Source organism: Trachemys scripta, chromosome 3 (genome assembly GCF_013100865.1).
Source record: "Trachemys scripta elegans isolate TJP31775 chromosome 3, CAS_Tse_1.0, whole genome shotgun sequence".
Taxonomy (NCBI): Eukaryota; Metazoa; Chordata; order Testudines; family Emydidae; genus Trachemys; species Trachemys scripta.
Window position 1 is genome coordinate 78,274,122 of NC_048300.1, and position 72,089 is coordinate 78,346,210.

A 72,089-nucleotide genomic window follows, 5' to 3' on the forward strand; every position below is an offset into this window, starting at 1 on the left:
AGAGTACGTCTGGACATGTAGCTCCTATTAAGATATTTACACCCCACAGAAATGAATTACAAAATCAAAGGCTTTTCAGTGGCCTGCAGGAAGTGAGTTTATCTCAATCAGTGTCCACATCACAGCTGGCAGCACCTTAGGGCCTTTCCTGCCAGGCTTAGCGGAGACCAAGGACTGAATTGTCTTCTCACTCCTGGAGTAGTCAGTTCTGATCTTGAGGTTTTAAGTGGGACACTGTGGAGGAGTGTGCACTGCTGCTACCCATGTTGTACCTGTTCTGTGGACGTTGGTATTCCCGGCTATCCCAAGCACTACCTTTACTTCCCTTTAAATGTCACCATCTGTCCATTCACATGGTCACATTTAGCTATGAACAGACTGACATCACTCTGCCTCTCGCAGCATGTCTTCGCTCTGAGAGTTCGAAGGAAGGCCACAATGCTAAAAACCAGTGCTCTCTTGCTCAAGAGAGGAATAAGAAGACGAAAGGCCTTTTGCTTCTAACTCACCAGTTTAAATCCAGCCCAGCAGTGTGCAAAAGCTGTTAGCAAGTTACATGAAATGGGTTGTTACTCTCAGTCCAGATGTGAGTATCACAATAATCATCACTGTAATCCGCATCCTTGTTGTTAGTTTCACCAGCCTGCCTGGAAGTGATTGGATTTAATTGCCCACTTAGCCATACAGGCGATGGTTCCTTCAGATCAGGAATCTTCAGCATTGTCAATCTGGCACCCATCATGAGCATGAAGTTCACAAAATCATTTCATAGTTTTCTTGCACTCCACTAGCCTGATGTGCAAGCTTGGGCAATTCATTTCCCCTCTCTGTGCCTCTGTTCCTCTCACCTCCTGTGTCTGTCCTGTTTGGTTAGACTGTAAGCTCTTTAGAACAAGGGTTATCTCTTACAATGTGTTTCTGCAGAGCTGAGCACAGAGGGGCCCTGAGCTCAGTTGGGGTATCTAGGCAGTCATAGCAATAATACAATTCTGGGAGGTAAATAAGGAAATGCGCACTCTGAAAGTGAAGGGTTTGCTTCCCACATTGTTATGGAAAAGAACAGAACAGAAAGGAATTTATTCTGATTCACCTAATTTATTTCCATAAATCGTATCTTAGCAGGAAGATTGACTGAGCTGGCAGAGCACCAGTTAAAACGGAAGAAAAGCTAGCAGTGTTTGTATGTCAAGGCAGTGTTTTGTAATACATTAACTATATTTTTGGTCAAGTAGTCTGCATCTTCAACCTTTGCAGGCATGGAAGAACGTCCATTCCAACTTTGGCTTTGAAATAATATTTTTTATTTTTATTTCTTCACAGCACTCAGTGTGCTAGGCACTTTGCAGATCAGATAGACAGACAAACTCTCCAGCGTGAAGATTCTACAATCTAATGGACATGCTGTGATAGGTGAAAGCTACAAACAAAAGTTCATGAAATAGAAGGATGGGTAGACATGGGTCACAAAAATAGGTTTGCATAGTTAGGTAGCTGTTATATACACATCTTGCTCCAAAACATGGTCTACAATGTATACAAATCTTCCTCCCCACAACCCACTAAAATTTCCTTTCAGTGCAAAGTGCCCCCTTCCCTACCTCACATTTGCCCCCTCTGTCCAGTGCCCATCTTCCCTCACATTCAAACCCCACACACATACCTTCCCACACCACCCAGCCATGCTGCATCCGCACTCCACACGGAACCTTGGGCAATTCATCCTGTGAGTATTCCACACACACCCCTCATCATCCCTCCCTCATTTTTATGTCACGCTCAGTGCTGAAGGTTCCTGGGCCTATGGGCAGTTCCCATCCTTGTCCTGTCCCATGGAGTACATAGCAGGAAGGAGACCCCCTTGTTCCACTTAGTCTGTGAGGAAGCTCTGGAGTTCCTTCTGGTTCTGCCGTTATATGAAGGAGGATTGGGGCTTTGGGGGCCTCCTTGCGGAGGTTATCTCAGGTGACCTTTGGTCAGGGATAGGGAGTGGCAAAAGGAACCTAACTGGTGAGAGCCCATAATTAGGTAACTCTCTATCAGGAGCTGTGAGAGATTTTCATGCACAGTGGCATTTCTCAAAGTTATTCAGCCAGCAAAGAAAATAGTTCCACACCCTGGCCATATCATTTAGAGCATAAAAGAGTTGGTTCGAGGTGTTCACATGCTTGCTGTCTCTTCCTGGGTGCAGCAGGTTTACATCACATGAACAAAATAGAGTTATCTCTTAACTCTTGTTTGTGGTTCCTGAGGTAGTATACCAGAAGGTGCACGCCAAGCAGCTGGAACTCCTAAAAAGGGCAAATAGTGCTTTTCTGTTTGCTCTCAGGGCGTTCCTTTCTATTGTTGTTTCAGGTGGCCAGGGAGGTCTCCCTGTCATTCAAACAGGTGCAAAAGAGGAGGTGCTTGGGCACATTTTTCACTTCCCTGCAGCTCACAGGCTCCTTTCATTCTTTCTTGTAGAAGGCATCTTGTTCCTTTTCTCTTCTGCTTGTTTGGTGGGTGCTAGAGTTTTTCTCTCCTCCCTTCCCTTGACCCTCACCTCCCATTTATCTCTGTGATCACTGGAGCTTTTGATACTGCACGTGGGGCAGAACAATGCCTTACACATACCGGGACTCGAGACCGCGGTCTCCCCCTCTACCTCAGAGTGCTCGTGCCACACACTCCTCTGGCCAGACATATGAGGAGCTGAAGCGCCAGTGCCAGCAGAAGGGGATGCTATTTGAGGACTGTGACTTCCCAGCCAATATCTCCTCTCTCTTCTACAGTGAGAAGCCACCCATCCCCTTTGTATGGAAAAGGCCTGGGGTGAGTATGACACTGCTTAGAGATTGTTCCCACTTTTGCTATGTGTCATGTATATATTTCCATCTCTCCTGCCAAGAGTCAGATGACACTGGACTTCTTAATGAACAATCAACCAAAACAAAAAGGAACATAATAGGGGCAGAGCCCCATACGTATGGAGCTTTATAGACAAATAAGAGACATGGCCCTGTCCAAGTCAATGGGAGTCTGCCTTTGCCCTCAGTGGGGCTAGGATTTCACCCATAGTCTCTGTATGAATCAGGATCTGCTCATGTGGAATAAGAGAGAGAATCTTGACATGGTCTGTGTGTGGAGAGAGATAGAGGTACACGTATAGATGGATAGATAAATACAGGTGTAAATTAGATCTCTTGTAGCTTTACATATATGCAATATACATGTGCATGCTGTATATCTGTCTTATTTTTGGTCTGATCCTCTGGTGATTTTTACAGCAGTGTAACTCCATTGTATTCAATAGAATTATTCCTGGTTTGTGCCTGTGTAAGTCAGAGTGAACTGAGTCTATGATTTTTAGTAAATTTGTAAGGGCCATATTGTCCATCCCAAGTAAGGGCAGTGGTAGGTCATATCCACAGCAGATTGAATGTTGTTGAGTTCAGTGGGACTACTCCCATGTTTAAAGTTAAGCACCTGCCTTAATCTTTGCAGAATTGGGCTTAATGTAAGACAAGCTGCATAAGTGTGTAGCAAATGATTGGAGGGGCATGAGAAAAATGATGGTAACAGTAATCAGATAATACCATTCACAAACAATGTGGTGGTTCTGAACCATTTTTTTTAAATGACATTTAAAAATTCCATATCAAACCATAACTCCTGTAACCCCTTCCCACCACCTTTACCCTGTTTGAAAACTGGATTTAATCACTTTAGAATTTTGCATTTAGTTAATTTGTTCTTTGGTGCCCCCTTCTGTAGTCTATATAGTAGCCTGCTGCACAGTAGTCCATATAGACTACCTCCAACAAGCCCGCTGCCTAGCATTATTCCCAGACAAATGCTATGTTAAGATAGAGCTAAGGTTGAGAGTACATATGAGTCATTTAAAGTAAAATACATTCTAGGTACGTTATAAGGATCCAAAAACCTACTGTTATAAACCAGGAAATCCACAGTTAAGGTTACATTTAAAAGAAATTCAAACATGTTAAGGTCTGGAAATGCAGTTGGGCCACTCAAGCAACCTTAGCTCTGCCCTGTCTGTCGCACACTCTTCAGTCACTTAAAACTGGCTGAAATCTGGTGCATGGGTTACATTTGAAATATTTGTTAAGGATTAATGCTCATCTTTTCCTGCCATTCTTCACAACTGAAAGTTTCTCCTTCAACAGGAACTTTAACTCAACCAGGTAAGGACACCGTGAAGGGGGGAAAGAATGGAAAAATAAAAAGAAGTTTGTCTTTAAAAAATGATTTAATCCAAGCTGCAGCCACAAGCACTAAAATGCCTTGATCCTAATCCTACAGGTGTGGCATGGTGTCACGACAGTGCAGAGTTAAGACTTCTGTCTTTCAGCTAGGAAGAAAAATGAAGGGGAATGCCCATTGATCGTAAAAAATATTCAAGTGAAGCCTATGCACAAGATTTCAGTGAGTTTTAATTATATGGGACATTTGAAGAGCCTGTGTTACTTTGTTACTGAGATTTTAAGAGCAAAACAAAGGTCTGCCAGCAGGTGCTATATTTCTCAAAAGACCCATTCTTAGTTAATTATAGTTCCTAAACTAATAAACAGATTTACTGGTAAATTCTCAGACAATTCATTTTGTATCCAAAGTGTATGTGCTGTAATTATGGGAAGGATGCTCTCTAGTTTTCATACATAACAAAGAGGCTGAATCCCTGCTTTAAGTGGAAAAATTCAACCTTATCTATGGAATTGCTACAGACACTTCTCACATCAGGTCCTACCCCCCAGGCTGCCTAACCTGCATGGGACTGAGGTCACCTGGGTGCTGTCTCTACTGCTGTCCCAGGGACGGGGTGGCTCCCTGCAGGTGTTCGGTGTGAGAGGGCATGAAGTCCATTGACTCCATCCAGTTGTGGAACATATACTCTGAAGATAAGCTATAAATTTGAATATGTGGCCATAGTAAGATGATATGGCTATGTGATGTTTACATACTGTATCTGGTACCAAATGCAAATATTTGTGAATCTAGATCAGCAAAAGCCCTGTTTACCTTTCCGGCTGAATCACACAGTGACTATCAAGTAGTCAATAATGTTTTTATTCTACCAGAGGTCTATTAATATCATAATTGTTCCAAGTCATTATTTGTAGCAATGGACAGTGGTCTGTCTTCAGCCTCTCTTCCAGATCCAGCCATCACTAGTTTTTGCAAGCTAAATTTGGAAGAATTTCAAGCCAAATAAGTGACTTGATAGGATGTGCCTTTAGGCTGTGATTTCTGCCATGTGAAAGTGTGTGTGTGTGTGTGTGTGTGTGTCTGAGCAGTGTAGCAAGAAAAGCAGCTAACAGGAGGGGGTAAGAAAGTTGAAGTTACAGCAGCCCACGCACTACTTTAAGTTTCACCTTCTTCTGGGTCCTCAGCATGTAAATCAAGCCATTTTAGTCTCCCTTTCATATCAGTAAGTGGGAGTAATGGAGGCTAAGTGTCAGGGAGTTTGTGTATGCAGTGTAGTTGTAGCCGTGTTGATCCCAGGATATTAGAGAGAAAAGGCGTGAGTGGTAATAATATCTTTTATTGGACCCAACGTAGAAGTTGGTCCAATAAAAGATATTACCACACCCATCTTGTCTCTCTCTGTTTGCATAAGGGAGACTGACTAATGCTGCCTCTCACCTCATCTGCCAAATTAACCTGGCATTTTTAAAACTTGAAGAAATAATCATCTGTGGAATTTAAATAAAACTTAAATATCATTATTATAAGTCAGATAATAAAGCCTCTGTATAGTAGTTTGTGTAAAGAATATTAAAATAAATGAGATAACTGATTGCCAGCTCTCAGATTTGCACCCCAAAATAGCTTTATCTCCTTTATTCAGTATAAGGAAGACTTTCTAATTTGTCAAAGGTGTGTGTGTGTGTGTATACACAGTATAGGCCGGCTGGTGTACATTCGCATAACCTCACTGAAGTCAATGGAGCACTGTTGATTTACAAAAGCTGAGGATCTGGCCCTGTATGCCAAATGCTATAAGATAATAAAAGCTATTTAGCAATACTATCCTGATTTCTCTTTCTTATTTGAAAAGAAAACCTTTAAAACTATATCTTCCAACAGATACTTTTTTATTAATGTTGGAGAACATGTAACCCCTTCCTCATTTTTTTCCTCTTGGCATGATCCACCTCTCTTTTCTCTATACCCTCGTGTATGATTTAGATTGTTAGTGGCTAGCCCAGTATAAATATCACATATTCTGTAATAATTACACTGCCTGGGAATGTTTTTTCCCCATCGCTTGCCAATGCAAATGCATTTGTGGTGTAGAAATGGACTTGAACCAAATCTGAACAATCTGAACAACCCCCACCAACCTCCAGATCTGGAGCTGAATGTTGCAGTCAGTTTGGGGCAGAGGTGAAATTGCTTTACACCAGTTCAGACTCCCTCAGTCCGGCAGACACACACACACTCTCAATATGGAAGGGAGACCAAATTAATGTAATTTACCCTTTCTTGAGCCAGAAGAAATTGTAAATTAAAGTAGTGTTTGGACTACGGTAAGTATCACCTTCTTTCATCTCTTTGGTATGTAAGTTACATCTACTTAGGGAATGTCGACATGGGGAAAATTGACCTGAATAGCTACTACAGAACAAGCCATTCCACAATAGCTATTCCAGTCAGATTCCCATGTATGTAGCATACTCTGTAGTGTTATATAATGTCAATTCCCAGATTTTGGCTTGGTGTTGGACTGCAATCATATCACATAGTAACAGGTTTCAGAGTAGCAGCCATGTTAGTCTGTCAGTATGCATCCGAAGAAGTGGGCTGTAGTCCACGAAAGCTTATGCTCTAATAAATTTGTTAGTCTCTAAGGTGCCACAAGTACTCCTGTTCTTATCACATAGTAAGGCATTGCCATGTACCTGTATCTGCATTCCATTAGTAAGAAAAATGAAGGTGTGTCTCGAAACTGCATGAAAAAACAGGTTCAGTAAAAGTTCAGTACCTCAAGTACCTCAGTGGCAAACCTGAAGCCTCAGTTGATAGTAATGTGCTCTAGATTTCTAGTTGCCTTTAATTAATGCACTAAATATTAGCAGCTTTATTGAATGGATCTAGCTTGGCTAGAGGTCTACGGGGAATTTATAGGACCTGATTCTCCTGTCAATTACTTCAACGTGAATCAATAGTGGTTCCAGTCAAGTCAATCAAGATACACAAGAGTTAAACTTGCCCATACTGTCCCATCATGTCCTGTCCCAGCAGGTACTTGGTATTCTGTATTCTTCAGGGGGTGGTCTCTGCTTTCTTGGTTCCAAAAAAAAGCAGAATACAGAGTGGAGGTTGGGATCTCTCCAGGGCAGTATAGACTACAAGACACTATGCGGATTTTAAAGAGGCAAATCTGATGTACATTATGGAGGGCAGGGACCAATGAAGGCAGACTCCCAGCCATGTACTAATTTGACGCAAACAAAGCTCGAATACTGGGTATTTTAAATTATCCACAGCCAAGCTTTATGGACCTGATCAACAGCCCACTGCAGTCAATGAAAGATCCCTGTTGACTTCAGAGGACTATGGATCAGGTTCATGAAGACCAGGAGTCCCGCACAAGATTCTAACCCCACAACCACAGGCTCTGCGCTGAGAGTTTAAATGTTCCCTTAGGTCCAAGCCCAGTCAGCACAAGAAGCTGAGTCAATGCCTCATCTACTGGAATCTCCTCCATCTCCCAGCCACCACTGGTTTCAGAGAAGAACAACCACACACCAGTGAATTTAAACTCTGGCTTTCCCACTCAGGAATTTAATTTAACTTTTGCTCCCAGGATAAACAGGATACAACAGACTCTATATGTGTTTTATGGGGAAAACTCTTTGTCTCTCCTTTTATGGTCCATGTGCATTCCATGTATGGTTTGTAAATAGACTTTTGTTCCATAATTATTGAATATGCAGTCAGGTTTATAGCCAAATCAGAAAATTTGCCATGGACCGCTGTGATATTCTCCTTCCTGCATCATAGAATACTATTGCACCCAACAGTGGAACTCCCCTCTGTGGAGGACAGGGGGCTTTGTGCGAACTCTGCTGATGGGAGTCTCTGGGAGTCATTACATCAGTGGATTGCCTGCTTGCCCTGGTCATTGTCCCTTTTTCAGCCAATACCTCCCACTTCGGGGGCTGAGTTGGGCTCCTTATGACCTTCCATCTCCCCTTTGTAAAGAAGCTGCCGCTACTTTGAACCATTGCAACTTGCCTCTGACCTAGCCCTTGCACCACCATTCATGCTGGATTAAACTGACGGATCAGGGCCTTCTTTCAAGGTGACACCAGGATACTGTGTAGTACAATACTCTCACAATTATAACAATATAATATGGTAGGGCTGTATATAAGCAGAACAAGAGCACCTGCAAAGTCACACTCCCAAAGTTTGGAGAGTGCTATGCAAAAATCACAAGGAGACGTGCTTTTAAAATGTAGTGCTCCTGAAAGGTGTAGGCTTGGTAGCCCTGGAAACTGAAATCTGTTAAAGCAGACAAGGGCCGCCCATGGTTCCGCATGAATATTCCTTGGGACCTGATTCTCCTCTGGGTTACACTGACATAAATGACAGTCAGGGACATTACCCCCGATTTACACTGTGGTAAGCAAAAGAGAATCAAGGTCTACGTCTCTCACGAGAATGGCCACAAGGGTGCTAATTATGATGCAGAGACAGTTCTCTAGGAGCTGCCCTGTGACCACCAACTCATTTTACAGTGGCTACCAAACAATCATCAGACAGTGATACAGTTTGGTTACTATTAATCTAAGACAGATTCCCATTAGTGGCCTGGATTTGAAAGGCTCCTTATCTCATTACTACCACAAGCCATTTAGTCTGGTGGGAACGGTATTTTATATAAGTAGGGTATGAAATATCATTTGTAAAAATGAGCTGTGATACCTCAATACCATGCAATCATTCAGAGCTAGCTGGTGTTGGTTACCAATGTCCTGGCCTTGGGAAGTTGGCAACAGAAAGAGCACGATGGGAGCTCTGTGCACCTGATACGTAGGGAGTAAAGGTTATTGAGGGGGGTACACAAAGTTTTAGGGCGTTTGGGGACAGATTAAGTTAAACAGCTCTCTTAAAATGTGAGTTTCTTAATCGCTACATACTTATGTTCCCTTTAAGCAGCAATTCTAAAATAATGCATATTATTAAAATCAAAATCCTCTCACTTTTTCCTCCATTGTAATGTTGTAAGGACTATGAATGTTTTTTTTTTTTTTATCATTTAGTTACAGGTCACACATGCCAGGGGGTATTTAACAAGCAGGTGGGTCAGGTAATGACAAGTTCTGGTTTGACTTGCCTTTGTTTTCTGTAACTGTGACACATCAAACTCACTAATGCTTCTTGCTGGAAGGCATTTGGCTTGAAGGAATGTGGGCAGGTCACTTGCCCTCTGCCACTTCCTTTGAAGCCAGGAAACACTCTAAAGGTGCCATCTGCATCCCTATATGAGCATAAATTACATTAACTTAATGTGTGACTCAGGGTAATGACTTTAATCACCCATGGACATTTCTCATTTTCATCTGCTGTGCAGATGTTAATGTCTTTCTTCTCCTCCTCTGTAAGGCTGTGCTCTTTTGGCATGCTTGTATTTACTTCAATAGGAGCTCAATTGAGTCTTTTTGTTACAAAGATGCAGTATTATGCTCTCTAAGGGCTGAAAGGTGTTGAATGTTTTCCAAGTGAGGCTAAGCTCCCTCCGTTTTCAATGATATCTGAAGAACCAGATCGCCGCTCTGCTCAGTGCAGAAACAGGGGCTGGGGGGAAGGTGGCTTTAAACCACCTTTGTGCCTCACTGTATTCTTAGCCGGGCACCCTGTGTAAATTAGAGCAGTCTCATGGTTGCTCTAGCTTGTACTCAGCCAGTATCAAGTCTCCCGGGGCTATTCCTCAGATAAAAATAGCTTCAGAACAGGGATAATCTGAACTCTTACCCCAGTGCACACTATCACAGTGCTGCCAGAGGTGTGTGGCATAGAGCCATTTCTCTGTCTTTTATGCCACTCAGCAAAACCCTTATTCTTGAGGCCAATTCTACCCTCCCTTTGCCACTAGACTAGCATAAATAGGCAGGATGGAACGGAGAATTGGCTCCACTATGCTCAGCGCATTGCAAGTGGGGCACCCAATGTCTTATTGGGTTGAGACATGCAGTTTGATCGTTGAGAGGGTGGGACGCTTTTTTGATCACTTGGTTGCTGCCTCCTGAATTGGGAACTTTGGTCAAAATGCACCTCCAGGGCTACTTTGTTTGCCAGGTCCACTACTAGGTCTTTAACAAGTCAGCATTCAAATGGAATTTTGGTGATTCAAAGGGATGCTGCTGTATGCAGCGGGGATTATCAGCAAAGGGGTTAACTCCAAACTTGGCAGTATTTCATAGCAACAGGACTGGGTGTAGCAAACTGGCTCATGTAGATGGGGAAGCGAAGGGCTTGCCACGTTATAGGGTTTTATGTGATGTTGGCTACCCACTTTGACAAATACCCACTTTTTAAAAACATGAGTTGTTATAAAGCTTGTTCAACAGACATGAGGAAAACCAAACGGTGCTGCTGACCTTTATTTTCCTGTGGAGATTGTGTGTTTTATCCTGTGTGGAGTCAGGTACACTACATAGGATCTTTACATATAGCTGCTGCTATAAATTGCTCTGAAAAAGCACCCCTATGTGTCAGTGTATTTTTAAACTTATTTAGATGTATAAATATTTTTTAAAGCACCTCTCCCACTTCCTAGGTGCCTAGCACCAAAAATGTACACAATGTAATACATATACAGCTTCAGCAACTTATCCCCATTCCCCCCCCAGCATAACACAATAATCACACTCTGTAAATAATATAAAAATACCCCACCCTCACTGAATGTATTAATCACCAGCCATCTGCCCAATATACAAAAGCCTGTCAAATCAGATTCACTTTATAGTGTGCCCTGACAGTCTAAACCTGCAGGCTGTTTAACTTACTCATTTTGGGATATTGCCAGATTTCATTGCCCGGACCTGGACCTAGGCCTGGGTTAGCTATGAAGGAATCAGAATCTCGGACGCTACAGAATTATGACTGTTAAATAAACTAAAATAAATACAAACCAACTCCTTTTCCTTCTAGGGAAATGCCATGTTTGAAGGATTGCATCTGATCCCCTATTATTGTTTTGCTATTGAACTTCCTCCTTTTGCAAAGGCATCAATGAAGGGGCTTCTTGCTTGTCTGCTTAACTGAAATAGTGTGGCCGCACTTGTGACAGATATTGCAATTGCATGCAATATCTTTGGGGACCATACTGTATTCAATTTATGGATCACTATTGGCCAGGGATGCTATGCAACTCCAGGGGGCAGGGTTATCACAGCTCCTCCAAGAACCACAAACAGTTGAGGGGCGATTACGGAACCACGTAGGGCAGTGTTTCTCAAACTGGGGTCGCCGCTTGTGTAGGGAAAGCCCCTGGTGGGCCGGGCCGGTTTGTTTACCTGCCCCGTCCGCAGGTCCGGCCGATCGCGGCTCCCATTTGCCACAGTTCACTGCTCCAAGCCAATGGGAGCTGCTGAAAGCGGCGCGGGCCGAAGGACTTACTGGCCAGTGGGAGCCGCGATCGGCCGGACCTGTGGACAGGGCAGGTAAACAAACCGGCCAGGGGCTTTCCCTACACAAGCGGTGACCCCAGTTTGAGAAACACTGACGTAGGTTGTAAACATCTCCAGAGATACACCACTCCCGAGGGGGGGGGGGGATGTTGCATATACTGGTTCAAACTGGGTTTTCCAGAGACCAACAAATAAAAAAAGGGCTTTTGCTATAATGAGGCTGGGTTTAAACTGACTGAGGGCCTGCTTTCTGATCCAGCAAATGAACAGGACCTTCTGTTCAAGGGGGCCACTGGGTTGGAAGGACTTTGGCCTACCAGGGCCCCTCAGACTGATGGGTGATCTCCGGTAAACTTTTAGCATGTGTCTAGGACCTTTTGTTGTTTATTATGTTTTCTTCGGAATCCTTTCAATAACTGTGCTTGCTTAGAAAGGGCGGTGCGGTAACTTGTTACTGCTGGCAATACACTGTTCATAGCCTTTGGAGAGAAAGCAAAGCACAGGCACTGGCCATTAGGTAGGCAGACTGGCTGGCTGGGAATGTCACACGGCAAGGCAAGAGGTTGTGCAGTCTTAAAACCTCCAGTCAAAAGGGCATGGAACAAGGGTCCCTGCCCTGAAACAGGTGACAGCTAAAGACTTGAGACCTAACTGGGCACTCCTAGTATGTACCACAGAGGAGGGTGCAGGTACCTTGAAACTGTGCTATCACCTATACAACCAGTTCTGCAACAGGATTTCAGGACAGATTGACTGACTGGATGCACAGGACTTAACCATTTTGTTCAGATGAATTCAGTGAGACTTTATTGGCATGACAAGCTATACAAATGTTGCCAGAGCGTAAGATAAAACTGACAACTTAGGTATGTGTCAGAGGCATGTACAACACCCCCAGGGTAGGGTCACGTATAGTACTTAGGATCTGATCCCCTGTGTCCATTTGTTTCAGGAAAGGTTTCATCAGGCAATGAACAACAGGTACTTCAAGGACAAAGATCAATAGGTGCCCATCATTAGGGCCGGTGCTACCATTAAGGCAAACTAGGCGGTTGCTAAGGGTGCCAAGATTTGGGGGTGCCAAAAAGTGGTGCCCCCAATTTTTTTTTACAGCGTTCCTGGGCTGGGCTGCCAGCGGCGCGCTGACATGTGTGGCTCAGACTCCCTCTCCCAGCGCAGCGGCTGTTCCACTTCTCCTGCCTCCCAGGCTTGCGGCGCCAATCAGCTGTTTGGCACTGCAAGCCTGGGAGGGGAGGAGAATTAGAGTGGGGGCAGCGTGCTCGGAGAGGAGGCGGAGCAGAGGTGAACTGGGGTGGGGAGCTGCCACACGGCTCCCCGGGGGGGGGGGGGCCCCGGGGGGGGGGGGGGGGGGGGGGGGGGCGGGGCGGGGGGGGGGGGGGGCGCAAGGTGGAAGTTTCGCCTAGGGCGCGAAACTTCCTTGCACCAGCCCTGCCCATCATTAAGGCTAAGGTTTTGTCCTGGATATTTTTAGTAAAAGTCAGGGACAGGTCATGGACAATAATGAAAAATTCACCTGTCCCCGACTTTCACTAAAAATACCCATGACAAAATGGGTAGCCTAGGCAGCTGCGAGGGGTGGGGGTGGGAGCTCCAAGGTCCCCCTCTGCTGGTGGCTCCAAGCAGCGGCGGTCGCCCCTGCCTCTGCGGTGGCTGGGAGCTCTGGGGATCCTCCCTGCCACTCACTGCAGCTGGGAGCTCCGGGGGTCCCTCTTGCCCCCCTGCTGCCGGATCCTCCCTGCCACCTGCTGTGGCCGGGAGCAGCGGGGGTCCCTCTTGCCACCTGTGGCAGGGGGGAGTGACGGATCTCCCCTGCCACCCATGGTGGCCAGGAGCGGTGGCAACAGGGAGCTGCGGGGTTAACCCCCACCTGCAGTGGCTGGGAGCTACGGGGGTACCCTGCAGCTCCCTGCCTCCACAGGCAGCAGGGGACCTTGCAGCTCCCAGCCTACACTGGCTGAAGTCACAGAGATCTTTGGAAGTCACGGATTTCATGACCTCTGTGACTAAACTGTAGCCTTACCCATCATACCCCAACATTCCGTTCAATGAGCTGCAAGTGCAACAGAGAACCAGCGGGAAAGCAGTGAATGCTTTTTTTCTTTTTTCTTTTTTTTTTAAGTGACAAGTTACATTTCAAGGGGGGGAAATCCCTGACAGATTAATTGTTTTACAGACATATTTTTCTATCCAATGCAGAACATCTGCGATATTTTTAATTGAACTTAAAATAATCAAAGAAATACCAGTCAACATTGCTTTCCTTTCTATGAGTGTCTTATTGGCTCCGCTCCTCTCAACCTTTGGACACTCAAGGGTGTGGAGTGTCATATTTGATCCAGTCCCACTTAAAACTAACATTACTTGGTAAAGCAAACAAAGGTTGGGATCAGCCTCTTCTTTTTCTTTTCTTTTTTTTTTTTTTAAGGGACGATGTTATGGTTGCTCACCACTGCCAATGCTAGAAATGCTCTACAAGTAAACACAGGCCTTTGCTCTCGCAGGGTTGCCAATCCAGTACCTTTCATCAGCCCTACGTTAATTAGAAAAAATTAGATCAAATGATTGTTTCATTGTGACACACCATAATTAGCAACAAAGGCTCAACACAGTGTCAGTACTATTGTGTGGTAGCCAGTTTCTCAAGGCTTGTAATAATGCATGTAGCATATTGGTGACAGGTTCATCCCTTGAATGTTGCTATATTTTTCCAGGCATATTTTAAATGATTTTTTCTCTCTTACTCTCTCAGGAAATCGTTAAAGACCCACAATTTATAGTTGGAGGAGCCACAAGAACTGACATTTGTCAAGGGGATCTTGGTGAGTGTTTTCCCTTTACAGAATTATTCCACACCTATCCAAGTGCTGTGGTGCAGGAGATTCTAGAAGGGGCCGGGGGTTGTTATTATCGAATAGTAATTCCTCGCTCTTATGTAGCACTTCTCATCAGTGGATCTCAAAGTCCTTTACAAAGGAGTTCAGTATCAATACCCCCATTCTACAGGTGGGGAAACTGAGGCCCAGAGTAGGGAAGTGATTTGCCCAAGGTCACCTAGCAGCAGAGCTGTGTCTAGAGCCCAGTCTAGTGCTTTATCCAGTAGGCAAAACTGCCTCTCCAGTCTCTTGTTCCCTAAATTGATGGAAGAAGTGAAACTCAGAAGTAACGTGTTCTCATTCTGTGTCCTGTAAGCACATAATAGCATCTACAGCAATGCAGAGTCTCAAATACATTTTGGGCAGTCTTAAAGTCATGATGCAGCTATCCTCATGGCAGGGCACTGCACAGACACAACTGATGTTGTGTCCCACCATGTCAATGCAACACCATAGGTTGATGCCAGTGTTGTATTTGACATGATGCTGCAATATTATGCACTGATGCAATATGGCTGGGTAGTAATGCCATGACATATCTACTTGGTCCTGCAAGATAAAGTCTGGAAAATGGTTACCCTTGGAGAAAGAGCAAACAAGAAGATAAAAATTCATTTTAAAACAATGAAGGTATTTAGTACAGGCACATGGTGTTATGTGACTAACTTCTAAATTGGTTTTAGCTTCTCACTCATCCCACTCTAAACAATGGGTGCTTTGGATTGAATTGCACTACACTCAAAAAGTACCACAGCTATAGAATCATATAGAATTTCAGAGAATTATATTCTTGCTATACAACACTATAGCATCATCCAAAAAACACAAAGAAAGTTTGCAGTGGGGTTGTAGCTGTGTTGGTCCCAGGATATTAGAGAGACAAGGTAGGTGAATAAATCAAAGATATTACTTCACCCACCTTGTCTCTCAGAAGAAGGTTTATAATTTTCTATTGAATTCTATAGGTTTTAGAGAAATTTCTATTCAATCCTATTACATTTCCATAGAAACCTATTCATTTCATCCCAGCTGAATTCCATAGGACATTTCCATAAGGTGTACATTGCAAGTTGAATGGTTTCCTAATACTGTTCCAAAATGGTTTATAGGGATTTTTCAGATCTTTGTGCAGTTGCTGCCTCCTGTGAGATATTCACTACTCCCTTCACTCCGTGCAAACAACTCAGGGCTTGCAGCAGGCCTGCTGGTTTGGAAAAAGTGCACATGACTCATTTTTGTTCTGTTTCATTCTTGAGCAGTTTCCCTTCCTGTGAGTCACTAACACAAAGCCAAGGTCTTGCCTTTATCTTGAGGAAGAAAAACACACAGAAAAAGTCAAAGCCTGGCCCGGTTGAGGCCAATGGAAACTTTGTCCTTTATTTCAGTGAGATCAGGTCTTGGCTCAGATGCTATACGACTTCCAAGGAAGCTGAGACTTGGGTGGTTCCATATGGCATCTTGCCTGATTGGTGCCAGCTAGCCAGCAAGTCTTCTCCTGAAGTTTTAAGTTAAACAGGATATTGATGTGTCCTTGGGTGGCGGGCAACCAGCCATCATACTGCTTGTTTATAATAGGAAGTCATGTGAAATGTCACATGTAGCGTCAATAAATTAAGCCCCTTCATACTTTTTCCCCCCAGTGGCAAAAAGTACTTTCCAGACTTTGTGAACTTTCACTATAATGAGCTGAAGTCTACTTTACAGTAATATCAGCGTAAACCCAGATAACAACGGACTTCAGTGGAATTCATCTGGATTTACAATGAAATAGTAAATAAGAGCAAAATTAGCCCACTGCATGGAGGAAAACAGCTGACAGTAGTTGTGTTCATAGTCAGTTATGGCTGGTTTGTGTAGCATCTCACATTGCACAGGAGATAAAATGCAAATAAATGAAACCGATGTGAGTTTACTCCACCCAATGAGAACTCTTAATACACAATTAAATGCAGAACCTGTAATACAGGTAGGGCAGGATTGTGATCTTTGTTACAGTGGCATAAATCCAGAATAATTCTACTGACTTCAGTTACACTAGCATAACTGAAGTCAGAATCTTACCCATACAGTTTGAGACAAGGCTGCTACAGTATCTTTTTCCTGTAGATTGTGTATATTTTCATGATATATTATTGGTGATCTGTGTATTGGTGTTTCCAATTTGCAGGTGACTGCTGGCTATTAGCAGCTATAGCTTCTCTTACACTGAATGAAAAAACATTAGCCAGAGTTGTACCTCAAGATCAAAATTTTGGACCGGGTTATGCTGGAATATTTCACTTTCAGGTAAAACAGCATAAAATGCAAACACTTCTAGGGGCTGGGTAGCTAAATGCACTGGTCCATTTAGTGGCAGGGTTGTCCGTTTGCTATAGAAGTGGATTTCATAGAGTTTAAGGCCAAAAGAGACCTTTAAATAATCCAGTCCAGAGGTTCTCAACCTCTTTCTTTTTAAGCCACCCCCCCCCTCCCAACATGCTATAAAAACTCCACAGCTCACCTGTGTCGCAACAATTGTTTTTCTGCATATAAAAGCCAGGGCCGGCATTAGCAGGTAGCAAGCAGGGCAATTGCCCGAGGCTCCACACCATAGCGGGCCCCGCAAAACTACATTTCTTAGGCTTCGGCTTCAGTCCCAAGTGGTGGGGCTCAGAGCCCCTGGGCTTCAGGCCCTTGCAATGGAGCTTTGGCTTTCTGCCCTGGGCCCCAACGAGTCTGATGCTGGCCCTGCTTGGCAGACCCCCTGAAACCTGCTCGCAGCCCTCTAGGGGGCCCCAGATCCCTAGTTGAGAACCACTGATCTAGTCTGACCTCCGAATGATGACTGAGGCATTCAAAGCAGTACTTGCTAAACTCACCTTAAGTGAGAGTCTTGAGAAGAAACGCAGAAAAATTTTAACTTTCCACAAGTCACACACTATTTTTCTATTATAAAGGGAAGTACAGTGTTAGAAATCATGGCATCATCTCAGAAAGGTTTAAATACCCAGGGCCAAATTCTACGCTCAATTACATGTGTCAAATCCCACTGCCAGGAAGTCAAAGGGGTTACATAGTTGTAATCAAGAGGAAGACTTGGCCCTACCGTATATGTGGGTTTTTAAGATGGCTTAAGTCACATGATATTTTATATCTAGTTCAGATCAAGAAATATAGTACAATTCCTAACCACTTTTAATATCCGTGTATCTGACTTAGTTCAGATTCCCGCTCCATCTAAATTGTTCAATATAATGTAATAGAGAGTGATAAATTTATACATTTTTAAAATAAACTTCTAGAATGTAATATATAACTATAGGTGCTCAGATGCCATGGTGGTGGGCATAATATAAGAACATGGATCAAATAGAATAGATCTCTGCTATAGAATCCTCTAGGTTGATTTAAAAATTCTATATAAATGGTATATTCTGTTAAATGTTATAGATTTTTAGAATAATTTATATAGAACCTTACTTAATATCTGTAAAACTCTATTGGATTCTATTGGAGTTTATCATAAGGACTGAGAGAAATTGGGGGGGATATACAAAATTCCTGTCTGCTATGAATTCAGTCTGTTACTTACTATTTTGTCCCATAGCACTCAGTGTCCTTCAGTTTGTAATGTATATGTTAACTGAAAGTCTTTGCCAACACACAGGTCTTATATGAATTCAGTATAGTTTAAATAATTTACTACAGTTTGACACTACAGCATGTATGAAGTGGCTAAGGATCAGGAAATTGATGCAGTTCCAGGTATGGCAGTTTGTGTCTATGGAGTTTCACAACAGTTATGTCTTTGTGTCATGTTTAGAAAATAGAAGCCCACCAGTTTCTGTATTGACTTGATTGAGAAGAGGCTTAATGGGGGAAATAAGGTGCTTACTTTGGGCCAGATTTCACCTGGCTCACAAGAACAGCGTGTTTTTAGTCTTATAACAGCCCCCGGATGTTACTGAGATAGTTTAGGAGCATGGGAATATGGTAGTTAGAGAGGCGTGCTAGCCTTATGAAATATTACAAGTTATCAAACAATTCTCTCGCCCTCCATTCAACACAGTTTTGGCAGCACAATGAGTGGCTGGATATTGTTATTGATGATCGATTACCCACCTTTAAAGACCGCTTGGTTTTTCTACACTCGGCTGAACACAATGAATTCTGGAGTGCCTTACTGGAAAAAGCCTATGCCAAGTAAGTACTGTCTGGCTTTGGTGCAGGCATTGCTCAGTTTGTCACACAGTGAAAATGGTCAGCTTTTCTTTGTTCAATGCATTTTCCTCAGCCTTGACCTGGAGATACTATGTCCTAATTAATCCCCGATGGATTGATCCAACTTCCAGAAATGTCAATGAAGAGACTCCAGTTGGCTTCAGTGAGAATTGGATCAAGTCCTAAAACCTGCTCTTTGTTTTTCTGCTGAGAGTGCTAATAATGATGCCAACTCTTATGGCTAAAAACTGGAATAAGACTATCTACTGGTTTTGCATCCAGCAGGCCACTGAACAACTTACAGTATTGTCACTGCCAGCCTGGGCTGGATTTGAACCAATAATGGATTAGAAATTAGGATGAGGAGGGGGTGAGGGGCTACAATGTAATTAACAAACTGGGACTGAGATTCTGCTCTCACTGAACCCAGTTTTTACTCCATTGACTTCAATGGAGTTACTGCTGGTTTACACCAGTGTAAATAAGAGAGAATCAGGCTCAGTGTAACCTAAAAAAGTGTTTAAAAACATGTCTAACTACTGATGTGCATTTTTCAGACTGAATGGGAGTTATGAAGCCCTAAAAGGAGGCAGTACACTAGAAGCCATGGAAGATTTCACTGGAGGAGTTGGAGAAATGTATGAAGTCAAAAAGGCTCCAGAAAATTTCTATGAAATCTTGAGAAAAGCTCTTGAAAGAGGTTCAATGGTGGGCTGTTCTATTGATGTAAGTAAAAGACTAGAGAGGGTGTAGTTTTGTGGGGGGTATTTTTTAAGTAAAAAATCCAGCTGAAATTAATAGCAAATAATTTGCAATAGTAGCAAATAAGCATTGCAATCATTTATAACCAATAACTGTAATCTAATGTACATGCAATACCAATTTAGTCCTTATGGCAGCTGTTCAGAAGAAGAGAGTCATTGGATTTCAGCTTCGTATGTGCCATTAATTTATGTATAGGTAATAACAGTGAATTTTATTTCCTGGCCCCGTTCACCTGACCTGGGTCAGAGTTAAAGCTGTTCACGGCCCTGTCACAGAGCAGGAGTCAGTGTCGACTGGCTTCAATGATTGCTGTTACCATTTTTGTGCTATTGTTATTTTTGTCTCCAAGCCTGAAGTAAGCTCTGTGTGGGCACAGAGGGCTTTGCAGAGTCAGTGCCTGAGTTTGTAAATTAATGTTGTTGTTCATGAAAGATACCAGATTTAGGACAATCCTGGAGGGTTGGCAACCCTATTTACAACACTGAAGACTGGATTTATCCATAGAAGAGGTACCACATGGGCAGCAGCTGTAAGCTTCCTTACACTACTCTGCCAGTGTGTCTTATACCTGAGCTAGAGGAACCTACCATAGGGGTAAGAGAAGATAATTGACTCACCATTCCCACTAGATGCTTGGTCTTTTCCCCTGGAGCATTCCTATTGATGACAATCTTAGTAGAAAGTCCCATATTGTTCCAATACGTGAAAAAATAGAATGATTTTTTGTGTGTGGAAAAAGTGTCTTCCCTAAAAGGCTGTGCCAGTGTGCAGGAACAGGAAAAGCTATAGACAGTATTTGGTCCTGCCATGAGGGCAGGGGACTGGACTTAATGATCTCTCGAGGTCCCTTCCAGTCCTAGAATCTATGAACCTGTACTGTCATTCACAGTACCTTTTAGTACTGCCACTGACTTCTCAGTGTATCTAGCTGTGACGGGCCCAGATACTGACAGAGTGTCACCACGTACAATGTCCTCTCAAGGAAGGGTACGTCAAAGTGTATTTTCATATTTCAGACCAGCAGCGCAGCTGAGTCAGAAGCTCGAACCCCTTTCGGCCTCATAAAGGGTCATGCTTATTCAGTAACTGGTATTGACGAGGTACGTCCCAATTGTTGCTATGTTGACAGTATGTGGTGGAGCGTGGGCTGGCAAGGGGTGCAAACTCAAGTGGTGGAAACCTAGAGCTGGAGAGTGAAAGGTCACAAATCCTGTTCTCCACACCTCCTGGATGCAGTTTGTCTGGAGAATTGGGGTGGCAGCATTGTAGGAGGTGGGGACAGGATTTTGGCAGGCCACACAGGGCATGTCCCTTCTCCCCCATCTAAGGTGTTGTGCCCAGCTTCTTGTGCCTAAAGGAACTTATGGCGTGAGGCCTGGGAGCTGAGTGAAAGTTTTCAACTAAAACTTTTTTTTGGCAAAAAAATGTCGATTCTGTGATACTAAAAAATCTTACAAATTTGCACTGATTTCACCAAACTGATTTGTATGGGGGAAAAAATTCTGTAAAAACCAACATGTTTAGTGTTGACATTTTTGAAACAAAGTGGGTAGATTTTTTTATTCAAAACCACTTTTTATTTTGAAATGTTCTTTCCTTTCATTTTTTAGAAATTAAAAATATTTTCAAATGCACGAAATTGAAACGGCATGGTCCATTTTGGGTCAAAGTGGTTTGTTCAACCCAAAATTATTTTTTTTTCAACTTTTTGGGGTTTGCCAGAAATATTAGACAATTTAATTTTCAGTTCAGCCTGAAGCTTTTTTTTTTAATTTACAGCAAACCAAAAACTCCATTTTTCACCCAGCACTGCTCTTCTCCCCTGTGAAGTGAAACTATAATCCAACCCCGGTGGGAGGTTTCTCCTTTCTCTCCACCATCTCTTCTACCCCCTGCACATTTGCTCCTGCCTAGTTCCCCAGTGCCCAGAAGAGTTACCCAGCCTATTCACTCTGGAGGAGAATGGTCTCTTAGTTAATGACAGCAGCCAGCCAGGGATTATTTATTACAGTAGCAATAGTCTCATTATATTTTAAGGCCACTCAGGAATTTCTCTGTTTTTGTCTTCCTATTTCTAGGTGAGTGTCCGAGGCCGAAAGGTGCAACTCATACGGCCAAGAAATCCATGGGGTCAAGTGGAGTGGAATGGCCGTTGGAGTGACAAGTTAGTTTTATGTATAATAACTATTTGTATTGCATAGAGGTCAGACTTACGAGGGAAGTCAAGTCAGTGTTCTGTAGTTTTCTGCAGTTATTTGCAGCTTAAGCTGTTTTTCAGCCTTTTCTAATTAACAGTCTACACATGCAGAACAGTGCTGTCATCGTCATAACATCCTGACTTCAGTAGTGTCAAGACTGCTCAGTTACCATTTAAAGAGGCACTGTCAAGATTGTTTAGTCCCAAAATGTAGGTACTGCTAAAAATAGAAACATAATCCACTATTAATATAAATGTCTTTACACTTCTACCCCGATATACCGTGACCCGATATAACACGGATTCGGATATAACGTGGTAAAGCAGCGCTCCGTGGGGGGGGGGGGGGGCGGCACACTCCGGCGGATCAAAGCAAGTTCGATATAACGCGGTTTCACCTATAACGCGGTAAGATTTTTTGGCTCCAGAGGACAGCATTATATCGGGGTAGAGGTGTATTTTTAAGACAATTCCAATGGAAAATGTATAATTTGTATTATTTAAACATTCCCCTGCAGTATTTGCAACACAAATATCCAAACACTGTGCTATTGCATGAGAACTGGAAAGTGCTGAGGTAGTGTATAGGAATTGGACAGTATCTCTTTAAATATTTTGTGAGCCCTCTAATGGCACTCACTGTGTTCTATGTTTCTGAAGCCAGAGCTCCAAGGTATATATGTAGGTTGGCCTTGCAAGTTTTGTGTAGCTATTAAAGATCATTATTTGGACCACACTTGCCTGTGTGGTTCCTTCATATTACATTTGCTGTGTAAAGAGCAAAAGACCCAATAAATGCCAGCTGGGAAAAAAGTGAAACTCCCTAGTCTCTTTCACTATCCAAGCTGGATGAAATTAAAATAATAGTCATTTTAAAAGCAAACAGCATAAATGGTAAACAGTAGATTCTATTTTGGAAATTCCTACTAGCTGTACTTTTCATGTTTGATTACATTTATACATGGCCTGTTTCTGAGATCACTTGCATTGCTTTACCTCCATTGTCTTCAACTGAGTTTTTCCCGATTTACACTAGTATAAATGAGAGGAGACTCAGTTCCATAATATATCCTGATGCCGCTTTAAAAATGGTGAAATAATTAGCAGACTTGATAAATTTCTAGCATTGATTCAGATGTCCCTTCTCTTAAAACTATCAACAAATAAATCCCAGATATTTACATTTCCAAGTGTAGTTACGATCCTTTGTAAATTCCAAAAATGGGAGAATAGTTGATCAGTATAATTAGAGATGATTAAACCTCAAAAGATTTAGCAGTTAAGCTTGGAATAGGTATCAGGCCATTTGAGATTTTTATCCTGGGCTACACTAGCGGGGGGGTTTCGAACTAAGATACGCAACTTCAGCTACGCTATTCGCGTAGCTGAAGTCGAAGTATCTTAGTTGGACTTACCTGGCCATCCTCACGGCAGCAAGTCGACTGCCGCGGTTCCCCCATCGACTCCGCTTACTCCTCCTGCCGAGGTGGAGTACGGGTGTCGATTCGCGGATCGATTTATCGCGTCCAGACGAGACGCGATATATCGATCCCCAATATATCAAACGCTACCCGCCGATCCGGTGCTGTATCTGCCAAAAAGGGCTCTGATCCTGCATGTGGAACTGCTAATGCAGATCACAGTGTCCACACAGAGTCCTATTGAAGCCAATGGGACTCCATGTGGGCATGGGAGTCTACGCTAACACGTTGACTTGCAGGACCAGGGCTTAGGTTAGTAATCTCATGAGAGACTTCTAGTACTTCCTGCTTAGAATCAGGTTGGAATTACACTGCTAGAACCAGGAATGGCAGCAGTGAATGGAAATGAAAAAATAGATTTTCAGTTGGGACGTCAGCAATTTGTCTCTCTTTCCACTCATTTGTACATTTAAAGAGCACCATCCTGCTCCCACTGACTTCATCTGGGAGCAGTGGATGGTCCTAAACTACCAATAAACGTAATGGCAATAATGATACAGATGTACAACAAGGTTTACAGTACCGTGGATGTACAATCTAGAGATATACCACTCACAGTACTTAAATTTACCTTGGTTTTTGTAGTATTCCCTATTCTCACTGTGGGAAACATTGCAAACACAGTGATACTGGTCAATACAGCAGTGCTGTAACCTTAAGATTTTAGACGTGATCCTGCTTTCTGTCTGGAAGAGTTTGCCATTGGTTTTAACGGCAGCAGGATCAGGCTCTTTAAAGGCACCTGTTGTGGATACTGCTCAAATAAAATCAATCCGAAAGCAGTGTAATCTGCTAATATATCCAGCTGGTGTCTTTGAGCCAAGGGAAATGAAGTACTTGATAGCCTTGTAAAGCTTGACTTTGTTTTCTTGTAGTTCTCCTGAATGGCAGTCAATCAGCCCATCGGAGCAAAAACGCCTGTGTCAGACAGTGCTAGATGATGGAGAATTCTGGTATGGTACCCCTTTGAAATATAAATATGCTGATGAGAATAAATACAGTGAGCAGGCAGGCCAAGTGAGGCAGAGGAGGATAGCTCTGAATTGGGAAATTAGTGCTTTAATCCAAAGAGAGGACTGGTACAATACAACCTTGATATAAGTCACTCTCAATTTACATATTCTTAATAACAGAGTATATTTTTAAGATGTTTAAAATGCCATACTTAGCAACTGGCATTAATATATTTAAAACATTGTGAATTCTAAAGTTCTCAAGATCGAAATGAATGACACTGTGATTGACTTGTTTCCTGAAGGGGTTAATCAGACACAGGTGATTTGCACAATGTAAGGAATGCTTCAAAAATAAGTCTGGCAAGTTTTATATTGTCTAAATACTCCATTCCTGTATATCACATTTCATCTTACTAATGCCATTTGAATTGGGTGATTCAATGCAGCATTTGCCACGTTAGCTCTTTTGTGCCACACCTGGTGAAAGAATGACTCATGAGGCTACACAAATGCTCTTGGCATCTACCGCGTGTGCTGTGCATCCTGATGGACCTGAAAGTAGTGAAATCAGCACAGAACAGCCTAACAACTTCCGAAGAGTTTTCAGTTGTTTTTTTCTCATATTTTGCTGTCATTTAGAGCAGTGTGGTCTAGGAGATAGAACACTTGACTGGGCCTCAGGGGACCCATGTATTATTCCCAGCTCTGCCACTGGCCTGCTGAATGACCGTGAGCAAGAAATGTCGCCTCTCTGCGCCTCAGTTTCCCCATCTGTAAAAGGATGCTGACCTCTTTGTAAAGTGCTTTGAGATCTACTGGTGAAAAATGCTATATGAGAGTTAGGTATTATTTAGAATTCAAAACAGCCTTGACAAATTGGAGAATTAGTCTGAATTCAACAAGATGAAATTCAGTAGAGATAAGTTCAAAGTTCTCCACTTTGGAAGGAAAAATCAAATGCACGGCTATAAAATGGGGAATAACTGGCTAGCGGGGTAGTACTGATGAAAAGGATCTGGGGGGTTATAGTGGATCACAAACTGAATATGAGTAGTCAATGTGATGCAGTGGCAAAAAAGGCTAATATCATTCTTGGGTTTGTTTATAGGAGTATTGTCTGTACGGCATGTGAGGTGATTGTCCTGCTCTGCTTGGCACTGATGGGACCTCAGCTGGAGTACTGTGTCCAGTTCTGGGCACCCCACTTTAAGATAGACATGGAAAATGTGGAGAGAGTCCAGAGAAAAGCAAGAAAAATGATAAAAGATTTAGAAAATCTGATCTATAAGGAAAGGTTAAAAAAAAGTGGGCCTGTTTTGAAAAACAGTCTTGAGAAAAGAAGACTGAGGGGCGGGGACCTCATAACAATCTTTAGATATGTTAAGGGCTGTTACAGAAGGGACAGTGATCAATTATTCTCCATGTCCTCTGAAGGAAGGATGAGACGTAATGGGCTTAATCTGCAGCAAGGGAGCAAGGTTAAAGATTACGAAAAACTTTCTAACTATAAGGGTAGTTAAACTCTGGAATAGGCTTCCAAGGGAGGTCATGGAATCCTCATCACTGGACACCTGCCAGGGATAGTCTAGGTTTATTTGGTCCTGCCTCGGTACAGGGAACTGGACTTGATGACTTCTCAAGTTCCCCTAAATTCTGTGATTCTGTTCAATATCTTAAATGTTCAGATTGTGAGTTCTCTTTGTGTTATGTGTACAGCACCAAGCACAATGGAGTTGAGGGGGTCCCTAGATTCTACTGCAGTAGTCATAATAATAATAATTAATAATGGTTAAATCTTATTTTCAGGGATCCCAACAGTTATTTATTTTGCAAGTCATTACATACTGGACCTGAAAAATTAAAGGGGGAAAATGAAATAAACAGCTCACTAACTGTTTAAAAAACGGAGCTATTCTATAGCTTCTGGATATGGCTAGCTTTCCTGCCTCTCTCAGAGCACATGGATTAATTGCTAAGTTATAAATAATAATAGCACCTACATGTGGGTTTTTTTTCTATCATGTTTTACCAGTTTATTCTCATGCATTCTATGTGGGCTCGTCTCAAATAGAAAAGGGACATTTGTCTAAAAAGATAAGGCAGTTTAAAGCAAGATAAAAGATCAGAGTGGCATAAAGCAAACTACAGAAGGCTGCATGAACTGTGTTAAATATGGCTGAAAACACATTTTAAGACATTTCAAATGGGAAATATGTTTTTGATAAGAATTTTTGTCTCTTTTACCCTTTGGGTTCCTGGTAACTAGGAACTAGCAAGACCTTCAGGGTAACATGTTCAAGGCTAGATTCTGATCTCAGTAACTTACAATGAGTTACTCTGGATTTACACCAAGAGTAACTAAGGTCAGTCTTGATAAGGGAGGATAGAGAGGAGAGGCAAATTTCACATTCATTATTGTGCTTCTGCCAGAGGGGAAAGATTAACTCTGGGGCTAGTTAGCAAATCAGCTTCTAATTCTCTCTGTCTGCCTCCCTCCCTCTCTTTCAAAGATGTAGGGCCATATTCTGCTCTCAGTCACACCAGTGTAAATCCAGAGCAACCCCAACGAAGTGCTGATAAGTACTTCACATGTAAATCAAACTGTGTCATTTGCTCCCCTATCAAAAATGTGCGGTGAAAAGTTTCTAGGACAATGTAAGTTAAAGTAACCCTAGGCTCCTATTACTTATTCAGCAGAATATGGAATCTATTATAGCTGGTGGGCCTGTGATGTTGCTATCCCTGTGTGCTATTTTGAGGATCGCATCCTGTCAACACCCACCCACACACATTGCCTGGAGCACATTGGCTTTTTCCTGCCATTCTTGTTCATTTGTGTCATTCAGTCACTAAGGCCCAGATCTTCAAAGGTTGATTTCAAAGGATGTTAGGAGCCTAAATATCTTTGAGGATCTGGGTCTACCTGCCCCGCTTGACACCTGGTTTCTGCTACACTGTTTTCCTGCTCTATTTCCTGTGCTATCCAGCAGTGGCTGTTGTATTGCACACCAGTCTCTGACTTGGTAAATACTTCCCCTACTGGTTCTTACTCCAGTTCGGTTCAGGTCTGAGTGCCAACCCATTCACAGCAAGTGAAGTGCCAGTGGGCCCCTCCTATGTCTTGCTGCACATTGGGCTATCTGCATGCTTCTTGGTATGTGAGTTGGAATGGTTGTACGCAGCGTATCACACTTGGTTGTCGTTCAATTTTGGTAGAACTTTTACCCCCTCTGTACTGTTTTTGCACTAAAAAGGATAACCGGGCCCAGGAGCTGTGAGACTAGAAGACTAGAGCCTCCCTTCTCACACCAGTTTTTACACTAGTGTCACTCCATTGGGGTTGATTCTGCTCTCTCCCTGACGCTGGTGTAAATCAGGAGTAACTCAGATGAAATCAGTGGACTCTCACTATATTAAGACTGGTATAAGAGAGATCAGAATCAGGCCCACTGGGGTCAATGGAGTTGCTTGTGATTACACTCGTGTAAAGGAGAGGAGAATCGGGTCTAGGGAGAGAGATCTTCAACTGCTGTAAATCAGCATAGCTCCAATGACGCACATCCATGAAGCTTCACTGATTTACAGAAACTGATGATCCGGCCCTATATTCTGATACTCTGCATTTTGAATTGGTCTGTGGGAGTAGTTTCTGCCTAGGCTGCTGCTTCTGTTCAGTCACTAGTGTGATGCACTGACTGGTTTCCCTTCCTTTCGTTTAGGATGAACTTTGAAGACTTCAAAGCACATTTTGATAAAGTTGAGATCTGCAACCTCACCCCAGATGCTCTTGGGGACAATGCTACCAAGAAGTGGGAGGTGACAATCCATCAAGGGAGCTGGGTCAGAGGTTCCACTGCTGGAGGGTGCAGAAATTTTCTAGGTGAACAGAGATTTCTTTAGAAAAATTTCACACTCCCGTGGAAGCATCCGTTATAGACACAGAATTCTTCACCCCTTTGTAACTTCCACAAGCGTGTGCTGAATAAGGCCAGCGGAGTCTCAATTAGCTTAAACCCAGCAAAATATCAAAACAGTCACCAGATTCCACTTGAGAGAAATACTTTTCTTTGCCTTTCAGTTTTGTACACCTCTTTCTCCTCTCGCTTACATTTGTCCAAACTAGGAGTAACTCCACTGAGCTCAGTTAAGTAACACCTGTGTCAAAGGGCTATAAGTGAAGAAATCCATCACATTCTGATCATGTTGGTGTAGACTTGAAGTCACTCCACTGATTGAATGGAGTTACGCCAGATTTACACCAATATGAATGAGATCAGAAGTTGATCCTTTGTGCTTTTATATTTTCAACAAAACCCCATTTAATTGTCTTATAACTTTCATCTCCGATTTAAACCATTGCTGTTTAATGAGATATTGGGTCTAAATTCTGCTATTGTTTATACTAAAATCCAAGTCCCTCAGGATTTGGCTCTTTCTCTGCAGAATTGCATTGAAATCATCAAGATACATAATGGAAAATGGAAAAATAAAACACACATAAACCCCCCAAACCTCAAATTACTCTCTCTATTGTTCTCTTTGGCTCAGTTTAATTTTTTTTGAGGGGAAAAACGTCTGTGTTTTTTGCTTTGGCAGACACCTTTTGGACTAATCCACAGATCAAGCTGCATTTGACAGAAAAAGATGACGGGCAAAATGAATGCACATTTATAGCAGCTCTGATGCAAAAGAATCGACGTAAACTCAGGAAACTAGGTGCTGACATGCTGACAATTGGCTATGCTATTTATGAGGTACTTGGTATTTTACGATGTAGTAGCCATGTTTGCTCTTTCTCTCTCCCCCACCCCCTTGTATGATACAAGTTGTATCTCTCTGTGTGTCAGTCTAGATTTCTGCATCACACACCCATTGCTGTGGTATCTAATCACCTGTGTTCTTTAAATAATGATGAGAATGGTAGCTTTCCCTTTAAAATGTCCTAATATTGGTGCAGAAGGGCTTTGCTAAAATGGATTTTCTCCATCCTAGAGCTCCTGAATACAATGCCTGCCTGATCTTAGAGTCTGAGAGCTAGATTCCCCTGGCATCCAAGCTCCATTCAGCACAGGAGAGTGGGGTGGGAGGCGTGCCAGGGGTTAATGGTGACTTCCTGATCCTAAAGCCAGTGAATCATGCATGTATCTGGCCCTATGATTCTAGATCAGTAAGGGAGATGGGAATCTGACATGTCTGAACCACGCACAACAGTTATTTTGCACACAATAATCAATAAACCTAAATCCCTGCTTCAAATTCTATTGCAGAGCCCTAGCAAAGATGGACACTTGAACAAAGACTTTTTCAGATACCACCCTTCCAAGGCAAGGAGCAAAACCTACATTAATTTACGGGAAGTCTCTGACCGAGTCAAGCTGCCACCTGGGGATTATGTTATTGTTCCTACTACTTTTGAGCCACACCAGGAAGCTGACTTCTGCCTGAGAATCTTCTCTGAGAAAAAAGCCATCACAGAGTAAGTAATCAGCGAAGAGTGGTCAAACAGGCTCCTGCAACTTCCAAAACACTCACACACCAGTCATGTTAATTGGGTTTTTAAAGAACCATGAGAGATTCCTGAGGGCATTCTCCCTATCTTGCTCCAGGCAAGAGACCCCAGAGATGAAGAACCATCCCTCCCATCCACTTTCTGCAGCACCCTCACCTGCTATGTGAGGCTCCCAATGAACTAAATGGAGTTCATTGCCACAGCAATGCTTGTAATTAACAAAAGTTAACCCCTGGTGCTGTGCACTAAATCTCAGCCAGGGGAATCTAGTAAACTAAGCTTTTCCCCTTTTCTTATTGTTGGGTGTGGTGTTTATTTTTGTTGGGGAGGGGGGAGTTTGTGTGGGAGGATTGGCAGGTTTTTTGCAACAAAGTGGGGAAGAAAGAATTAGACGAGTTTTTGAACGCTTCTGGTGAACGCTTCTATTTCAGGAGGTCCTAAATCAGTAACCCCTTTTCCAATACACTTAAAATGTGGTAGAAAAATTCTACCATGACTCCAGACTTAATTTTCCAATTTTTAGCCCACTCTGACTATTTTTGTGGGTATTAGGAGGTGGGGAAATCAAACTAATAATGAAAACTCAATTGCAACCTTAACTGCTCCATAGTATATATTGTTCTACATATGTAATAATGCTCCTGTTTGTTTCCTGTCTGAATGACCATGTTTAATAAAGAATAAGTTATTTTTAAAAAGCATTTGCACAACGTATAAAAAGCGAAGCTCACACTAGGCCTAGGAACCACTTAAGCTCTGTTTTGAGTTTAAGCAGGGCCGGCTCCAGGCACCAGCCGAGCAAGCTCATGCTCGGGGCGGCGGATTCTATGGGGCGGCATTCTGCCCAATCCTAGGGGGGCACGGCCACTTTTTGTTTGTTTGTTTTTTGTTTTGTTCACCGATCTGGCTGCCCTGTAGGGGCGGCGGTGCGGAGGAGGGGAGCGCCCTGCTGGGAGCGGGCTGCGCGCGCCATCTGCCCCAGCTGGTGCCAGATCTGTAGCAAGCCCGGCAGGGCAGCCCACGTCCTTCTCTCCCTGCTGACCAGAGCAGCGCGGAGCCCTCCCGGCAGGTGGCGCGGCGGTCAGGGATGCGTGGCAAGCGCCCTGCTGAAGCCCTGGCCGCTCCCCTTCTCTCTCTCCCCCCATTCTCTCCCCCCGCTAGCCGGGGCATGTCTGCAGCGCAGGGAGTCCCCCTGCACCCTGGCTCCAGCCGCCCCTCAGGGTTTTTTTTTCCCTGATTTGCCGCTCCGAACGCACCGCAGGTTTTGTTTGTTTGTTTGTTTGTTTTGCTTGGGGTGGCAAAAAAAACAGAGCTGGCCCTGAGTTTAAGTGATGCAAAGACCTGACCCTCTGCATGGGGATGAATTTCACCCAAAGTGAATAATTTGTTCAGTAAAAATACTATATTTGCTTTTACTTCTGGAAAATTTAAACAGATAGGATCCCCAGCAAAGTCCTTTGTTATTGAGTACGTTTTTGTTTCCCTCAGGGATGTGGATGAAAACGTTGACATTAATCTCCCAGAGGTAAATCTACAGAGCTAAAATAAGGACTGGATAATTCAGCATAATCCAATATGCTCCATTTGTATTTTTTCATTTCATTTGAATTTTATGAGAATGCCTACCTGGTGTGTGTGAAATCTGCAGTTGTATTGGGTTTAGTAAAACAACCACAATAATAATAATTAATAATTCTTCCAATTGTTTGCTGATAAGCAGCTGAAATCAGAAAGAAATTAAGGGCTGGCTCCTCAGCTGGTATAAATCAACATAGTTACTGAAATCAATGGACCTGAGCTGATGTGCACCAGCTGAGCATCTGGCCATTAGCAGTATTACACAGTTAGGGGCAAAGAACCTATTTACACTCAAACATGCACACATATTCTCAGAACATTTTGGGATTATGCATTTTCATAAAAATGATTAGACAATTTTTGCTGTTGATTTTTAATTAAGCTGATTTTTACGCTTAAAAAAAAATCTGACAGGCAGCCCTTGAACCACTTTGTAGTCACTATATTTGGGTATTGACTAAGCTAGATCTTGTTCACCTTATTCCTGCAAATAGTCCTACTGGTTGCAGTGGAGATACTTGCGGAAGGAAAGTAAGCCAAGATTCAGCTTTGCATCTCTTTGGCATTATTTCACTTCGTTTTCCCCTTGCTTCCAGAGACTGGGTAACAAATTGAGCTTTACATTTCCAGATTCTCAAGGTCATAGTCATTAATGATGTACATCTATTCATCTAACCTAGGTATTAAAGTGCCTGCCATGTGGCATCTGAATGGCAGGAGATAAATGGTGGGCTAAGTGTCATGTTGGGTGTATATTGGTCAGAAAAATGAGTGTAAGTGTCAAATCAACGTAACTTTCACCATGTTGGCATTCAGTGGATATACAGTAACTTCTTATTCTATGGCAGCATTGGGCACAGTGCGGGACCTTCCTCACTTAGCTGATTCTCCTTCTGTGCACACCCTTCCAGTACATGGGCATGCAAGTTGCACTCATTTTGCACAGCCACTGAGTGCCAAAGCAGGGCAAGTTACACTACTTTGCTGCCTACATCTATTTTATGATCAACTTACTCCCAGCCTTGTATTTCACACAGCAGTTAATATCACCACTGAATTTGGCCCAGAGACTTCCATGACAGTTGCACCTGTTTATCCCAGGCTTCACTTGGCTGAACGTGGTTATAAAATAGAAAACTGATAGTTTTGAGGCAGTGTAGCATTGGAGGCCACCAATGACCAGTGCTCTGCCTGCTCCTTAGCCCATGCTATTGTGTACTCCTATCGGAAATGAAAGGTGAAAATTTCTAAGACATTGGGTGCCCGGGAGGGTTAAGTTTTTCATACAAAATACACCTTTCAGATTTTGTTATATCTATTTCAAGATGTATAGCACTCCCCAGTGGGCTGAAAGGATGGCTGGCTTGCTTACTTGTTACCCTGCAATTGCAGGGGCCTCAAGCATCGGTGCATCTCAGTTTCTCCTGTTCTCTGCCTGTGACACATCATGATTTTGTTTCCTATGGGCTGTAATACTTGGATCTCATTTCTGTGGTTGGGTTTAGTGTGTGGGTGCCGGCTGTGTCACTGCCTTATGATATACAGCAGGCCAGACTAGATGATCTGTTGCTCCCTTCTAGTCTTAAACTGTGTTACTGTGACTGTTTCTCATAATCTGTGTGCAAGAACCAGTGTTAGCTCTCTGATAGTTTTAACGTCTCCCTGTTCTTGTAGCCCCCTAAACCAACCCCACCGCAACAAGAAACCGAAGAAGAAAAACAGTTCCGGGCATTGTTTAAACAGGTTGCGGGAGAGGTGAGTGCGTACTCAGAACGCTTTTAGCTTTGTCTTATGGTGATGACTATGATCTAATGTCATGCTTCAGGGCTTTAGCTGGTCCCCTGAGGGGGTCAGTAAGGAAGTTTTCCCCCAATACACACTTGTAATCTGGGGGGAGGGGGCCTTACCTTCCTCTGACATAGCAGAGATCTGCCACAGGGAGAGACGTGATTCCAGCTGGGGTGGGCCGGTGCTCTGAGGTGGTGCAATCAGGCTGGTAAGTCTTGTTCGTATGATCACCAGATTTTGGGTCAGGAAGGAATTTTCTCCCAGGTCAGATTAGCAAGGAAACTGGGGGAGAGGGTTGCCTCCTCTGCAGCATAGGCCATGCATCACTTGCCAGGTTCATCTGCGTGTATCTCAAACCCAATCAATTCCCTGGCATCACAGGGGCCTTGGGCAGTGGTCTTTCCTGTTCTTTGCTTGTGGCACACAATAGTTTTGTCTTCTGAGGGCTAAAATGCTTTAGTTTAACTGACATCATTGGGCTCAACATAGGGGTATTTGGATGAAGTTTAACGGCCTGTGAAGTGCAGGAGTTCTGATGATCCCTTCTAGCTTTAAACTTTATGAACTATAAAAATCATGAATGTTTTACAAGAACTGGGTTGGGAACAACCTTATGTAGCTGAAAAATATATTTTTGTTGTCACATAAATCCACGTGAAGTGAAAATTCAGGGTTCCATATGTAATATGTTTACTTGCAGTATATGTTCAGCCACTAGATGTCTCTGTGTCCTTTATAAAGTTCCTAACCGTGTGGTCCCTGGTAAACAAAGGAGACAACACTAGAACACAAGCTGTGAGGGAGCCTGTTTGGGTCTGAAGCTGCAGTTACTTTGTTTGAATAAACACCTCCTGTTTGAGAAGAACTGTGATTCCATGTAGCATGTCAGTGAGCAGCTCAGTTGTATTTTGCCATCTCCTCCTTTTTTTAGTCCTTCTGTTGTTTGTGTGATTCACTATTTCTTGGATTTCAGCAGCAAGCTGTGAACCCAGTAACAGTAGTGCAGTAGAGTTTTGTGATTGTCAGATGGATGATATTTGCATTCTGTTAGGTTTTCAATATGTCTGAATCTAGACACCCAAAAGTAAGAGCTGCTTTAATTTCTCAACTCTAGGACATGGAGATAACTGCAGAGGAACTTGAATATGTTCTGAATGCTGTATTAAAAAAAGGTAAGTGTTAATAACAACTTTATTTGCACTTATATAGCAGCTTTCATCCAAGGACCTCAAAGGGCTTTATAAAAGTGGATATTATCCCCAATTTACAGATGGGAAAACTGAGGCACTGCCTAGTAACTTGCATAATGTCACACAGCAAGTCAGTGGCAGAGTCGGGAACAGAACCCAAGTTCCCTGACCTAACTCGTAGCCTAGGCTATCTCCCAACAAAATCCATCTCAGATCAGTGATGCCAGTTCCTGGCTCTGGAGAAAGAAGATTGTCTTATTGCTAAGGCAGTGGACTGAGACTCAGGAGATCCTGCCTCTACCATAGAATCTCTGCATAACCTAGGCTAAATCATTTAATCTCTCAGTTCCCCATCCGTAAAATGATATCACAAACAAATGATAATAATAGTTACGAAATAGTGACAAAACCAAAGAAGAAATTGTGAAAAGTACAAAGTCTATTTGTATCCTCCTGAAGAAAATGAGACTTAATGAGTTACTGGGAGCAGAACTGATGTTCTATGGTTTTCTGGGGCATCTAAATTTCATGTGGATTTCTGATTCTAAAAATAGTCAGGAAAAAGGAAAGTTCAAGCCATTCTCCACAATACAAACAGCAGCTTGTGTTTATATTTGATGGGAGTGTGCAGGAAGTTTGTGTGTGCTCATCTCAGCAAGTGCTCCATTCACTGAATAGCATCAATGTGCGCTAAACATCTGCTCATGCACAAGGCTCACTGGGTCCACAAAATGAGACCATAAACACAGCTGCTGTTATTTTCTTCCTACCTGTAATTACCTTGTAGCTTCCAGTGTGACAGTGTTCTTCACTTTCCATCCTCAGCTGTTCTTTAGCTCTGCAGAGCGCTGTTACACAGTTGTTTGGTTTCAACCCACAAGTGGCTTAACTTCAGTAGGATGACCATATTTTCCCAAAGGGAAAATGGGACACCACACTGGGCTGGCCCAAGGCCCCTCTCAGCCCCTGCAAGCCCCCTCGTCCAGCCCTCCCTTCCTCTTGCCTGTGCAGGGCTGGCCTGAGGCCCACCTCTCCCCCCACACACATGTGGTGCCAGCCTGACCCCCCTCTGCCACCCGCCTGCTTGGGGCTGGCTTGAGGTCCTCCTCTACCCCTGCCCGCCTGGGGCCAGCCCAAGACCCTCCTACCTCCTGCATGTGGGGCTGGCCCAAGACCCCCTGCCACCAACCCGCGCGGGGCTGGCCTGGCCTGGCCCGGCCCGATCCCGAGACCTCCCTCCCACGCAGGGCTGGCATTGCCGCTTGCTCCCTCGCCCCCCCCACCCCATTCCTCTGCACCCTGTTAGGGGTTGCACCCCACTAAGGGTCACACCCACTTTTTTTGGCAAAACTGGCATTTGTCCAGTTTACTTTTGCCAACTGGTTATCAGAAAAGGGCATGCCCATGAAGGTTAGAAACAGAAGGGAAAAAACCTCCCCCTGCCCAGGGCTTTGGTTTGACTCATCAAACAAGTAGCACAAAGGACCTCCAGTTACTTTAGAAATTGTAGACCCTCCTCAGAAGAGTTTGCCTCCAAAACAAAATGGGTTCAGCTGCCTATAGCATGCCTTGCCCAGACCAGGATTCCAAACTGGTTGCCAGGGAAACAACATTTCCCAGAAATTCCAACCCCTCAATCCCAGAGCAAGACCAGTTTGGAATTATCCCAGTCCGTTCTTACCACCAAAGGAGAGGAGAGGTCTGGCACTCACTGCTTATAGGGCTCCCATCTCAGGGCCTATGTGCTGAGTCAGCAGTGTGGTGTTCTACAAATCCCAGCTCACCTCCTCAAGACGACTTCCTCCCTTCACTGACCACATCCTCTGCTCCATAGATATTTTAAAACGTCATAGCTGGGATGGCGTAGTGCTGGCTTACAGGTCTCTCAAATCTTCAATAGCAGGTGCATCCTGTTACGCTATTATACTACTATGATTCTGATTGGTTGGTTCCCTCCCCCTCATCATGAAAACACTGGAAATCAAAATGTTTAATATTTGTGTTAAAAGGTAAAATGTTATCTAAAGTAAATTCTAAGGGACTGATCCAACACCCAGTGAAGTCAATAATGGTGGGTCCCAATAGACTCCCAGTGACTGCATTGAGCTTTGGATCAGGCAATAATTTTTTAATGGCTAATTCAAAAGTATGTGTAACACCCGTTAAGACAACAATAAATACATAAAATATATGGACGTACAGTTTTTAAACTGTGATTCTATCAGCTCTACTCTGCATCATCAATATGATGAGATGATCAATCCCTGATTGACTGTTAATAATGTCATTTTATTATATTTAAAATTTTTAAAGGATGTTTACAAAGCTAGTCCTGCAGCTCTTACTCTCTTGAGTAGTCCTATTGAATGAGATTTTAACTGACATCACTGGAGGTTTCTCATGTGAGTAGAGGCAGCAGAGTTGGCCTCCAAGTGAATTACTCTTTTGGAATTACAGGTAGTGGTCACAGGAGTATCTTTGGAACTATATCTTACTTTTTTCCACTGTTAATTTTTTTAGACTTTAAGTTTATGCCCAATGACTTTATTTCTTATTTAACTTGATTATTATGCTTTTTCAGCAAAGGACATCAAATTCGAGAAAGTGAGCCTCATTACATGTAGAAACATCATCTCTCTTATGGATGTATCCTTTCAAATAAACGCTAATGTGAATTCTCCGGGGTCACACTGGCACTGAATGTATGCAAGTGCCCTGGGGGATCTTTCTCATCCCCAATACTAGACATGAGTGCAATATTGTGATATAGTGGAGGTACACGAAGCACAACAAACAGATGATGTCAAAATTGTATTCCAGCTTTTATTATAGAAACTTAGAGCGGGACTTTTCAAAAGCATTCAGGTTTTACCATAGACTTCAGTGTAGTCCCTGGCTGAGCTCTTCTGAAAATCTCACCCATTTTATTTATATACAAGATGTTGCTATGTCAACTACTGGGCAGCAATCTGAAAAACCTGGAAATGACTGTCAATCAGATCCTTGTGCTCCAAAAGGTGGAAATCCAGTCCTTTACAACTGTCTGATCACTACTGAAGCTTCCTAGAATAGCTTCTTCCCTTGTATAGGTACTTTGCTGAGCCTGCTCTCCTGATAGCTGGCCATTTAATATTGCAGACCAAGCAGCCACAGCCCTAGCGTGGCAGCTGGCTGCTGCTTGCTGTATCTGTCTCCTATCCAGCTAGTAAGTTCTCCTCTTTTGTTTTTGTTTCTCCAGCCCTTGTTATTTGTGGCACCTCCTCACAAATATTTGCAATAAAAGCCCAAAACAAAACAAAACTGCCTCTAGTTTGAGATTCAAAACTCAGCCCAGGCTAGTCAAAAATGGGTGTTAAGATTTGTGAGGCTCTCAAGCAAATCTGCCCAGTTTTGAATAAAACCTGGGACCATTTATTCTTTTGCTGAATAGTGGAAAGTACCACTCTACAGAAGATGGCAGCTTCTAAAACTACTCTGGCCTAAGTTTTCAAACCTGAGTGTGTGAAGTTCAGCACCCAAATCCACACTTAGGCATCCAAGTAAGTGGTCTGATTTTCAGAGCTGCTTGAGCACCTTTACAATCCTGTAGGAGCTGTGGGTGCTCAGTGCCTCTTCAAATCAGGCCACCCATTGAGGGGCTTGTGTAGGGTGCCAGACTTCAGGCTGACCCAGATTTGAACATTGTGGCCTGTAGGAACGCTTGTTGCATTGGTAGCCATGAGGAGGCTCTCTCCTCAAAAATTAAGATAAAATGTTGAGACGAGGTGGAAGTAGTAGTCATCACCGGCCAAATCCTGATGCCCTCACTCATGCAAAATTTCTGAGTAAGGGCCCCATCCTGTGATGGACTTAGCACCTCCTGGGAGGTTCTTCTGAGTATCTCAGCTTCCATTAAAATCAGCACTTTGCAGGATCAGGGCCCTAAGGACTGAGGGAGCCCTGACAGGATTTTCCCACATGTGAGAAAGAGGCAAGTTCTAACAAATCTCGATTCCCCTCTATAAAAAGTACCTCAGCTGTCTATAGCAACTGTCCCAAACACCAAGGCCAGGTTCTGCCACACTCACTCTACAAGTAGTTCCATTGGTTTTTGACTGACTCCAGGTAGCAGAATCTGGCCCTAAAATAGCAATACTGATAATGCAGTGGCTGAGCAATTCACATAAAATATGGTAGCATTTTTTATCAGGTAATTTAATTCTCTGAATCATTCCTATCCAATTGGAATCCAAAGCTGCTCTTGCTTTCGAACAGTGTTCTCCCTACATTACTCAGCAGAGACATCACACAACGTTCTAGATTTCCAACAGCAATCATTGCAATTGTTTGCTCTCAACAGCATCATAGGCTTCCTAGTGTAGATATTGTTATCTGAGTAAAGGAATGACTGGTAGATTTGGACAGAACATGGGATTTCACTTAACCAGTATTTTTCCTTAATGTGGGTTTTACTAGTCCAGTGGTAATGGGAAACTGGAATTTAATGAGTTCAAGATTTTCTGGGACAAACTAAAGAAGTGGCTGGTATGTGACTGTATTCATTATTTTGAGTCTTTATCATTGGAGTTTTTTAGGAAAATGTCAGACAAACACATTTCTGATATGGTCTAGATATACTTGATTCTGCCACAGCACAGATGAATTACTAGGTGTCTTCTTAAGGTTCCCTTCCAGCCCTATATTTCTATGATTTTCAGAGATAAAAAATCTAATGGCATATGTCTTCAAAAGCACAAAATATTGATTAAAAACACAAGCTCTTAAAAATATGTGTTTTCCTCTGGGAAGTATGACCAATTTTTAGTTTTCCATTGCCCCAAACTGGAATGGTTTACTGAAAATATCAGTGATTTTGGTAAGCTAAGAAACTGTTTGAGGTAATGAATTTCAGAAATGTGCTTTAATAGGAGGCCAATCAAAATAACACCGGAGGGTTCTATTCCTATTGTTTCACACAAGAAGAAAATGCTGACTTCTGATTAGTGGAAAATAGTCATGTGATGAAGTATGAGGTTTTCCATTGTTTATCTCCTCAGCAGTAAGCAATACTGCGGGTCTGGAACAATGTTAGCCAGTTAGGCTCCAATTCTGCAAACACACATCACACTTTACTACCATGAGTAGGCCCTTTGAAATCAATGACACTATTATGGTAGTAAAGTTAAGCATGTGAGTATATGTTTGCAGGATTGCATATCAAGGCACAATAATTGTTTTCTCATGGGTCATTAAAATCTTCTCTAAATTTATGCTCCATCCAAGATGTGATCATTGCAATTTTCTGCTTCCTGGATTTTTCATCCAAAGTCTCAATTGTTTTTCTGGGTCACTTCACTTCATCAGTCCTTTAATACAAATGTTTGATTTTTTTTAAACTGATACACTTAAGAAATGCATGCTCCCAATGGAGAGATTTCCAGATATTTCTTATTAAAACATTCAGAGTGAATATAACTTATGGATATAAGTAATTCACAATTGAATGAAGATCAATATATCCTGTCCTACCAGGAAAATGTGGAACTTTACTTCAGCTTGATAAACATTTAATTTCTGGGTCAAACCTTGATCAGTGTTGCCAATTCTCATGATTTTATTGTGAGTCCTCAGATATGTGTTGCTTTTCTTAATTCTCCAGTCTTGGAAGGCAATTATTATTTTTAAAAAATGATTGTTGAATGCTTGGGGTTGGCAGTACTGTTTGATTTTCACCTCAGCATGGTTCCTAATTCCCCTTTTGACCCAACCGACTAGCCAGAAATTCAGGGTCTAAGTAAGTTGTTCCAGTTAGGAGTAGGAACTAGTGGTAGTCAGGTGTTTCTTTGATGCAGTTTTGTTTATTTACAAAGAACGTGCAAAGCCCTGTGTCTCTGAAGGCAGAAGGAATCAAATATCAGGAAACAGCTTCTTTTGCTCATAGCACCAAGAGCACTCTGCACCCTGACCCAAAAACCGCTCCTCAGGTTTCTTCCAGGGTCAGCCACTGCTTTCAGCTATCTCTCTGAGTGTCTCTCATACGTGTTCTCCCTTCCCTCAGTGCTTAAAGTGGGGGTGATCACAGGGGGTTGCAGATCTAGGGGGGAAATGTAAAGCTCAGGCGGGGTTAATGGGGGGGCACAGAGCATCTACCAGAGCTGCTGCCTCATAAGCTCTCCAGGCTCCTGCTGCTTCCTCATACAGCACAAGGCTCAGCCATGGGGAGTGCCCACTCCCTGGCTCCTTCACCTGCCGATCATGCAGACAGGGGGCCTGTGTCCCTGGAGGAGCAGAGCCTCGGGCTGGGAACTGCAGGAGACCGGGGAGCAGCAGATGTAGCAGCTCAGATAGGGAGACCAGTCCTGGCACAGCCTAGAAGCCAGGATGGGGCTGGGAGAATCCACAGGGGCCTCAGACCCTACCCCTCCTGTCACCCACCACCTTGTAGGAGCAGGCTAAGAGCCAGGCCAGCAGAGAGGGATGGGGTGGGGAGCAGCAAGAATGGGAGGGCAGAGAACGGGCCCCCAAAGGATTCACTGTAGCCCCAGAGAGACCCCCCAACCCCACTGTCGCTAGACCCCCCCCATCCTCAAGAGAAACCCCAAACTTTACTTTTACTGCACCCCGAGAGACCTCCAACCACACTGTCACTGCACACCCACCCCTAAGGCCCCCAACCCCACTGAATCACTTTGTACCCCATCCTTTGAGAGACCCCCCCAACCTCAGTGTCATTGCACCCCCACCCCTGAGATCCCCCCAAGCCCATTGAATCTCACAGAGCCCCTGCCCTCTGAGAGACCCCTATCCCCACTGTCACTGCACCCCCATGCTCTGAGAGACTCGGACCCTACTGAATATCACTGCACACTCTCCCCCTTGAGGCCTCCCCAACCCTACTGACTTTCACTGCACCCCTACCTCCAAGAGATCCCCCAAACCCACTGTCACTGCAACCCCCCAGACACCCCCAAGCCCCACTGACTGTCCCCCATTCCCGAGACCCCCCCAACCCCACTCTTACTGCCTCCCAATTCCCTATTCCAAAAGAGACCCCCAACTCCATTGAATCTCACTGCACTCCAGCCCCCTATTCCCAAATAGACGCCACTGAATTTCACAAAGCCCCCAGACCTCCCCCCTCAAACTCTCACAATATATTTTGTTTTAGTAATTTGCATTATACAAATAGGTATACATACCTTACTGAGCTAATAATTGCATGTGTTGTGTATTATATGTATGCAGAAATTGTGAATTGTCCGTATCAAGTGCATGAAAATTAACTTTGGGCTAAGATTGTGATAGACACCCCACCCCACCCCCCTTTACTTCTTTCAGACCACTTTAAGTACTGCCTCTCTCACACATACATGCACGCACACATAAAATACTCAGCAAAAAGTTTTGGATGGTTTCACATACTCCTTTTATCTTAGGTGGGGGCTCACCCTTGCAGTTACGTTATTTGAAGAGTGAGTTCACACCTACTGATCTCAATGAGGTTTTAACTCAACCCATAACAACTTTCACTCAGCTCATAACAAATAGGATAGAGACAGCTTGATCCCAAATATACTCTCAGTGACACAGCCAGATTAGATCCAGACCAAAGTCCCTTCAACTTCCTTAAATGTTTGTGCTAAATCAAGAGTTTTAAAGCTAGGCATCTAGAACATGAAACATCATTGTTTTATGTGCTACAAATACGTGAGATTTGTTAACTTACTAAATGTCTACATTTCCCCCCATGCAGAGTATCTACGTTCATTTTGATTCTGATCGTTCCGGCACCATGTCCTCCTATGAGCTTCGTAGTGCTCTAACAGATGCAGGTAAGGTTAATGGAGATATCCTATCTCCTAGAACTGGAAGGGACCTTGAAAGGTCATTGAGTCCAGCCCCCTGCCTTCACTAGCAGGACCAAGTACTGATTTTGCCCCAGATCCCTAAGTGGCCCCCTCAAGGATTGAGCTCACAACCCTGGCTTTAGCAGGCCAATGCTCAAACCACTGAGCTATATTCGATTTATGTTGGAAAAACAGAAAAACTATGGGGCAGATCCTCGACTGGAGACTGAACTTTCACTGACACAGGAACAATTTGTAGTGTGAAAACTGTCAAAATTTCTTATTTCTGAATTCTACATCTATTTTAGATGAAAACCAGTTTGCAGTCAGCTTAGTGTCTGCTAGAGGCAGGGAATCAGTCCATAGAGTACTTCCCCACTAACAAATTTTCAACAAATAACTAGATATTTATTAAAGTCTCACAGATTTCTTTTCAGGTCAGTTAGGTTGCTGCTGCTTCTTCAATATTTGTTTGTTTGTTTGTTTATTTTTAAAGGATTTCAACTCAATAATTACCTGCTGCAGCTGATTGTCCTCAGATATTCTGATGACCGGTTCCAGATTGATTTTGATGACTTCCTAAACTGCTTAATTCGCCTCGAGAATGCAAGCCGTGAGTATCCACTTTTGCTGAAATCATATGTGTAACACACTCACAAAGTTTGGGTTATGTTCCTGGTAAAGGCTGGTCCACTAAGGGATAACAGTCCACTGCTGAAACCAGCTAGTGGAGTTACTTCTCTAGCTCAAGTTCTAGAGGTCTGCCCAATGATTTTGAAGGCCCCAATTTCAAATGCTGTCAGTGATCCATGTAAGGGATTGTTAGACATACACATGTGTTGACATTACACACTTTTTAACTATTTGTTTGGGTTTTTGACTGAAAAATATAACCCACAATACAACTATGAATTCTGGCTCTCGATTCATTTGCATGCAGGGGTCTTTCTCTGTCCAGACTAATAGCAATTAAAAGGGTTGGGTAAATCAGCCTCTGATTAAAGTGATCCTCTGACCCTGGTTCAAACCTTAGACCAAACCCAACCCCTTTATGGGGATCAAAAACAGTTTAATTAACTTTTTTAAACAATATTATTAAGTTTTTTGCTTCTTTCTCCTTTCTGGTTCCAGCCTGTGCTGGAAATTGAAGGGTCAAAACACAGCAAGGGAGTAGGTATTTCTGCTATATTCCAGCTATACATTTTTAGAATCAGGAAATGCAGATAGTCTGGATAAAATTCAGACATTACTTACCCCTGGGGGAATTCTGTGCTACTGCGCATGCACAGAATTTATTCCCCCTGCAGATTTCTTTGCTTCCCCACAGAAAAATGACTTTCTGACGGGGAAGCAAAGGGATGCCACAAGAGCGGTCATGTGACCCTCCCCAACAGTATGTTTTGGGAGCCCAGGGCAGCCGTCAGAGAGGTAAATCACTGTGGGGCAGGAGGTGGGACTGGGGAAGACCCGGCTGGTGGTTCCTACCTTGCGCCGAGCTCAGCTGTTAGTCTGGCCTAGGCTAGGCTGGGGAGGATGGGACTTCCTCTTCCCCTGCACAGCATCCGGGGCCAGGTCAGACCCAGCTCCAGATTTCTCCCCCGGCTGCAGGAAGCTCTGCAAACTTCCCGCCCCCTCCTGCCTCCATTGCTCCTCAGCTGCAGAGGAAGGGATCCCTGTACAGGGAACTGCTCCCCCATCTGCCCAACCCTCAGGCATCCAGACCCTCTCGTACCCAGACCCTCCCGCCAAGCCTCCCCCCCCCCTGCACTCAAACCCCCCCCAATAAGCTCCACTCCCCCTGCACCTGGACATCCTGATGAGCCACCCTCTCCCAGATCCCCACTCCGCTGAGCCCCAATCAGTTGCACGTGGATCCCCAGCATCTGGACCCTCCCCCAAGTCCCCCCCACACCCAGACCCCCCTGCCAAGCTCTATCCCCTCCACACCCAGACTCCCCTCCCACTGAGCTCCACCCACCTTCACCTGCCCCCCCCTGCAGAGTCCCATTACCATTGCACCCTGAACCCCACAACAAGCCGCTGTGCATGCAGATCCCCTCCGCACCCAGATACCCCACTGAGCTGCTCGGACCCAGATTGCCCCACACAAAATCCTCTCAACCCACACCTGGATCCCTCCACACTACGCCCCTCCATATTTGGATCCTGCCTTGGTGAGCCTGCCTCCCACACTTGGTGCACCTGGCATTGAGGGGCAGGGCCCTGGGGTGTATCTGGGGAGGGCCCAGTCCTTGCACTATGTCAGGGTTGGGTGCAGCCTCACCGCTGAGTCCATGTCCTGGGGGGAGGGGAGGAGAGCTGCATAGTGATCTTACACCTCTGTGCCGCCAGTGGGCTGTGCTCCCCAATACCATGCTGGAGCCTCCACATTTATTTGACAACTAAAAATTTACTGAATTTTGCAGAATTTTAAAATATTGTGCGCAGAATTTTAATTTTTTTTGGTGCAGAATTTTTAATTTTTTGGCACAGAATGCCCTCAGGAGTAAGACATGTATCCAAACATCTGGGTGTGTCTCACATCCAAACAGCCAACTTTGGATTAATTTCTGAAGTCCATGCTCAGACAAAAGACCCAGTGAAATCAATGGTCATTTTGCCTTCACAAGGACTTCCGTTTTCAACCCATTCTAAGGGTTCACTTGTGATCTAAGCCTTTATAGAAAGCCAGATCCTTCCTCTCTAAGGAACAGTCACAAATGGTACTTCACAGTGGGACAGGTTGCTTATGTGCATGAATGTGAATGGGGACTCTGTATAACTATGATGTCCTGATGTTTATTTCAGGGATATTCCTGGCACTAAGTAAGAAAAACAGAGAATTCATTAACTTGAATATAAATGAGGTATGATCCTAACTTCATATAAAAACTGACAACCTGGAAATCTGCTCTAGAACTTTGTCACATTTTAAAAATTGGGAATAATCCTGGCCCTAGTGAATTCAGTGGGTGTTTTGCCATTGACTTCAGTGGAGCCAGGATTCACTGTTTCTGCATAACTCTGTCTCCTCCAAGCTTATTTCCCTCCTTTTCGCCCCATTTCATATTCACTGCTCCCTTTCTCTCCTCTTTCTGGGTTCTCTCCTCCTTACTCTCTCTGGGCCCAATTCACTGCTGGGGTAAATGGGTGCAGTTGATTGGAGCAAAATGCCTCCTGGTTCTTCCTAAGTCATTGAGGATCCATACCACCCTTTACTGTAGGCTGTGCCTGACAGGCAGCTGCTGTGCTTTGTGCTCTTGTTACTGTGCTGATCCGTGTCTTCTCATTGTTTCCTTGTGCTCCCCCCGTCTGTCTGTTGTGCCCATCTGTTCTCCCTCATTTCACACTTCAATTATTATGAGCTCTTTGGGGCAGGGCCCATCTGGTTGTTAGATTGTGGTACATTGCCTAGCAGAATGGGAATGGAAGCCTTTAGGTGCTACCACAGTATAATAATAAATAATAATAATAAATAATCTAATGCTTAGAGATCTACAATGCATTCCTTTTTTAACTAAAGACCTTAATGTTGAACAAGTTCCATGTGGGGGGGAGGTGTGCGTTCAACTTCTGTCCCTGCTACTGGGAATTATTACATTTTTCTTTTTTGGCATCCCAAGATTTCTTTCCTTGTAATAATTGGACTAAAATGTTACTCTTATTTACACTGTTGTAAATTCAGAGTGACTCCAGCAAAGTCAACTGAGTTACTTCGGATTTACATGTGTAGGTGAGAGAAGAATTTGTCCTGTTGTCTTTCTTTTAGTCATGAAGTGCTTGAATCTCGCCATTAACTTTGCTAATAAATATTGGTATTAACTACAACTAAACTAGAGCACTAGCTCATTGGCACGAGAATCAAAATTCCCCTGCATTGTAAGGCACTGATTCAAAACAAGATGGTGCTGTTACCAGGGCCTTTCCTCTGGCACATGGGGTTTGATGGTGGTAGCTGGGATTATCAGTCATAACTTTTGGTCTTTATTTCTCTACTAGTTTATCACCCTGACAATGAACATTTGAAGCTGTCCAACCTGGATTTCAGCAGGATCTCATGATTGTGCCACTCAAACCTCCAACCAAAGAGCTGTTACCCTTGTCATGCAAATGTATACAGGTGCTGTGGTGCAAGGGGAACACGTATTCTTCCCACCCTTTCTCTCCTCCACCACCATTATATTACTGAATAAGATCTTTATGGGATGAAATTTGTTTTATTTTGTATAAAGATTAATATTGATTGCTACAGTGTAAATATGCCTTTGAATGAGGCACGTGTACATTTCAAGCAGCCCGAAACTGACAGTGGTGAGTGACCAAGGCCTTTTATGAAATATAATTGTGTTCAGCCCCAATATACTTATTCGTTGCACCACGGAAACCCACTCATTAAGAATCCTCATGGTTGCTTGTCTACAGGTTAGCAAAATGCTTTTGAAAGTATAGTAGCCTGCAGAACTTCACTAAAACGGTATTGACTTCCAAGTGGATTTTGCCCAACAAACACTGGGCCAGCATTCTAGAAGAGCATCCCAGAGTGTTACAAATCAGGGAGCACTAGTGGAGTGATAGATTTATTATTAACATTCATCCTGGAACATTTATACCATGGGGGCTGTAATTCTGGCTTGCTCGGAATGATGTTTAATCCAGTGGCTGGCCCTGTCTACAACTCTCACTGAGAAGCAAATTATTTCCTCTGACTCTCCTCTGTTCCATCCCCTAATACCAGGCAGACCAAAGTGTATCCCACAAGGCAAATAAGTATCACACCATTCTACAATGCAGCCAGTGGCTGTGTTCATCTTCAGTATGAATGTGTGGCACCACAGGTGCCAGCATGCAAGTGCCATTCCCTCACCTTGCAAGTCTCTGCTCCAGCCCGAGCCGCAAGTGCTCAAAGTGCTGTCTACACAGCTATTCTTACAGTGCTAGCATGAACTCTGCTAGCCCAAGTCTGTCAACCTTGGCATGGAGGCTCATTCCCAGTCGCTCCAAATTGCGTGTAGACGTACCATGTCAGTCAGTTTCAGGGTGCAGTGCAGTAGTGTTCAGATAGCTTTGGTGTCCAGTGTTAATTAGAAAATAATAAAGTCAAGGGCCAAGCAAATCTCCATCTGCACGTTCAGGTTGGTTCCCTCTAGTATATCCATAACTTGTATTTGCTTTGTAATAAATCATCTCTGCTGGGTTTGTTTTCCAAATCATTTCTCGCGGCAAAAGAAACATCTGTAGAGCAGCTTCTCCTTTCTGAATGTCCAAGTTCTGTCACACTGACGTAGCCATGGGTTTATTTTTGGAACTGTGGGGGTCCCACAAACCGTTTGGAAAGGGAAATCAAGCTTTAACAAGCACAAGGTTAAAACAATAACATCACTAGGAGTGGTGATGTTTAAAACAGCCCCTTCTCTGACTTTCAATGAATTATCCTGTACCTAGGTAGAAGATGCCTCTGGGGACACTTACAGAATTCGGTAACCAAGGTATGCAGCCCACGGAGTGTGTTTATCATTCAAATTGTAAGATTTTGTGCCTCTCTGGCAGCCCTTGGAGGAAGTCTTCTAACTTTGGAAAGGTTTGGATTAGGATCTAGAATTCAAACTCTCAGTTTCAGCATTTTTCAGATCTGTGGTTTTAATTCTGCCCACTACAGAGATAGGACATTTGGATCTGGAGTTCTAATAGGGACCTTCAGTTCAGGCCTAACTCTAGCCAACATCCATTCACCCCCACAGTTAAAATCAAACCTACAGCTACATAGCTGACTAGCAAACCTATATGTAGGATCAGCGCTTTGTTAATATTTATTCCTGCCTTGTGTAACATTGTTACTGCCACAATATTATCAAATGGTGCAGAGTAGAGAGAAGTCACACTGAGTGGTATCTTATCGTCACTATATTTGGCTATTTCTCTACCTGGAGCCAGGAGTGTCTTGGGGAAAACAGACCTGATATGAGAGATTGAGACATGTCAAGGAAGAGCCAAGGGTGGCTTTAAAAACATCTATCTCTGCATTTAAAAAGAAAAAAATAAGGCAAAATAGAAAGAGACACAAAAAGCTTCCCCCACCCAGTTTGAGGCCACGCTTGCTGCTTGAATCGCAAGGCAGCAGAAGAGCTAACAACCAAAACCTTGCTAGTCAACCTAGCTTCCCACACAGTGCTTAACTTGTGCCAGGACTGAGCCCCGGCACCTCTAAGTTTGGCAGTTCCTAGCCCCGACCCCCCTAGGCTTAGCGCATCAGTTATGAATGTAAAAGAACTTGCTTCAGCCCCAGCACCTCTTTCGTTACAAATTAAGCACTGCTCCCACACCCAGTTGAACAGACTCTGGATTCTAGCTCTCACGGGTTCTTATCTGGCCCCATCACCATCATGTCTGAGCACCTCAGTCTGTATTGTATTTAGCCTCACAACACTGCTGTGATGTACAGAAGTGCCATTATCCCCATTTTACAGAGGAGCACAGAGAAAGCCTAAAGCCCAGATCCTTAAAGATACTTAGGAGACTAGCTGTCCAGCCCACCATTTAGGTGCCACGTCTAGTTTCAAAGCTGCCACTCAGCTGCCACCTAACTTCATAGGTGTCCATATCCCCTAGATGCCTATGTTTCTGCCAGGTGGCGTTTGCAATGCCACATAAGCGCTGACACCACCTCACAGCTAGCAAGCTGCTCAGAGCGAGGGTTCGCTGCAAAGGATCCTGAGCAGAGGGAGGTGCCTGTCTCAGGCCCATCAACCAGGCACCCTAGGTCAGCTCCTTAGGTGCCTACACCCATCTCCTCTCCCCCTCTGTCTCAGCATTTCACTCCTGGATCGCTTCTGTGGCTGCTTCTGAAAACCGCTTCGTTAGATGCCTACCTCTCCCTGTGTACAGTACGAGGAGCCTGGGTGCCGAACTCAGGGCTGAGACTTCCACTGTCAATCATGGTGCCTGGGCATAGGCATTGCAAGGTTCAGCAGAGCAGCACCTAACTACCTTGGAGGTTCTGGGCAAAAGGTCACCCAAGAAGCCTGTGACGGAGCAGGGAATTCAATCCAGCTCTGCCAAATCCCAGACTACTGCCCTAAGCATTGGGCCATTATCCTCTCTGCATGAGAACGAGGCCCATTCTCAGAAGGGAGAAGTGACCACACACGAAAAGCTGCTGATCACAGCAAATTTTGTAGCTCCCCACAGTTCTTATTGTGATGTCAACTGGGCTGTGAGTGAGACAGAGGGAGAGTGTGAGTCCAGCTCCTGATTTTGCTGGCTTTTCTGAAAGGCAGTGTAAGCACACAGCTCTGGCTCTGGCAAACTACTTTGCATAGCTCTGAAGATAATTTGAATATCTCAGTTTCTAATGTGTCAGACACCCAACTTTTTAGCAGCCACTGCCTCATTCTGCTGGCCCTGCCTGTCTGCGGATGGAAGTGCTAATGGAGCTCATCACAGGGATATTTTTTATAATTATTTGATTAACAATATTCACGTAGCTGCAGTGGTTAGTCAGCTCAATGAGCCTTCCTCCTCCTGCAGAGAGCCCAAAACCAAACCTGTTTATAAAACCTCAAACTGCTGGATGATACCTGAGCTGCCTGCTGCCAACAGAATTTGCTGTCACCTGATTTCTCATGAGCTGAGTTATGTGGTCCTCAAGGCACTCAAAGAAAATGCCACAGTTCCTATAGGGTGACCAGATGTCCCGATTTTATAGGGACAGTCCCAATTTTTGGGTCTTTTTCTTATATAGGCTCCTATTACTCCCCACCCCCTGTCCCGATTTTTCACATTTGCTGTCTGGTCACCCTACAGTTCCTAAAGCATTTGCTAAGTGGTTTTTAAGCAAAGCACACTTCTAAGTTGAAAGGCATAGTATCAACCGGCACGACAATCAATCAATCAAAAAAAATTAAAAGTAGGTTCATTCTATGCATGCCCTGGAGTCCCTCTCCCAGTTTTGAGGCATTACAATTACATTGTCTTAGCTTTTAAAATGCTTTGTCCCTCCCCAATTGGTGTGTGAAAGAACCATGCAAATATCAGGTGAAACCGGCTAGCTAAAAAGACAGTAGAGAGGAAATAGTGAGGAAATATAATGATTATACTGAAGTACGCTCTAATGCAAAAAGTAATAAACTGGAAAAATAGAGAAACATAATTTGTTTGTTCTAATTTTGCAGTTATCATGAACTGTACATAAAAAATGTCAGACCAAAGTATGACTTTAAAGTTGACAGCACTTCTTTATGAGACCTCCAGGTATTATAAAAAAGAGGCCAGAAATTACATTGAAATTGAACTCTATAATTGTTGGCAGTTATTTCCAATAACTGAAATGATTAGAGAGAAAGCGAGAATGAGATCACATTGTTTTTAACTGTACACTCAGATTAAAAAGAAGTAGAATCATTCTGTTTTAAATAATCTCGCTTCTTCTGGAAGCACACCAAAGAGCAAAAGGTGCTTTGCAATGATACCCAGCAACAGCTGGATGCAGGACCTACAGAAATGAAATACTGATGCCTACCAATAGTTCTAAATCCATCAGCTAGCAGTGGTGGTGGCCAGCTAGCTGACCTCTGTGGGCTGTCCTGTGTAACTCACTTTGTAAGCGTGTCATAACTCCATACCAAGAAAGTAATACTAATTCTCACTGGCAGATCCTTATGAGCCTTCCAGTGAAATCAACTCTGCATAGGTGCAGGGGTTGTAGGAATGGGGCCTATTTACCACTTTAAACATTATACACAAAAACAAAAGACCCTTTCCCTCGCCTCATGTCCCTCCCTGCCCATAAAAAAGGCACAATCTCCAGGAGTTTGTGGCACCTTGCTCCCACCTGCCCTTATCTTGGGGAAGCCTTGTCTGTGCCTGCCGTGGGTCAGCTCCCCAACTCCACCAGTCATGGGCAACACAAGCATTTCCCTCTCAGCCTATGCAGGCTCCACTGTCCCTCTGCAGGTTAGTGTTAGGCATACTCCAGCCCTCCGAGCATCTCCTTGGAGCGTCCAGCCCCTGTGCCACTGGCTGCTCACAGTCTCCTCGTAACCCCAGATACATCCAAACAGTCATTTGAACTTTACTCAAAAACTGGAACACACACCCCCTCCTGCTGCGTGTGCCTTTCGGCAGATTTCACAGTCTCATCTCGATTTTGCATGCTTGATTAGTTGCTGGCTCCATACGCAAATAGACTTGTAGTGTGACACACACACAATGACCAGCCAGAGAGAGAAGCATCTACTGCCCCCTGCCTGAACAGAACCTGTCCCAGGCATGTCACCTCCTTCTGATGGACAGTGGGCTATTGGCTCTCAGTAGAGACCTTATATTCCACCTTCTGGTGAATTATTGTCCATATACTTGACCTGGGGGGAATCCCTGTATAACGCTGTGCCCCCTGTGCTCTCTGCCAGTTGGCACAAAGAGGTTCCTGGGTCAGGCTGATGTTGTAACTTGATTATTTGTCCTGCAGCGCACAGACAGAAGGGTGGCTTCTGAGCCCATTCCAGGTTGAAAACAGATTGTCTGGTGCCACAGTGCAATGGATTTGCCATGTTACTTCATATCCTGGCGCATGTTGTGTGACTGAAATAGAAATAGGGTCAGTGATTAATCGGGCAGCTCTCAGTCACAGCCACCATATGTTGATGTGGCGGATGGACGGTTTACAAATATATATCCTCTGGAAAAGAACTTATTGAAAGTTCTAGCAGGACACAATTCCCAGGCCAGTTAGAACAAGAGTAACTAGACCTAGACTCTTTCAGAATTGAGAGTGTTCTTTACGGAGGCTAATATTCCTAGCATTCGGATGTCTGGTCCAAAATGTGTGTGACTAGATAGTTCTAAATCTAAATAAGGGATTTGAAGGCTCAGACAATAGTGGCCTGACAGATTTTTTGTGTCAAGGGTGTACCATACATGGGTGGTATGGGCGACATAGTGAAGATATTTGAGGGAGAAGGGGTCAAGCAGTCAATCAAGGCTGGAGGAGCCAATGGAGAAGGCTGACAATGCACTCTAGTAACAGTGGATCAGTCAAGGGGAGCTAAATTGTGAGAGGCTTTGAAAATAAGCATGAGAAGCTTGCATGTGCTCCAGTGGAAAAGGGGAGGGGGCATCACTGGTAGGACTCAAAGATGGGGGTGATCTGGCAGAATGACAGGCTAGGAAGGTGACCTTAGCAGCAGCAGCATTCTGAATGGACCTGGGGCAGGGTGCAAGGTTACAGTAGTTAAGGCTAGAAGGGAGAAGGTTGCAGAAGTCAAGATGTGAGATAAGAGCCTAGTTGAGAATATGGGTGTGAACAAAAGGAAAGGCTGGACCCCTCAGCTGTTGTGCAGTAAGATGCAGCAAGATTTAGGAATGGCCCGAAAGCATGGGGCTCGAGAGAATGGCTCTGTGAAAGACACATTGGAAGATACAGCTCCTGCCCTGCGGTCCCTCACAATCTAAACAGGTAGATAAAGACTGGAGCCAAAACACACCAGGAATCCCACAGGATGGGGCTAACTTGGCATTTCTTTCTGTTTGGTTGTTCTGTGTTTTAATAAAGGGTTGCTAGAAGCATTTTTATTGGTATGGTTGATGTTTGTGAGCTTCCCAGAAGTGGGTTTCCGGCAGGATTTGATTGGTTTAGTATTTTGTCAGTTGATTTGGTTATGGTTGAAGCTTGTGACAGAGGCTGCTTCCTCTGCAGGGTCTCCGGCTGTGTGACAAGTTAGATGAGGACGATCGCTAAGTAATAAATGATGAAAGCGCCTTTGCAATGATTCATTGAACTGTGTGGCAAAACCCTTCCTCACAAGAGAGGGAGATTTAAAAGTTCTCTTAAAATTAATCCATAAGGAGGGTGACCAAAACCAACCATACCCACATCTTTCACTGATACTGACAATCATATTGAGAAAGGGGAGAAATAGAATATGCTCAATACTGTTACAATAGCCAACAACTCTCCTTAGTCAGGAGTCCAACTTCCCAAAGGGCTTAGACATGAAACCGTTAACATCTTTCAGCCAGAATCTAGTGTACTGTACTACAGAGATATAATTATTCCTTCCAGATACAGAACATTTCAAGCATATATAAGCCCTTTTCTGAGCCAACAAGAGCTGTGGTAAAAATTCCTGATCAAAAACAGGTTCATGACTGGGCGCCTGAACAAAAGAGTTACTGTACAGTTTGCATAAACCCCAGGAGGGGGTGGGGAGTGTATATATATTATATATATGTGTGCGTTCAATGCAGAACCAAATCAGTACAGCGCTAAATCTGACATTTAAACCCACAAGAAACTGGCCAGTTCAGAGTTATAGTTCCCTCAGCAACCTAAACTCTGCAAATATTTCTTTACAAGTCTGGGTTGGCTGTGGGGAGGTATAGACAATGTCATTTAGGGTTGGTCTACACTAAACCCCCAAATCGAACTAAGGTACGCAACTTCAGCTATGTGAATAACGTAGCTGAAGTTTGAAGTACCTTAGTTCGAACTTACCTCGGTCCACACGCGGCAGGCAGGCTCCCCCGTCGACTCCGCGTACTCCTCTCGTCTAGCTGGAGTACCGCAGTCGACGGCGAGCACTTCTGGGTTCGACTTATCGCGTCCAGACAAGATGCGATAAGTCGAACCCAGAACTTCAATTGCCAGCTGCCGAACTAGCGGCTGGGTGTAGACCTATCCATAGTGTGCTTTATTATGTAGTTATATTGAATAAGTGCAAATCATGTACCTCACAACCAGGTACAGTGCATTTTAATTTAATTTTAAATGAAGCTTCTTAAACATTTTAAAAATCTTATTTACTTTACATACAACAATAGTTTAGTTATATATTATAGACTTATAGAAAGAGACCTTCTAAAACCATTAACATGTATTACTGGCACGCGAAATCTTAAATCAGAGTGAATAAATGAAGACTCAGCACACCACTTCTGAAAGATTGCTGACCCCTGGACTAGAACACAATGGGTCTTCTCAGGCAGCAAACCCAAATGCTGCAGACCTTGGTTGGCCTACAGGTCCAAAAATCCCAGATGTCCCACCCTCTGAGAATTCCATGGTAGCAGCTCCCGCCACCTCCCAACATACCATGTGGCATCACCAGCGGCATCCTTTACCCCCACCATGCCATGCTTGGGGACAGCAAGGAAAACCACAGCTTCACATGCCCTGCCCTATGAGAACCGTGGTTTGTGTATGTGTAAGCACAACGGCCTACATTTGTGCACTGAAATGGGCAGAAATGTTTGCTGCCTTTCCAATTTTAAAGTTTTGTTCCATTAAGCTACTTTAAAAGTTAGTATTGCATTGCTTGTTGTTTTATGCACATTGTTTTTCTGCACTGGTTTTGCCACTCAATACATTTCAATTTTTTGAAAATAAAAATATCTTTCTTAGTTTACAACACATATTGCAAGACGCATAATGGTACTCAACGCACCCACTACTTGTAACTGTACAGCACCGTAGAACTGTTAGGTTCAGGAAAGCACCCAGTCATATTTTTCAATGTACAGCAAGAACCATGTAATTCACAGTTTCAGTAACACACACAGTCTAATATTTATCAATGTACAGCAAGCACTGCATAATTCATAGCTTCAGTAACACACACAGTAATATTTATAGATGTACCGCAAGCACCACATAAATCATAAATCCAGTATAACCCACCATCTAATATTTATGAATGTACAGCAAGAACTGCATAACTCATAGCTTCAGTAAAACACGCAGTCATAAATGTACAGCAAGCATCACGCCATTTCTAGCAGCACTAAAGCTTCAGGCCCACCAAACCGACCCGCACAGAAAACAACTGAGGCTGACCATTCAAGCGCTCTTTCAAAGCCTGCCTCAACTGCTATTGGCATTTCAACATCACCAATGGTAATCCACTGGTCAGGAAAGGAAGTGCCTGCTTGAAGCTTTCTGAACAGTCCTTTGTCCTTAGAGATATGAGCATCATGCACCTTCCCTGACCAACCCACACTGATACTGATGAAGCATCTTCAGTGACCCACCAACACTTGCATAACCAAAGAAAAGCAGCCCTTTCTGGTGATGCACTCTGTGGCGAGGTGAGCTGGCACCAAAATTGAGATGTGTGTGCCATCTATCGCCCCATTGCAGTTCGGAAGTCCCACTGCTGCAAATCCATCCACTACATCCTGAACATTGCCAAGAGTCACAGTCCTGAGTAGCAGAAGACAGTTAACAGCCCCCCACTGTGGATTTTCCAACTCTAAAATGATTTCCCACTAACTGGTAACAAACTGGCACTACAAGCTTCTAGAATGTGATCGCCAGTCTCTTCTCCACTGTCTGTGCGGCTCTCATTTTGGAATCCCTGTGCTGGAGGGCTGGCGTAAGCGTGGCACACAGATCTAGGAATGTTCCCTTCTGCATCCAAAAGTTCTGCAGCATCTGCTGATCATCCCAAGCCTGAATACAATGCGATCCCACCAGTCAGTGCTCGTTTCTTGGGCCCAGACCTAGTGCTCCACCAGCTGCAGCTGCTCCATGATTGCCAACAACAACTTTGAACTGGTTCTCACTATGTCCCTCAGCAATCTGTCCTAGAAGAAATTCTCGTGTCCCCCATTGGAGCAATGCCTCCTGCAGGTCCGCCAATACAGACTTGTGTGTCCTGTATTTGCATTGTTCATGGGAATAGTGTAGAGCTCTGTGGGCTCCAAGCTTCTGTCAGAGATGGCAGAGACCAAAAAGTGCAACAGGAGTTTAAAAAATATATGGGATGTGGATGGTATTATGGGATGCAGAATGATGCATGCTGGGAACTTCACTCCTGGCTTCCAGAGATACCTGCATGATTCATTTCTACCCCACAACACATTACAAAAATTCCCCAAAAGGCATTGCGTCAGGCAGTGGTGCATGGCATACTGGGATACCTCCCCAGGGTGCCCTGTGTAATGGGTTGGACCCCCCATCTGGGATGCCACCTGATGTGCTGGGATCCCAATGGTTCTGCCCAGTCCACCAGCCTGGGCTTCCTCACCCTCTTCTTGCTGTGCCAGGCCCTCAAGCCTTCTCTAGCACACACACAGGTAAGGCCACACCCAGCTGCAGACACAGACCGAAATCAGCTCTGTGTGGGAAGAATCAGCTCGTGGATTTACTCAGCACTCATGTGCACACCTGCTTTCGGGAGTAAACCCCAAATAATATTGTTTTGTGCTATATAGAAAAAATCTGCACAGCGCAAGCTCATAAAAATCATCCTTTCCCTCAATGTGAAGAGAGAGATGCACAGCTTCTTGCACAAACTGGGATATGTTATAAGCAAGAAATAAGTTTACTAACTACAAAAGGCGGGAATCCTTTGTTCCCAGTGGAAAAATATCAGCAGTGTCCAAGGTGGTATTTTGTACCAGATGACCTTATCACCTGACCTTGCAGTGTCAAAGCAACCATGAAATAAGGTTTATTTGCAATGTCCACTGGAAGGAACTCCAGGGAAGATGGGAGATCCAACATCTTCAAAGATTAATTGTCTTTTCCTAATGGCCCATTAAGGCTGATTGCTTACTGTCTGGTGGGTATTCCCCCAACTACACACACAGTTGTAATTGTTACATAGTCAATATTCTTAACTTCAGATATAGAAATGATACAGGCATACAAATTGGATAAACACATTCAGCAAATCATAGCCTTTCCAATGATATCTCACACGACCCATCTTGCATAAAACATATCTTAGAAATATTGTTATGATATGAATATTTCTATGAAGAATATGGAGTGTAACATCACACCCTGCACTTTGCATCGACACAAGCGCTCCTGGTGAGTACGTGCAGCACTGATGGAAGCAGTCCTGAGTGATATACAAACTTCAGCAGCTGTGCGCCAATGTAACTTGTGTCAACCAAAGGCTATAGTGTAGACATGACCTGAGACACTGGGGACTAGAACAATACAGTTGGAGTGAAGAACAGAGACGCTTTGTAACTGGTGGCTGTACCAGTCTCACATCCTCTGTGGACTGGGCACATAGAGAGGCATGTAACACACACAAACTAGTGGGTAATAGCAGGGTTTCATCAGGAAATGTCAATTCCTTGAACCTGAAAAGTTTTGCAAAAATGTATCAGGTTTGACAAATCTTCAATGAACCACAGGCAGGGGTCCAATGGATTCATCCTTTCCTGCTGCAGAGCCTGGATTCCAGGCTGTGGGGCTCTGGAGCTGCCCTGCTAGGTGGACTGCCCCTGGGTTGGAGCATTCAGTGCTTCCAGGCTGCAAGATGGAAGCCCTGAGAACCCTGGCTCAAGCTGGGGCTCTCAGTGCCTCCAGGCTGCGTCCTGAGAAGCTGGAAGCCTGGAAGTCCTGGGATGAGCTTCCAGATCCACAGTTCTGTGGCATCCCTGCCATGCAGACTGGCCCAGGCTGGGAACCCCCGGGCTTTCAGACACCTGGTCCAGCTGGTTCCCTGGCCTGCCCAACTCCCATATTTTAACTAGGGAGGTTTAATAGCGTAATAACAAGGAAAATTAATTACCCTTCACAGCAAAAGAGAGAAAAAGGCACTCAGGTCTGATGGTAACAGGAACCATATAAGTACCATAGATAGGTTAGATTAGATAATCTTGCTTGCTGTGGTCTTGAGAACCGTACAATAAACCCATTCTTCAGTGGGGCATGCCACTGCTGCACAGAGCCTGGAAGCCAAAGCATACCATGCATGGGAACTCCCCTAGGTGCTATCAGCAGACACTGCCCATGACTTGGGACTAGTCTGCGGACTGGAAAGATGATCTTTCACAAAGGTTATGTAGTCTCCCACCCTGGCTCCATGGACTTGTCCTAATGGGATTCAAACTAGTGCACTAAAAATGGCTGTGTAAACTTTGCCTTGTCATTGTGGCTCGGGCTGGAGCTTGGGCTTTCAGGCCCACCCCCTCCCATAGGTTTCAGAGCCCAAACTCTAGCCTGAACCACAATGTCTACCAGGGCCGGCTCCAGGCACCAGCTTGACAAGCAGGTGCTTGGGGCGGCCACTCCGGAGAGGGGCAGCAGGTCCAGCTATTTGGCGGCAATTCGGCGGACGTTCCCTCACTCGCGCTCAGAGCGAAGGACCTTTGCCGAATTGCCGCCGCAGATCGCGATCACAAGGCTTTTTTTTTTTTTTTTTTTTTGGCTGCTTGGGGCGGCCAAAACCCTGGAGCCGGCCCTGATGTCTACACAGCTCTTTTTAGAGCACTAGCGTAAGTCTGGGGACTTGGGCTGGGAGACTTGCTCTCAGATGCAGTGTGGATGGACCCTTAGTGACTCACCTAGGGTGAAATTCACTCTGGTGCAGAAAGCATCAATTAAATCTCACCAAATCCCTCTTTGGGGATGTCATGCAGTGCTGCCAGTTCTTGCAATTCTCTCATGAGTGTCATTATATTTAGTGTTTTTCTTAAAGCCCCAGCTCTTGGAGTCATGTGATGATGCGAGAATCTCCATTTTTATTTTTAAAAAAAGTAAGTTTAGAGCTCTCACATTTGTGGGGAAAAGCTAGAAAAAGTGACCTAAGTGCACCCTAAAGGGTTGAAAACCAGAATTCAAATGAATTTATTATTTTTAAAAGTATCGTGATTTTAAGCCAATCTCATGATTTTGGGGCAGCCTGACTCACGGTTTTTGAACACCTGGGGTTGGCAGTACTCTTTGGAGGTGGGTGGGGGGTGCACAGGACCTTTCCTGACCCTCTGCACAGAGCTGAATATCCCCCTACATGAGTAATAAAATTAATTCCTTCCTTTGGACAATTCAGTCTCCAGAGCTGTTAACTAAGAAACTTACATGAGCACTCATTTGCTATTGGTTTGGATCTTTTTACATTCATGTGATGGGGTGTTCACCCCACATCAGCCCTGAAGAGGTTAAGGTAGCAAGAGACACCCATAAGCCATAGGCTGCACCTGCTGGGGAGTTAAAGGGCTATGATACTAACTGAAAATGAAAATCACCTGGTCAGGAACAGGCAGGGCTTCTCTAAAGCCTACGAGCTGAGCATGGAAAGGGGCTGTAGGGGCTTCCTGATACAAAGAGGAGAGTAGGTGTAATAGGTATGTAGGAAGCAGTAGTGAAGTCTGAGACAGTATGGACCTGGACTGCTGCTTCTAGGGTCCCTGGATTGGAACCCAGAGTAGAGGGCTGGCCCAGGTTCCTCTACCAGCCACAGAGGATATGGAGACTACAGTACTTGAGACTTTGTGAAAAGAGACTCTGATGAGACCCCCTGGAAGGGGAGGATGATTGTGACTTGTCTGGAGGGCTAGGCCATGAAGGAGAGGAGGAGTGGCTCCTGACTATCAAGAAAGGGGCTTCAGAGTGAGTGACTGATGCAACTGGCTGAGTGACCGTAGGATGGGGTGTGGACAGTGACAAGCTAATTCCTCAAATGAACTATGAGGAGGTGCTGCTGAGCGGTGAGTAGCAGACCCCCATTGCAGTGAGGCAATTTTCAATTTCTCTCCATTACCAACATTTTCTCTCACATGTGTGCATGCTGGGGAGAAGTGGAATATTGTTACTTTAAAAAAAAATCAACATAAAATCAGAACTTATGTAAGGGGGTACAGTAAAAGCCCTGGGGAATTAGGTACATGGGCCACAGAACTGATATAACCCTGAGCAGGGGCGGGCAAACATTTTGGCCTGAGGGCCGCATCGGGTTTTGTAAATTGTATGGCGGGCCGGTTAAGGGTGGTGGTTGTGGCCCAGCCCTGACCTCCTATCTGCCCCTCCCCTCCCCCCAGGATTTCTGCCCCATCCACCACCACCCTGTTCCCTGATGGCCCCTCTGGGACCCCTGTCCCATCCACACACCCCTGTCCCTGGCCCCCTGCTGCCCCATCCAACCCTTCCTCTCATTCCTGATGGGGGGGGCCCCCCCGGGACCCCTGCCCCATCCAATCACATCTTCTCCCTGTCCCCTGAGTGCCCCCTCCTGCCCCATCCAACCCCCCTTTACCCTCCCTGGGACCCCTACCCCATTCAACCCCCTGTTTCCCCCTGACCCCTATCCACACACCTGCCCCCTGACCACTCCCCTGCCCTCTATCCAACCCTCCCTGCCCCCTTACTGTGCTGCCTGGAGCACCGTTGGCTGGAGCTGGGCCAGGCCGCCACCACCATGCAGCACAGAGCACCAGGTCAGGCCTGGCTCTGCAGCTGCACTGCCCCAGGAGCTCACAGCCCTGCTGCCCAGAGCATTGTGCTGGCAGCAGAGTGAGCTGAGGCTGCGGGGGAGGGGTGACAGCAGGGGAGGAGCTGGGGGCTAGCCTCCCAGGCCAGGAGCTCTGGGGCCGGGCAGGACGATCCCACGAGCCGGATGTGGCCCACAGGCTGTAGTTTGCCCACCTCTGCCCTGGAGCCTTAAATTACACCAATCCTGCAGAGGGAATTCCATTGAATAATAAATCCCTGTCTAAACCCCCAAACAAAAAAATCCTTTATTGTGTGATACAAAACATGCTTAAAAAAAAGAGTATAGAGGGCCAGGTGAGAGAACACACTAGTCCTGCAACTGCACTGAGAGAGAGAGAGGATGTCCGCAGAATAGTAAAAAACCTCATTCCTCAGTGGCTGCACCTATGACTGCCTTCCTGGAGGACTTTGCAGCACAGTTTCTCACACTGCTCCACTAGCATGGATGTGACACTTCTAGAGGCTTGTCTAAACTTAAAATGCTTCCGCAGCAGTTCCATAGGACCACTTCAGTGTAGACCCCGCCTACACCTACAGCAGGGGTTCTCCTATCAGCACAGGTAATCCCTCTCCCCTAGAGACAGTAGCTAGGTTGATGGAAGAATTCTCCATCCGCCTAGCACTATCTGCACCGAGACTGAGTGACATAGTTAGCTTGACCTAACCCCCCGTGTAGTCAGTGCTAGGTAGGTCAACAGATGGAAGAATTCTTCTATCTATCACCTCTTGGGAATGTGGATTAACTACAGTGATAGGAGGCCCCATTCTGGCTCTTGCTTGCACCTCTCAACATCTGCTGCCATAGTCCTCAGGCATGTTGTGTAACAGCATGTGGAAGGCAAAGCCCTTCAGCGCTGTTCAAAGTAACATTTAAAATTCAGCACGTGGCCTCTTCCTTTTGAAAACCAGCTTTAGCCCAAGCGGTGTCAATTTAGAAGATTTATCAAGATATGCAATAGCTTTAGAGGCACTTTCTTGGGGCTAAAATTAGAGCCACCAGCTGTGTTTTGGCTTAGGCGCAAATGCACAGAGGCCATTTCTCTGCTCTGCTTAGCTCATGCTGCTGTTGAGCAAGAAGGATACTGAAATATACAAAAATTCTGCTCTCCGAGCAGACAGGCAGAGCATAGGGATGATATGGTGTGTGAAATTGACTCCACTGAAGTCAACAGCAAACCTTCCATTGACTTTAGTGGGGCCAGGATTTCACTCATAGTCTCTATACAGACTAGGGATAACAGAGAAACCTAGTAGTACTTGGGATTTGCTGTTGGGCAGGAACCCCATGCATAGACTTTCAGCTTAAAAGAGGTGACTCAGGTAGGCAGATAGCTTCTTATTGTTTAAGGATGAAACTTGCCCCTGCACAGATTTTCAAGCCCCCCAAAATGAGGCTTAGGTGAGATGTCAGTAGTGCATAGTCCTTGTGCTGACTTGTTGCACACGAGTGGCTTTACCCTCAATGAACAAAGGGGGTTCAGAGTAAAACGTTAAACAATCAAAAGCCAGTTGTAACTTTTACAGGTCCAAAACGGATTTCCAAAAGATACTAGCATGTGATGATCTCAAGAATTTTAGAAATGCCCCCAATCCCTTTTCTGGAGATCTGGCCACTAGCACAAGTGCGGTAAAAGGTGGATCTGAAAACTGAAGTATCTTGAAGGATGTTAGACTTCCGCTGGGTGGATCATAGCTGAGTGAGGAGTTGGCTCACATAACCTGGTCTGAGTAGACAAACTGGGCCTTGTCTCCCATAGCACAGGAATTCATCTCAGGCTATGTCTACACTTGCAGAGTTTTTGTGCTGTTAGTTTCACCGGTGATAGTGAACCAGTTAAAGAAAAATGCTGGTTTGTGTACTCACTTCCTTCCACGGGCATCAGATCGTGTTCACATTTGAAAGCAACGCACTGAGGGCAGCTATCCGACAGTGCAGCTCTTTCCGTTTTGACAATATGTCTTGTGGGAAGTGGGGGGTGATCACGGATCATCCTGGGTGCCTGCACAGCCTCCTCTCCCCAAACCCTGATCAGCTCCAGGAGCTCAGCATTGCTCCAAGCAGGGGATAGTTTGCCCCGTGAAGCAGCCATTGTCACCTGGCCAGATAAGTGAGCACTTGCCAACAAAACAGGAAGGGGCGTTTCAAAGTTCCCGGGGCTTTCCAGTGGGAGGGATGGATGTCTGTTTGCCTGGCAGCAGAGCTGCTGGCCAGAGTGGGATATCCTCCGGAGGCTAAAAGCTCTGTAAACAGGAAGAACATGTCTTCACTTGCACATCACAGCAAAAGCATCACCGGTAAGAGCTGTACGCCTCTCGTGGAGGTGGTTTTCTTTTTGCCGTGAAACTTCTGAGTTTCACCGCAAAAAGTCATTGGTAAGTGTAGACGCCATTTAAAGTGGAAAAAGTCCCTTTTGCGTGGGAGCAAGTGTAGACATGCCCTCACATTCACTAAAGACAAACTCTTTTTATTCCCTTCCCTAAAGGGAGAAAGGTGTCATTGTGGAAATCCTGGAAGGAGAATTGAAACGTATCTCCTGCAAGAGCCAAGTGTCTGCCTTCAAGGGAATGTGACCTTTGTCTAGGGTTAACAGATAAAAACAGGACAGGGGGTGGGGACCTATATAAGAAAAAGTCCCAAAAAACGGGACTGTCCCTTTAAAAACAGGACATCTGGTCACTCTACCTTTGTCCATATGCCCTTTGTCCGTTTGACCATATGAGACATGTGTTTCTGCACCCTCTCTATTCTTTGTTTTGTATCTGCACTACTAAGAGGAAGGATGAACTTGTGGTTAATGCATTGGAGTAAGAGTCAGGAAATTAAAGGCCTGATTCTCCACTGAAATCCATGGTGTTACACTGGCATAAAACACAGTGATGAGCCAGGCCTCAAATGTGCAGTCTTAGTGGTGTTTGGGGGGTTCACTCTGCCCTGGCCTTGCAGCGTGACCTTGAGCAAATTTCTGTGCATTGGTTTCCCCATCAGCAAAAGGAGAATAACAATAACAATGGTTTGCCTAATCTCCCAGGGATAAAGGTTTAATCCATTATTATTTGTAAAGCACATTGAGATCCTTTGACAGAATATGCTTTAGGAGTGCAAAGTGTATCATCCTCATGGTGCAGAGCCCTGGGAAAGTCCCCTCTGCTGGAGACATGGGGTCAGTGAAGTGTCCCTTCCTTCTGCAATATGTTATGTCGAGTAGTGATAAAAGCTGGTCAGGTCCTTTGGTGCTGCCTTTAGCTGTTCCATACCAAGCAATCTGCTCCTGACTTTATTGGGCTACAGCACAGATCTTCATCCACTGGCAGCTTTGGGGAAGCTCGTCTGCATATTTCTGGCCAGATGTATCATTTCCTTCCCAGGGAAAGGGAAGAATACTGTATGTGAAAGATGCTAACTGAGGTATAAGCACTCAGGATTAAATGTCCCATAGGAAAAGTTGAAGCTGCCATGCAGTGACTGCACCCAGAGGGCCTTTAAGGGCACTGTGTGGCTCAGAGCTCTGTCCTGTATCTGGCAACTAAAACGCTGATGTTCTTTCATGTTGCATTGTATCTGTAAAACTGGAGGGTACACACCCAGGTTCACCTTCCTCAGCCAGGTGGTCTTGTGAACAACCTTGGGCTAGCGGGTCTCCTGGGTGAGAAGAGCAGGGACTGGGGGGAGGGGAAGGAGGGGCACAGTTTCCTTGTACAGGGCAGAGGTGCCTGACCTGGGGTTTCCATGGGACGGTGCCATTCTGTGTGCCATTTGTTACCTACCCTGTTCAAGGGAACAGGCCTTGTCTACAGTTTGTAACTAAACACATTATACTAAGAGAATACCACTCTGCCAGTCACTGATTTCCACTTGGCAGTATCTGTATCCTACTGTGGGGGAAGGAGCCCTCTTTTTTACCTGAGATACTGTGACTCATTGGCTTTGTGGGGGTGGGGGGGAAGGTTGTTTGCAAACACGTGTATCTTCTCTGATGGGTAGCTGCACTGTGACCTCCCCATTGCTTTATTTTTCAACATTATTCCGGGGAACCCTTGAGTCCTGGCCACTTTACATTTCCTCCTGCTCTGTGGGGAACTTCTGAATCCCAGGGTGAATTTCACTGCGTAACACTGACTGTTTCTTTTTGAGAACAGTGTGCCCTGGTGGGTGGTAGAGCACTGCACTGGGAGTCAGGAGACTTGGTACATCTCTGCCACCAGGTCTGTGTGTGGCCTTGGGCAAGTCACTTCCCCTCTCCAATCTCCTGTGGAAGGTACTTTGAGATTCAGAGACACCAAGGCCAGAAGTGACAACTGTGATCATCCAGTCTGCCCTTCTGTAGAACACAGGCCATAGGACTTCCCCAAAATATTTGACAGGTAAGTGCTATATTCTGCCTTTGCTTATACCTTTTGCCACCCCGAGCCGTAAATGTAAGTCAAGACAGAACTTGTGCTTTATCCAAGGGTACCTAGCTGTTCATGACTAGCATGGAGACAAACACACACGCACTGACACCAACCACAGTAACAAGCAAACAGTGCTACAATCTGTTCTGAAAATAGTGAGTGCCAGATGGAGCTGTCCATGTCCCTAAGAGTTTTTCTAAAAGTGGAAGCAGCAGCAGATTGGGCTGTATTATTAAAAGAGAGTTGGCGTTTCCATTCTAAATCCTGATTTCTGGGATATTTTTTTTTTAATATTGTAGCAACTCCTAATTGCATCCAGCTGATACTTGGTCTCCCCAAACGTTGTAGGCAAATGTGTTTTTTGTTTCCCAATATGATTTTGAAAGGCCAGATGTCTTTTATAGTCACTGAGCAGGGAAGGGTAGATTTGCTGACTGCTCTATACTGAGATACTAGAAGGCCTGGGGGAGGCTGAGTACATCACCAGTCTCGACCATATGAAGAGCTACTGGCATATCCTCTTGGCACCTGATTCTAAGGCATTAACTGCATTTGCCATGCTCTATGGCCTGCATCACTTCCAGACCCTTCGATTTGGATTCCATGGGGCACCTGTGCCATTTCAGAGACTCCTGGACTAAGTACTTCTGCCCCACAGAGCATACGATGGAGTGGTCTACTCTACCTCCTAGGCGGAGTACCGCCAACATGTCAGAGTAGTACTCCAGTCCCCTAGTGCAGCAGGTCTCACAGCCAGCCCAGCCAAGTGCCAGGATGGTTGCACAGAGATGAAGTACCTAGGCTCTATGCTGGGGAATGGGAGGATCAGACCCTTGATAGGGCATTCTACCAGGGCTTTTACCTTATCTATCACCACCACAAAGCAGCAATCAAATCTTTCCTCAGGCTGGCCAGGTGCTATCGGTGCTTCATACCCCACTTTTGCATGATTATGGCCCCACTAACAGACCTGTTGTGAAACCAGGCACCCCAAAAAGTGTGATGGACTTTCATATGTGCAGATGCATTTGGTGTAATAAAATGAATCCTCAGCAGTGCCCTGGCACTCTGCAACCAAGACTTTAATAAAGAGTTCATCTGACAGATGGCTGCATTGGAACGTGCCTGGGAGCTGTCCTCTTGCAAGAATTCAAGGATGGAGAGCCTCCCATTTTATACCCGAGTAAGAAGCTGCTGTCCTGAGAACAAGAATGTCAGCGGTTGATTTGGGTGCCTTGGGATAAAGTGGACCATTGAGGCCCCTAGATACCATTTATGTGGGGCACCTTTTACTCTCCTTCTGGACCATGCTCCTCTAAAATGGCTGCACATCATGAGAGAAACAAATCCAAGGCTGAGCCAGTGGTACTCAGCTCTGCAGCCTTATACATGTATGGTCCACCATCGAGCCACGGCCGATGTGGATGTTTTTCATGAAAGGCAGGGGACTGGGAAGACAAAATGCATCTCTAATGCCACTCTTTGGGTGGGAGGGAGGAGAGCATGTAGCAGGGTGATCTGCCCCTTTAAGTGTCTGCAGAGCCAGGGAGCAGCAAGCCCTGGCCTAAGGAGAAGCCCAGCAAATAGGTGCTGGGAACCAGCTGATCCAACTAAGCAGCAGCTATGATTGCTCTGACTCCTAGGAGGGAGAGATAAGTAAGGACCCAGGCTGGGGAAGGAGGCGAGCTGGGGCAGACAGTCAGACAGATGTTTCCCTGAGGAGCAGTAGCAGATGGCTGTAACCAAGCAGGTAAGCTCAGTGGTCCCCCTGAGGGCTGTGACCCCTTAGCTACTGGGTGGGAGACCCTGCAGTATCAGCCTAGGTCAAGTCTATCCCTGTTTGTTTGTTTGGCAGAAGAATAAAGGAGCCTGTGCTGAAGACTAAACCAGAGTTGGGCCTTGCTGTCCCCAAGCTGGTGGACAGGTCCACCAGACTACACAGGCTAACTTGTATCTAGGCACAGCACCATCAGCCCAGCCTAGGGGTGAATCTTCTAGTGCAGGGGTTCTCAAACTTCATTGCACTGCATGACCTCAGGAGAGGGGACCGAAGCCGGAGCCTGCCCAAGCCTCACTGCCCCAGGTGTGGGGAGGAGGGCTTCAGCCCCAGTTGAGGGGGGTCTGTAACCTGGGCCTCGCCACCCAGGGCTGAAGCCCTCAGGCTGTGGCTTTGGCCCTGGGTGGTGGGGCTCAGACTTTGGCTTCAGCTTTGGGCTCCAGCAAGTCTAATGCCAGCCCTGGAGGCCCCATTAAAATGGGGTTACACCCCACTTTGAGGTCCTGACCCAGAGTTTGGGAACAGCTGTGCTAGAGGCAAAGAACCACCATAGCAGTTCCTTTGCCATCCCTCCCCGTGGTAACAGCCTTTTGAGGCCAATGGCAGCAGGTGTAAATCAGAGCAGCACTCGGGTCCCTCTAACGTATGCCAGGGAGCAGCATAGTGCAGGCTCAAGGGAACGGTAAAATGGCTTTTAGTCTCCTCTGCACAAACATGACCTCCAAAGCGCCCTGTACACTCCTCAGCCGCAGTAATGGAGTGTAGCCAATGTCTTTCATCAGTCGGGATAAACAGAATGTTCTCTAATTCCCCATTCAGTCTCTTATGGGGAGGCTTAAGGAATGTTATTTTGTGTTTACATAACATAATTTACTCAGCTAAGGGCTTTGGAGATTCTGGCTTTAGGATTGCTACACTGCAAATGCCAACAAATCTAAAGTGTCTATTAAGCCCCATCTCCTGTGGAGTAAGCTATGGAGTAAGGTTGCCATTGCTGGAGTTGCTAGACTGATTTTAATGGTGTAAACGAAGTGTGTTTCCTAGATAAGCTTGTACACCCCAACTGTACAAAAAGAAAACCCTTGCAAAATCTATCCCTCTTGACAGAAGGTAATTCATCTCCCTCCTTGTTTTAAAGCTGAAGTCTGAGTTTACAAGGATGAGACTTGGCTGTGGAATTTGACAGGTGCCTAAACAGCGAGGGCTTTCTCTTGGCTATTTGAGTCAATTGAGTAGATTGCACTAACCTGGCCTGTGTCTCGCTATAAGGGACACTGGGGAGGTCACGTCCAGTTTTAGAGGGGAGAGTTTGTTATCCAGCCAGTCAGGCTCAGCAGCACCATCCTGCTTTTGGTGGAACTGGAAAAAAGTGAGGGAAGGGCTATTGGTTCAGCATTAGCTAGAAGCCCCTTAAAGTAGGGGAAACAGCCTACTCGGCAGGGCACTGCACTGGCAGTCAAGTGACCTATTCCTAAGTCTCCCACCAACTTCACCTCTCTGCCTCAGTTTCCACCACCTGTGCCTTTTGACACTCTAGATTGTAAACTCCTTGGGACTGGGACACTATTTTTTTTTTTTTTAAGTACCTAGCCCACCGAGGTCCTGATCTCAGTTGTGGTCTCTCGGTGTTACCATAATAGAAATAACAATATACACTGTGTTACATATGCACAACTGCTAACAGGCATCCATTGAAACTGACGGTTCCAAGTTTCTTGAGTGGCTGGTATATGAAGTCCTGCAGTTATGAAACCCTAGATGCATTGTGTCCAACAAAAATATTTTTAAAAATGAAGGTTTAACCATAGTTTTAGCATTCCTACCAACCAACTAAAAGCATCTAAAATTAGCTTGCCTAGACAAATACACTTGTCGTGTTTATTACATTCCTGTGGAAATCAAAATCCTGGCTAATAACATTCCAAGTCAGCTGTTTAGACTGGGTGGTAAGGTGCATGTTTTGTTTTTTTGTTTTTTGGTAACTGTAATACTCTGGCATTGTTTGTGTTGGGATTAATTAATAGTTTTCCTATTCAGCACACTGGACACATCTTTTTTTCCATGTTAGGAGAGGGCTGGAGGAAGCATTACAAGGGTCATATGATTAAAAAATTAAATACTTTGCCATTGCACTTAATCATAAATGCTAATGGGACTTCTAGGAAAACACAACAGAGACCAGAATTGATAGAAAATGAACTAATGATCCAGTGCTATTATTTTCATGAATACTCAATGAACTTCTATAGCTGCGGGAAGGTCAATGATACTAAACCTTTATGACTCCAGCCATTAATGATTTGGCGAAAGGAAAATGTGAAGCTAGAATGTGAGGTTGCTTTTCAACCAGTTGTTGGCCATGGAGTAATTGCTTTAATAGGACAGTAGCCAAAAGTGGCCTTCTTTTTGTCTTGCTTACTCTGGCTGTACAATGATATAAATCCACTCCCTTCAGTGGATTTACTCCTGATTTATGCTGATACAAGTGAACAAAGAATCGGGGCCAAAGATTATACAAAAGCAGGATCAGACACATAATATCAGCTTCCTCTGTGCAGAGCTCCCATGAAAGTCAATAGGAGTTATGTATGGAGAGAGATTGCAGAATCGGGCCCTCTGTAAAGTGATATTTAAGCAGAATCTGTCCTGTAAAACAAGTGTTTGACAGCTACAAAAATAATGTATAGTTAAAATAATAACTAATGCAATTTATTTGTAAAGAACAGCCTTTATCACGAGCATTCTTACTTGTTAGTTTTCAAGCAAGCCTGAGAGGTTTTATGAAAGTTGTAATCAAACCAAACCTATTGGTGATATATTTAGAGCTGTGCTATAATAACTTAATAATACTGTATGTTGACCTGATTATTGGGATGTTTACAGTATAAATAGGTTGTTTGAGTTAACTAGGGGGCTGTCAGGGAAAAGCAAGTAGGAAAGGAAGAAAGGCTCAAGATAAACATTTTTCTGCAAACACTTGAGGGTAGTTAAGAGACAATGCCAAGACAGGGAAAAGGCCTGTACACATGGGACATCAAAAGAACTACTACAAGGTTTAAAAATAAAAAGGAGAGTTGTTTTTGGGGGGCCAGACAGAGACACCAGAGACCCACTGATGATGTCTGATGAAGCTAGGCCTGCTTAGGTTACTATCAAGGGATGTGCACAGACTGTTTTAAAATCCTTTTTATTCCTCTATCTGCTTTGTTCCTATCCAGTGGCACTGGAACGCTTTAAATAGTGGAGGTGCTGAAAGCCAGCCCCATTACTCTGTCCACACACTCACTCTCACTCTCTCCCCTGAGCTGTGGCTGGGACCAGGGCGTGTCTACAGGGACGGGGCTGGCAGCTGGGACCCTGTGTAAAACCTGGGGGGCCCCGCATCTCTAGTTCCCACGTCTGTGTTTCTACCGCTACGATAAATAATACTTTGATTTAAGAAGGCCGGCTGATCACTGTACACCACTGGTCCGATTCCTGAAGGGAAGAAATGATGGCATCCAACTCAGTCTGGCCTTCCAGGTAAGCAGGGTTGATGCACAGGGTGCCGGGGCTAGGGGCCTGGTCTAAGGCCTTGGCTACAGTGGTCATAGGTGCTGACTCTGTGGGTGCTCTGGGGCTGGAGCACCCGTGGGGGAAAAAATGGTGGGTGCTGAGCACTCACCGGCAGCTTCCCCTATCAGAACCTCTCCCTCTCCCCAGTGCCTACTGCCAGCTGGGTCAGCACCTCTCCCTCCCTCCCCATGACTCCCACCTGCCGCAATCAGCTGTTTCACAGTGTTCAGGAGGCTCGGGGGGAGGGGGAAGGAGTGAGGATGTGGCATGCTCGGGGGAGGGGGTGGGACTGGGAGATAAGGGGTGGGGTTGGAGCCGGGGCAGGAAGAGGCAGGGTGGAGTGGGGCCTTGGAGGAAGGGGTGGAGTGTGGGCGGGACCTGGGCAGAGATGGGCGTCGAGCACCCCTTGGCACTTTGGAAAGTTGGTGCCTGTGACAGTGGTGATGGTGTGTAAGGTTCGTGTGGCTACAAGCCATGGTGAAAAGCAGGCTGCACCCACGCTGCAGCGTGTAGCTACACACAGCGCAGAGAAGCTCTGGTAGGGGGGAGGCAACAGGGAAAGACTGCCCTACAAAATTCATTCAAAACGAATTACGTTGGCATACGCCTGGAGATGTCTATATATTGCTTGGTCACATGCAGACATGGGTGCTTGTGTCAGTGCAGAGCAGACTAACCAGGAGTGTGTGTGGAAATGTAAAATGTGGTGCACCATGGTAGGTAACCCAGTGTGCCCTGCACCACCCTCTGGCTCCATGCCTTGGACACGTTCATGTTGTTTTGCAGCATAGTAGTGATTCATTCAGGGATTTCTGAGAGCTAGAGTTCAAGTTTCCGCTGTGCCGCAGTTCCACATCCCATAGTGCTTTCTACATCCCATAACTTCCAGGCCATTTTTTTAAAACTCCCACAGTCCTGCATGGTGTTTGTTCAGTCACCATCATCTCTCTGACAAAAGCACGGACCATGCAGCGCTCAGCACTGTTCTCAGGAGCAGTGTTAATACAGGCGCACAATCTTCATGTTGCTTGGACTCCAGGGAGTAAGGATTACTAAACAAAATGTCACCAGTGCTTAGCCTGGGTTAGCCCTAAAGCAGTGGTTCTAAAAGTCGGTCCGCTGCTTGTTCAGGGAAAGCCCCGGCAGGCTGGGCTGGTTTGTACCTGCTGCGTCCGCAGGTTTGGCTGATCGCGGCTCCCACTGGCCGTGGTTCACCGTTCCAGGAAAACGGTGCGGGCCGAGGGATGTGCTGGCCGCCCTTCCCACTGCCCCCATTGGCCTGGAGCCAGTGGGAGCCACGATCGGCTGAACCTGCAGACGCAGCAGGTAAACAAACTGGCCCAGCTCACCAGGGGCTTTCCCTGAACAAGCGGGGGACTGGCTTTGAGAACCACTGCCCTAAAGGACATGCACAGTTTGTTTATCATAGCTTCTATTACTTCTTGAAACTTAAGAGTGGAAGTCATTTGTGTGTGTGTGTGTATGTTTACAAAGTTAAGTCAGGTAAATAACTAATTCGTTTTCCTAGTTAATTCTTTAGATATTTTTATTACAGGATTGGCTACAAGCATTGTCTTTGGTGTGAGATCCAAAGTGCAATTGATCTGGGGTAAATGACAGGTTCTTTCAGACTGGCAGTAACCTGAATATTGGTGTGATCTTTTCATGTAAAGCAGTGGTTCTCAACTGGGGATATGTGCACCTCTGGGGTACATAGAGATCTTCCGGGGGTATTCAACTCATCTATATCAGTGTTTCTCCACCTGGGAGTTGCGACCCTCAGGGGGCTCGAGGGATGGGTTTAGGGGGTTGCAAGCACATGGCCAGCATTAGGGGTGGCAAGCATGGCAATTGCCTGGGGCAGGCCCCATGCCACAGGTTGCCCTGCAAAGCTACATTACATTCAGCTCTGGGCAGTGGGGCTTGGGCTTCAGACAAGGCTCACAGGTGAAAAACAGGCTCCAGTATCGCACTGAAATGTAAGTACAATATTCATATTCCAATTGATTTATTTTATAATTTATCTGATAATGAGAAAGGAGGCAATTTTTCAGTAATAGTGTGCTGTGACACTTTTTGGTATTTTTATGTCTGATTTTGTAAGCAAGTAGTTTTT

General features: G+C 44.7%; 1 protein-coding gene across 1 annotated transcript; it reads left to right on the forward strand.

Annotated features, from left to right (window-relative positions):
* Positions 1 to 2,468: 2,468 nt before the first annotated feature.
* Positions 2,469 to 47,197, forward strand: CAPN9 (calpain 9). The gene is made up of 20 exons (XM_034766967.1): positions 2,469 to 2,808; positions 14,413 to 14,482; positions 16,704 to 16,822; positions 18,585 to 18,718; positions 19,294 to 19,462; positions 20,518 to 20,601; positions 21,580 to 21,665; positions 24,055 to 24,132; positions 27,855 to 28,015; positions 28,732 to 28,889; positions 29,403 to 29,611; positions 31,133 to 31,169; positions 32,897 to 32,977; positions 34,125 to 34,182; positions 36,782 to 36,846; positions 38,656 to 38,724; positions 41,933 to 42,011; positions 42,523 to 42,639; positions 44,835 to 44,893; positions 46,026 to 47,197. Exons 1-20 carry the CDS (start codon positions 2,596 to 2,598, stop codon positions 46,050 to 46,052), a joined length of 2,073 nt encoding a protein of 690 aa, XP_034622858.1. The 5' UTR covers positions 2,469 to 2,595; the 3' UTR covers positions 46,053 to 47,197.
* Positions 47,198 to 72,089: the final 24,892 nt, after the last annotated feature.

Bases quoted from the DNA above. Each gene is read 5' to 3' on its own strand.
- CAPN9 (XM_034766967.1), top strand. From the start codon at position 2,596: ATGCCTTACACATACCGGGACTCGAGACCGCGGTCTCCCCCTCTACCT. The intron at 2,809-14,412 runs GTGAGTATGACA...TTACTCTCTCAG, and splicing joins TTGTATGGAAAAGGCCTGGG to GAAATCGTTAAAGACCCACA. The intron at 18,719-19,293 runs GTAAGTACTGTC...TGCATTTTTCAG, and splicing joins CTGGAAAAAGCCTATGCCAA to ACTGAATGGGAGTTATGAAG.